This window comes from Balaenoptera ricei, chromosome 16, assembly GCF_028023285.1.
Source record: "Balaenoptera ricei isolate mBalRic1 chromosome 16, mBalRic1.hap2, whole genome shotgun sequence".
NCBI lineage: Eukaryota > Metazoa > Chordata > Mammalia > Artiodactyla > Balaenopteridae > Balaenoptera > Balaenoptera ricei.
In genome coordinates this window covers 82,448,988-82,519,761 of record NC_082654.1, presented here as the reverse complement: position 1 = coordinate 82,519,761, position 70,774 = coordinate 82,448,988, and positions in this window count along the sequence as shown.

The following is a 70,774-nucleotide window of genomic DNA, read 5'->3' as shown; positions in this document are numbered from 1 at the left end:
GAGAGCTCTATTTGCAGAGCAGTCGAACAGCATCAGAACCACATTTCTAGGCAGTCCAACATGCCCTGGAAGTTTTCGACATTGCCCTCGTCTGAATGTCCTGAGATAACACTCTTCTTAGAATTTATCGAGGACCTCTTTCCTGAAGTCACTCTATTCAAGGAGAAATACAGCATCCTAACATGCTGTGTCGCTCACAGTGCAAGCAACGTGAGAACTTGCCTCGAGGGAAGGCCCTGAAATGCTATGCAGAAGCGGAGGCGTGTAGCAGTTTCCATGAGGCCGTAGTCGCTGCTCTGCAGCATTTTAACGCCAGTACGCTTTTCAGGACACCTAGGTGCCTCGCCTGGAAACCCTATTTCCTGCAAGAACAGCAAGTACCCTCAGGCTCCCCTGGCCCTTCTAAGCAATATCCAGGCCCGTAGCTTTCCGACTCACAGTGTGTATGCCGAGTGTAGGGCAACAGAGTGCACTCTTACTGGGACATCTTGAATTAGCCAGCACTCATACAGGTTCACGAGCACCGTTCTAGCAAGTTCCAAAATGCCATGGAAGTTGCACTCATTCCCTGGTCTGAGCTGCACAGAGAAAAACACTAGGCTTCTCCTTCCATCCAGGACCTCCTACCTGAAGTCACCCTGCCTCCAGGAAAACGACGGCTTGCGTTCCTATTGCAACTAAAGCACAGTTTTTCCTGAAGTACTGCAGGCTTTTGAAGAGGCACGGGCCCAGAGGCCTAGCTAGGGCTTTCCTTGGTGAGGCCGTTCACTAGATGCAGAGCACCCTGCCTCGAGAAGTGGATTCAGGGAAGAAAACAGTGTGTACTCTGTGTCTCATTTGACTTGTTAAAAACCACAGAGATGTATGCTGCCTGTGCCCATGGAAATGGGGGCATGATGGTACTAGCCTTGCTTTCCATTTGGAAAGCTCCATTCTTGCTGCCGTGAAGCTCCCTGAAATTCTCTGCTGTTGACAGGCCTCTCGCCACTCTAGCATTGAGGTGGGAAGAAAATGAGTTTTCTCTGGCTACACACGGAGCTTCTTTGGCCGGGGTGGGGCTCACCTTGCCATGCTCTAGAGCTAAAGGGAATCTCAACGTGAGTCCTTGCCTCGAGGTAAGACCCTGAGTAGCCCTGCCATAAGGTAGGCATGCAGCTCTTTCCATGAGCTCTAAGTCGCTGTTCTGCTTTACTTTAAAGGAAGTACCCTTTTCGGGACTCCTAGGCCTCTCGGGTGAGCATCATTTTTGTTCCAAGATCCCTGAGTACCTCCACACCCCTGTAGGCCTGCTGAGCAACGACGAGGCCCATTGGTCCCTCGGAGGTCCTCTGTGTGTGCTGAGTCATGGGCAACACACTACACTCTTTCTTGTGATATCTTGATTCACAGCACTCGCACAGGTAAAAGAGCAACATTCTAGCAAGTTCCAACAGGCCTGGAAATCGCACTCATTCCCTAGTCTGAGCTGCACAGAGAAAAACACTAGGCTTCTCCTTCCATCCAGGACCTCCTACCTGAAGTCATCCTGCCTCCAGGAGAAAGACGGCATGCGTTCCTATTGCAACTAAAGCACAGTTTTTCCTGTAGCACTGCAGGCTTTTGAAGAGCTACGGGCCCAGAGCCCTAGCTAGGGCGTTCCTTGTTGAGGCCGTTCACAAGGTGCAGAACACCCTGCCTCGAGAAGTTGATTCAGGGAAGCAACTAGTGTGTACTCTGTGTCTCTTTTGACTTGTTAGAAACCACAGAGATGTATGCTGCCTGTGCCAATGGTAATGGGGGCATGATGGTCCTAGCCTTGCTTTCCATTTGGAAAGCTCCATTCTTGCTGCCGTGAAGCTCCCTGAAATTCTATGCTGTTGACAGGCCTCTGGCCACTCTAGCATTGGTGTGGGAAGAAAATGAGTTTTCTCTGGCTACACACGGAGCTTCATTGCTCCGGGTGGGGCTCACCTTGCCATGCTCTAGAGCTAAAGGGAATCTCAACGTGAGTCCTTGCCTCGAGCTAAGGCCCTGAGTAGCCCTGCAAAAAGGTAGGCATGCAGCTCTTTCCATGAGCTCTAAGTCGCTGTTCTGCTTTACTTTAAAGGAAGTACCCTTTTCAGGACTCCTAGGCCTCTCGGGTGAGCATCATTTTTGTTCCAAGATCCCTGAGTACCTCCACACCCCTGTAGGCCTGCTGAGCAACGACGAGGCCCATTGGTCCCTCGGAGGTCCTCTGTGTGTGCTGAGTCATGGGCAACACACTACACTCTTTCTTGTGATATCTTGATTCACAGCACTCGCACAGGTAAAAGAGCAACATTCTAGCAAGTTCCAACAGGCCTGGAAATCGCACTCATTCCCTAGTCTGAGCTGCACAGAGAAAAACACTAGGCTTCTCCTTCCATCCAGGACCTCCTACCTGAAGTCATCCTGCCTCCAGGAGAAAGACGGCATGCGTTCCTATTGCAACTAAAGCACAGTTTTTCCTGTAGCACTGCAGGCTTTTGAAGAGGCAGGGGCCCAGAGGCCTAGCTAGGGCGTTCCTTGTTGAGGCCGTTCACAAGGAGCAGAACACCCTGCCTCGAGAAGTTGATTCAGGGAAGCAACTAGTGTGTACTCTGTGTCTCTTTTGACTTGTTAGAAACCACAGAGATGTATGCTGCCTGTGCCAATGGTAATGGGGGCATGATGGTCCTAGCCTTGCTTTCCATTTGGAAAGCTCCATTCTTGCTGCCGTGAAGCTCCCTGAAATTCTCTGCTGTTGACAGGCCTCTCGCCACTCTAGCATTGGTGTGGGAAGAAAATGAGTTTTCTCTGGCTACACACGGAGCTTCATTGCTCCGGGTGGGGCTCACCTTGCCATGCTCTAGAGCTAAAGGGAATCTCAACGTGAGTCCTTGCCTCGAGGTAAGGCCCTGAGTAGCCCTGCAGAAAGGGAGGCATGCAGCTCTTTCCATGAGCTCTTAGTGGAGGTTCCGCTTTATCTTAAAGGAAGTACCCTTTTCAGGACTCCTAGGCCCCTCGGGTGAGCATCATTTTTGTTCCAAGATCACTGACGCACTCCACACCCCTGCGTGCCTGCTGAGCAGCATTGATTCCCATACGACCCTCGGAGGCCCTCTGTGTCTGCCGAGTCTCGGGCAACACACTGTACGTTACTTCAGGAGAGCTCTATTTGCAGAGCAGTCGAACAGCATCAGAACCACATTTCTAGGCAGTCCAACATGCCCTGGAAGTTTTCGACATTGCCTTCATCTGAATGTCCTGAGATAACACTCTTCTTAGAATTTATCGAGGACCTCTTTCCTGAAGTCACTCTATTCAAGGAGAAATACAGCATCCTAACATGCTGTGTCGCTCACAGTGCAAGCAACGTGAGAACTTGCCTCGAGGGAAGGCCCTGAAATGCTATGCAGAAGCGGAGGCGTGTAGCAGTTTCCATGAGGCCGTAGTCGCTGCTCTGCAGCATTTTAACGCCAGTACGCTTTTCAGGACACCTAGGTGCCTCGCCTGGAAACCCTATTTCCTGCAAGAACAGCAAGTACCCTCAGGCTCCCCTGGCCCTTCTAAGCAATATCCAGGCCCGTAGCTTTCCGACTCACAGTGTGTATGCCGAGTGTAGGGCAACAAAGTGCACTCTTACTGGGACATCTTGAATTAGCCAGCACTCATACAGGTTCACGAGCACCGTTCTAGCAAGTTCCAAAATGCCATGGAAGTTGCACTCATTCCCTGGTCTGAGCTGCACAGAGAAAAACACTAGGCTTCTCCTTCCATCCAGGACCTCCTACCTGAAGTCACCCTGCCTCCAGGAAAACGACGGCTTGCGTTCCTATTGCAACTAAAGCACAGTTTTTCCTGAAGTACTGCAGGCTTTTGAAGAGGCACGGGCCCAGAGGCCTAGCTAGGGCTTTCCTTGGTGAGGCCGTTCACTAGATGCAGAGCACCCTGCCTCGAGAAGTGGATTCAGGGAAGAAAACAGTGTGTACTCTGTGTCTCATTTGACTTGTTAAAAACCACAGAGATGTATGCTGCCTGTGCCCATGGAAATGGGGGCATGATGGTCCTAGCCTTGCTTTCCATTTGGAAAGCTCCATTCTTGCTGCCGTGAAGCTCCCTGAAATTCTCTGCTGTTGACAGGCCTCTCGCCACTCTAGCATTGAGGTGGGAAGAAAATGAGTTTTCTCTGGCTACACACGGAGCTTCTTTGGCCGGGGTGGGGCTCACCTTGCCATGCTCTAGAGCTAAAGGGAATCTCAACGTGAGTCCTTGCCTCGAGGTAAGGCCCTGAGTAGCCCTGCCATAAGGTAGGCATGCAGCTCTTTCCATTAGCTCTAAGTCGCTGTTCTGCTTTACTTTAAAGGAAGTACCCTTTTCAGGACTCCTAGGCCTCTCGGGTGAGCATCATTTTTGTTCCAAGATCCCTGAGTACCTCCACACCCCTGTAGGCCTGCTGAGCAACGACGAGGCCCATTGGTCCCTCGGAGGTCCTCTGTGTGTGCTGAGTCATGGGCAACACACTACACTCTTTCTTGTGATATCTTGATTCACAGCACTCGCACAGGTAAAAGAGCAACATTCTAGCAAGTTCCAACAGGCCTGCAAATCGCACTCATTCCCTAGTCTGAGCTGCACAGAGAAAAACACTAGGCTTCTCCTTCCATCCAGGACCTCCTACCTGAAGTCATCCTGCCTCCAGGAGAAAGACGGCATGCGTTCCTATTGCAACTAAAGCACAGTTTTTCCTGTAGCACTGCAGGCTTTTGAAGAGCTACGGGCCCAGAGCCCTAGCTAGGGCGTTCCTTGTTGAGGCCGTTCACAAGGTGCAGAACACCCTGCCTCGAGAAGTTGATTCAGGGAAGCAACTAGTGTGTACTCTGTGTCTCTTTTGACTTGTTAGAAACCACAGAGATGTATGCTGCCTGTGCCAATGGTAATGGGGGCATGATGGTCCTAGCCTTGCTTTCCATTTGGAAAGCTCCATTCTTGCTGCCGTGAAGCTCCCTGAAATTCTCTGCTGTTGACAGGCCTCTGGCCACTCTAGCATTGGTGTGGGAAGAAAATGAGTTTTCTCTGGCTACACACGGAGCTTCATTGCTCCGGGTGGGGCTCACCTTGCCATGCTCTAGAGCTAAAGGGAATCTCAACGTGAGTCCTTGCCTCGAGGTAAGGCCCTGAGTAGCCCTGCAGAAAGGGAGGCATGCAGCTCTTTCCATGAGCTCTTAGTGGAGGTTCCGCTTTATCTTAAAGGAAGTACCCTTTTCAGGACTCCTAGGCCCCTCGGGTGAGCATCATTTTTGTTCCAAGATCACTGACGCACTCCACACCCCTGCGTGCCTGCTGAGCAGCATTGATTCCCATACGACCCTCGGAGGCCCTCTGTGTCTGCCGAGTCTCGGGCAACACACTGTACGTTACTTCAGGAGAGCTCTATTTGCAGAGCAGTCGAACAGCATCAGAACCACATTTCTAGGCAGTCCAACATGCCCTGGAAGTTTTCGACATTGCCCTCGTCTGAATGTCCTGAGATAACACTCTTCTTAGAATTTATCGAGGACCTCTTTCCTGAAGTCACTCTATTCAAGGAGAAATACAGCATCCTAACATGCTGTGTCGCTCACAGTGCAAGCAACGTGAGAACTTGCCTCGAGGGAAGGCCCTGAAATGCTATGCAGAAGCGGAGGCGTGTAGCAGTTTCCATGAGGCCGTAGTCGCTGCTCTGCAGCATTTTAACGCCAGTACGCTTTTCAGGACACCTAGGTGCCTCGCCTGGAAACCCTATTTCCTGCAAGAACAGCAAGTACCCTCAGGCTCCCCTGGCCCTTCTAAGCAATATCCAGGCCCGTAGCTTTCCGACTCACAGTGTGTATGCCGAGTGTAGGGCAACAGAGTGCACTCTTACTGGGACATCTTGAATTAGCCAGCACTCATACAGGTTCACGAGCACCGTTCTAGCAAGTTCCAAAATGCCATGGAAGTTGCACTCATTCCCTGGTCTGAGCTGCACAGAGAAAAACACTAGGCTTCTCCTTCCATCCAGGACCTCCTACCTGAAGTCACCCTGCCTCCAGGAAAACGACGGCTTGCGTTCCTATTGCAACTAAAGCACAGTTTTTCCTGAAGTACTGCAGGCTTTTGAAGAGGCACGGGCCCAGAGGCCTAGCTAGGGCTTTCCTTGGTGAGGCCGTTCACTAGATGCAGAGCACCCTGCCTCGAGAAGTGGATTCAGGGAAGAAAACAGTGTGTACTCTGTGTCTCATTTGACTTGTTAAAAACCACAGAGATGTATGCTGCCTGTGCCCATGGAAATGGGGGCATGATGGTACTAGCCTTGCTTTCCATTTGGAAAGCTCCATTCTTGCTGCCGTGAAGCTCCCTGAAATTCTCTGCTGTTGACAGGCCTCTCGCCACTCTAGCATTGAGGTGGGAAGAAAATGAGTTTTCTCTGGCTACACACGGAGCTTCTTTGGCCGGGGTGGGGCTCACCTTGCCATGCTCTAGAGCTAAAGGGAATCTCAACGTGAGTCCTTGCCTCGAGGTAAGACCCTGAGTAGCCCTGCCATAAGGTAGGCATGCAGCTCTTTCCATGAGCTCTAAGTCGCTGTTCTGCTTTACTTTAAAGGAAGTACCCTTTTCGGGACTCCTAGGCCTCTCGGGTGAGCATCATTTTTGTTCCAAGATCCCTGAGTACCTCCACACCCCTGTAGGCCTGCTGAGCAACGACGAGGCCCATTGGTCCCTCGGAGGTCCTCTGTGTGTGCTGAGTCATGGGCAACACACTACACTCTTTCTTGTGATATCTTGATTCACAGCACTCGCACAGGTAAAAGAGCAACATTCTAGCAAGTTCCAACAGGCCTGCAAATCGCACTCATTCCCTAGTCTGAGCTGCACAGAGAAAAACACTAGGCTTCTCCTTCCATCCAGGACCTCCTACCTGAAGTCATCCTGCCTCCAGGAGAAAGACGGCATGCGTTCCTATTGCAACTAAAGCACAGTTTTTCCTGTAGCACTGCAGGCTTTTGAAGAGCTACGGGCCCAGAGCCCTAGCTAGGGCGTTCCTTGTTGAGGCCGTTCACAAGGTGCAGAACACCCTGCCTCGAGAAGTTGATTCAGGGAAGCAACTAGTGTGTACTCTGTGTCTCTTTTGACTTGTTAGAAACCACAGAGATGTATGCTGCCTGTGCCAATGGTAATGGGGGCATGATGGTCCTAGCCTTGCTTTCCATTTGGAAAGCTCCATTCTTGCTGCCGTGAAGCTCCCTGAAATTCTATGCTGTTGACAGGCCTCTGGCCACTCTAGCATTGGTGTGGGAAGAAAATGAGTTTTCTCTGGCTACACACGGAGCTTCATTGCTCCGGGTGGGGCTCACCTTGCCATGCTCTAGAGCTAAAGGGAATCTCAACGTGAGTCCTTGCCTCGAGGTAAGGCCCTGAGTAGCCCTGCAAAAAGGTAGGCATGCAGCTCTTTCCATGAGCTCTAAGTCGCTGTTCTGCTTTACTTTAAAGGAAGTACCCTTTTCAGGACTCCTAGGCCTCTCGGGTGAGCATCATTTTTGTTCCAAGATCCCTGAGTACCTCCACACCCCTGTAGGCCTGCTGAGCAACGACGAGGCCCATTGGTCCCTCGGAGGTCCTCTGTGTGTGCTGAGTCATGGGCAACACACTACACTCTTTCTTGTGATATCTTGATTCACAGCACTCGCACAGGTAAAAGAGCAACATTCTAGCAAGTTCCAACAGGCCTGGAAATCGCACTCATTCCCTAGTCTGAGCTGCACAGAGAAAAACACTAGGCTTCTCCTTCCATCCAGGACCTCCTACCTGAAGTCATCCTGCCTCCAGGAGAAAGACGGCATGCGTTCCTATTGCAACTAAAGCACAGTTTTTCCTGTAGCACTGCAGGCTTTTGAAGAGGCAGGGGCCCAGAGGCCTAGCTAGGGCGTTCCTTGTTGAGGCCGTTCACAAGGAGCAGAACACCCTGCCTCGAGAAGTTGATTCAGGGAAGCAACTAGTGTGTACTCTGTGTCTCTTTTGACTTGTTAGAAACCACAGAGATGTATGCTGCCTGTGCCAATGGTAATGGGGGCATGATGGTCCTAGCCTTGCTTTCCATTTGGAAAGCTCCATTCTTGCTGCCGTGAAGCTCCCTGAAATTCTCTGCTGTTGACAGGCCTCTGGCCACTCTAGCATTGGTGTGGGAAGAAAATGAGTTTTCTCTGGCTACACACGGAGCTTCATTGCTCCGGGTGGGGCTCACCTTGCCATGCTCTAGAGCTAAAGGGAATCTCAACGTGAGTCCTTGCCTCGAGGTAAGGCCCTGAGTAGCCCTGCAGAAAGGGAGGCATGCAGCTCTTTCCATGAGCTCTTAGTGGAGGTTCCGCTTTATCTTAAAGGAAGTACCCTTTTCAGGACTCCTAGGCCCCTCGGGTGAGCATCATTTTTGTTCCAAGATCACTGATGCACTCCACACCCCTGCGTGCCTGCTGAGCAGCATTGATTCCCATACGACCCTCGGAGGCCCTCTGTGTCTGCCGAGTCTCGGGCAACACACTGTACGTTACTTCAGGAGAGCTCTATTTGCAGAGCAGTCGAACAGCATCAGAACCACATTTCTAGGCAGTCCAACATGCCCTGGAAGTTTTCGACATTGCCTTCGTCTGAATGTCCTGAGATAACACTCTTCTTAGAATTTATCGAGGACCTCTTTCCTGAAGTCACTCTATTCAAGGAGAAATACAGCATCCTAACATGCTGTGTCGCTCACAGTGCAAGCAACGTGAGAACTTGCCTCGAGGGAAGGCCCTGAAATGCTATGCAGAAGCGGAGGCGTGTAGCAGTTTCCATGAGGCCGTAGTCGCTGCTCTGCAGCATTTTAACGCCAGTACGCTTTTCAGGACACCTAGGTGCCTCGCCTGGAAACCCTATTTCCTGCAAGAACAGCAAGTACCCTCAGGCTCCCCTGGCCCTTCTAAGCAATATCCAGGCCCGTAGCTTTCCGACTCACAGTGTGTATGCCGAGTGTAGGGCAACAAAGTGCACTCTTACTGGGACATCTTGAATTAGCCAGCACTCATACAGGTTCACGAGCACCGTTCTAGCAAGTTCCAAAATGCCATGGAAGTTGCACTCATTCCCTGGTCTGAGCTGCACAGAGAAAAACACTAGGCTTCTCCTTCCATCCAGGACCTCCTACCTGAAGTCACCCTGCCTCCAGGAAAACGACGGCTTGCGTTCCTATTGCAACTAAAGCACAGTTTTTCCTGAAGTACTGCAGGCTTTTGAAGAGGCACGGGCCCAGAGGCCTAGCTAGGGCTTTCCTTGGTGAGGCCGTTCACTAGATGCAGAGCACCCTGCCTCGAGAAGTGGATTCAGGGAAGAAAACAGTGTGTACTCTGTGTCTCATTTGACTTGTTAAAAACCACAGAGATGTATGCTGCCTGTGCCCATGGAAATGGGGGCATGATGGTCCTAGCCTTGCTTTCCATTTGGAAAGCTCCATTCTTGCTGCCGTGAAGCTCCCTGAAATTCTCTGCTGTTGACAGGCCTCTCGCCACTCTAGCATTGAGGTGGGAAGAAAATGAGTTTTCTCTGGCTACACACGGAGCTTCTTTGGCCGGGGTGGGGCTCACCTTGCCATGCTCTAGAGCTAAAGGGAATCTCAACGTGAGTCCTTGCCTCGAGGTAAGGCCCTGAGTAGCCCTGCCATAAGGTAGGCATGCAGCTCTTTCCATTAGCTCTAAGTCGCTGTTCTGCTTTACTTTAAAGGAAGTACCCTTTTCAGGACTCCTAGGCCTCTCGGGTGAGCATCATTTTTGTTCCAAGATCCCTGAGTACCTCCACACCCCTGTAGGCCTGCTGAGCAACGACGAGGCCCATTGGTCCCTCGGAGGTCCTCTGTGTGTGCTGAGTCATGGGCAACACACTACACTCTTTCTTGTGATATCTTGATTCACAGCACTCGCACAGGTAAAAGAGCAACATTCTAGCAAGTTCCAACAGGCCTGCAAATCGCACTCATTCCCTAGTCTGAGCTGCACAGAGAAAAACACTAGGCTTCTCCTTCCATCCAGGACCTCCTACCTGAAGTCATCCTGCCTCCAGGAGAAAGACGGCATGCGTTCCTATTGCAACTAAAGCACAGTTTTTCCTGTAGCATTGCAGGCTTTTGAAGAGCTACGGGCCCAGAGCCCTAGCTAGGGCGTTCCTTGTTGAGGCCGTTCACAACGCGCAGAACACCCTGCCTCGAGAAGTTGATTCAGGGAAGCAACTAGTGTGTACTCTGTGTCTCTTTTGACTTGTTAGAAACCACAGAGATGTATGCTGCCTGTGCCAATGGTAATGGGGGCATGATGGTCCTAGCCTTGCTTTCCATTTGGAAAGCTCCATTCTTGCTGCCGTGAAGCTCCCTGAAATTCTCTGCTGTTGACAGGCCTCTGGCCACTCTAGCATTGGTGTGGGAAGAAAATGAGTTTTCTCTGGCTACACACGGAGCTTCATTGCTCCGGGTGGGGCTCACCTTGCCATGCTCTAGAGCTAAAGGGAATCTCAACGTGAGTCCTTGCCTCGAGGTAAGGCCCTGAGTAGCCCTGCAGAAAGGGAGGCATGCAGCTCTTTCCATGAGCTCTTAGTGGAGGTTCCGCTTTATCTTAAAGGAAGTACCCTTTTCAGGACTCCTAGGCCCCTCGGGTGAGCATCATTTTTGTTCCAAGATCACTGACGCACTCCACACCCCTGCGTGCCTGCTGAGCAGCATTGATTCCCATACGACCCTCGGAGGCCCTCTGTGTCTGCCGAGTCTCGGGCAACACACTGTACGTTACTTCAGGAGAGCTCTATTTGCAGAGCAGTCGAACAGCATCAGAACCACATTTCTAGGCAGTCCAACATGCCCTGGAAGTTTTCGACATTGCCCTCGTCTGAATGTCCTGAGATAACACTCTTCTTAGAATTTATCGAGGACCTCTTTCCTGAAGTCACTCTATTCAAGGAGAAATACAGCATCCTAACATGCTGTGTCGCTCACAGTGCAAGCAACGTGAGAACTTGCCTCGAGGGAAGGCCCTGAAATGCTATGCAGAAGCGGAGGCGTGTAGCAGTTTCCATGAGGCCGTAGTCGCTGCTCTGCAGCATTTTAACGCCAGTACGCTTTTCAGGACACCTAGGTGCCTCGCCTGGAAACCCTATTTCCTGCAAGAACAGCAAGTACCCTCAGGCTCCCCTGGCCCTTCTAAGCAATATCCAGGCCCGTAGCTTTCCGACTCACAGTGTGTATGCCGAGTGTAGGGCAACAGAGTGCACTCTTACTGGGACATCTTGAATTAGCCAGCACTCATACAGGTTCACGAGCACCGTTCTAGCAAGTTCCAAAATGCCATGGAAGTTGCACTCATTCCCTGGTCTGAGCTGCACAGAGAAAAACACTAGGCTTCTCCTTCCATCCAGGACCTCCTACCTGAAGTCACCCTGCCTCCAGGAAAACGACGGCTTGCGTTCCTATTGCAACTAAAGCACAGTTTTTCCTGAAGTACTGCAGGCTTTTGAAGAGGCACGGGCCCAGAGGCCTAGCTAGGGCTTTCCTTGGTGAGGCCGTTCACTAGATGCAGAGCACCCTGCCTCGAGAAGTGGATTCAGGGAAGAAAACAGTGTGTACTCTGTGTCTCATTTGACTTGTTAAAAACCACAGAGATGTATGCTGCCTGTGCCCATGGAAATGGGGGCATGATGGTACTAGCCTTGCTTTCCATTTGGAAAGCTCCATTCTTGCTGCCGTGAAGCTCCCTGAAATTCTCTGCTGTTGACAGGCCTCTCGCCACTCTAGCATTGAGGTGGGAAGAAAATGAGTTTTCTCTGGCTACACACGGAGCTTCTTTGGCCGGGGTGGGGCTCACCTTGCCATGCTCTAGAGCTAAAGGGAATCTCAACGTGAGTCCTTGCCTCGAGGTAAGACCCTGAGTAGCCCTGCCATAAGGTAGGCATGCAGCTCTTTCCATGAGCTCTAAGTCGCTGTTCTGCTTTACTTTAAAGGAAGTACCCTTTTCGGGACTCCTAGGCCTCTCGGGTGAGCATCATTTTTGTTCCAAGATCCCTGAGTACCTCCACACCCCTGTAGGCCTGCTGAGCAACGACGAGGCCCATTGGTCCCTCGGAGGTCCTCTGTGTGTGCTGAGTCATGGGCAACACACTACACTCTTTCTTGTGATATCTTGATTCACAGCACTCGCACAGGTAAAAGAGCAACATTCTAGCAAGTTCCAACAGGCCTGCAAATCGCACTCATTCCCTAGTCTGAGCTGCACAGAGAAAAACACTAGGCTTCTCCTTCCATCCAGGACCTCCTACCTGAAGTCATCCTGCCTCCAGGAGAAAGACGGCATGCGTTCCTATTGCAACTAAAGCACAGTTTTTCCTGTAGCACTGCAGGCTTTTGAAGAGCTACGGGTCCAGAGCCCTAGCTAGGGCGTTCCTTGTTGAGGCCGTTCACAAGGTGCAGAACACCCTGCCTCGAGAAGTTGATTCAGGGAAGCAACTAGTGTGTACTCTGTGTCTCTTTTGACTTGTTAGAAACCACAGAGATGTATGCTGCCTGTGCCAATGGTAATGGGGGCATGATGGTCCTAGCCTTGCTTTCCATTTGGAAAGCTCCATTCTTGCTGCCGTGAAGCTCCCTGAAATTCTATGCTGTTGACAGGCCTCTGGCCACTCTAGCATTGGTGTGGGAAGAAAATGAGTTTTCTCTGGCTACACACGGAGCTTCATTGCTCCGGGTGGGGCTCACCTTGCCATGCTCTAGAGCTAAAGGGAATCTCAACGTGAGTCCTTGCCTCGAGGTAAGGCCCTGAGTAGCCCTGCAGAAAGGTAGGCATGCAGCTCTTTCCATGAGCTCTAAGTCGCTGTTCTGCTTTACTTTAAAGGAAGTACCCTTTTCAGGACTCCTAGGCCTCTCGGGTGAGCATCATTTTTGTTCCAAGATCCCTGAGTACCTCCACACCCCTGTAGGCCTGCTGAGCAACGACGAGGCCCATTGGTCCCTCGGAGGTCCTCTGTGTGTGCTGAGTCATGGGCAACACACTACACTCTTTCTTGTGATATCTTGATTCACAGCACTCGCACAGGTAAAAGAGCAACATTCTAGCAAGTTCCAACAGGCCTGGAAATCGCACTCATTCCCTAGTCTGAGCTGCACAGAGAAAAACACTAGGCTTCTCCTTCCATCCAGGACCTCCTACCTGAAGTCATCCTGCCTCCAGGAGAAAGACGGCATGCGTTCCTATTGCAACTAAAGCACAGTTTTTCCTGTAGCACTGCAGGCTTTTGAAGAGGCAGGGGCCCAGAGGCCTAGCTAGGGCGTTCCTTGTTGAGGCCGTTCACAAGGAGCAGAACACCCTGCCTCGAGAAGTTGATTCAGGGAAGCAACTAGTGTGTACTCTGTGTCTCTTTTGACTTGTTAGAAACCACAGAGATGTATGCTGCCTGTGCCAATGGTAATGGGGGCATGATGGTCCTAGCCTTGCTTTCCATTTGGAAAGCTCCATTCTTGCTGCCGTGAAGCTCCCTGAAATTCTCTGCTGTTGACAGGCCTCTGGCCACTCTAGCATTGGTGTGGGAAGAAAATGAGTTTTCTCTGGCTACACACGGAGCTTCATTGCTCCGGGTGGGGCTCACCTTGCCATGCTCTAGAGCTAAAGGGAATCTCAACGTGAGTCCTTGCCTCGAGGTAAGGCCCTGAGTAGCCCTGCAGAAAGGGAGGCATGCAGCTCTTTCCATGAGCTCTTAGTGGAGGTTCCGCTTTATCTTAAAGGAAGTACCCTTTTCAGGACTCCTAGGCCCCTCGGGTGAGCATCATTTTTGTTCCAAGATCACTGATGCACTCCACACCCCTGCGTGCCTGCTGAGCAGCATTGATTCCCATACGACCCTCGGAGGCCCTCTGTGTCTGCCGAGTCTCGGGCAACACACTGTACGTTACTTCAGGAGAGCTCTATTTGCAGAGCAGTCGAACAGCATCAGAACCACATTTCTAGGCAGTCCAACATGCCCTGGAAGTTTTCGACATTGCCTTCGTCTGAATGTCCTGAGATAACACTCTTCTTAGAATTTATCGAGGACCTCTTTCCTGAAGTCACTCTATTCAAGGAGAAATACAGCATCCTAACATGCTGTGTCGCTCACAGTGCAAGCAACGTGAGAACTTGCCTCGAGGGAAGGCCCTGAAATGCTATGCAGAAGCGGAGGCGTGTAGCAGTTTCCATGAGGCCGTAGTCGCTGCTCTGCAGCATTTTAACGCCAGTACGCTTTTCAGGACACCTAGGTGCCTCGCCTGGAAACCCTATTTCCTGCAAGAACAGCAAGTACCCTCAGGCTCCCCTGGCCCTTCTAAGCAATATCCAGGCCCGTAGCTTTCCGACTCACAGTGTGTATGCCGAGTGTAGGGCAACAAAGTGCACTCTTACTGGGACATCTTGAATTAGCCAGCACTCATACAGGTTCACGAGCACCGTTCTAGCAAGTTCCAAAATGCCATGGAAGTTGCACTCATTCCCTGGTCTGAGCTGCACAGAGAAAAACACTAGGCTTCTCCTTCCATCCAGGACCTCCTACCTGAAGTCACCCTGCCTCCAGGAAAACGACGGCTTGCGTTCCTATTGCAACTAAAGCACAGTTTTTCCTGAAGTACTGCAGGCTTTTGAAGAGGCACGGGCCCAGAGGCCTAGCTAGGGCTTTCCTTGGTGAGGCCGTTCACTAGATGCAGAGCACCCTGCCTCGAGAAGTGGATTCAGGGAAGAAAACAGTGTGTACTCTGTGTCTCATTTGACTTGTTAAAAACCACAGAGATGTATGCTGCCTGTGCCCATGGAAATGGGGGCATGATGGTCCTAGCCTTGCTTTCCATTTGGAAAGCTCCATTCTTGCTGCCGTGAAGCTCCCTGAAATTCTCTGCTGTTGACAGGCCTCTCGCCACTCTAGCATTGAGGTGGGAAGAAAATGAGTTTTCTCTGGCTACACACGGAGCTTCTTTGGCCGGGGTGGGGCTCACCTTGCCATGCTCTAGAGCTAAAGGGAATCTCAACGTGAGTCCTTGCCTCGAGGTAAGGCCCTGAGTAGCCCTGCCATAAGGTAGGCATGCAGCTCTTTCCATTAGCTCTAAGTCGCTGTTCTGCTTTACTTTAAAGGAAGTACCCTTTTCAGGACTCCTAGGCCTCTCGGGTGAGCATCATTTTTGTTCCAAGATCCCTGAGTACCTCCACACCCCTGTAGGCCTGCTGAGCAACGACGAGGCCCATTGGTCCCTCGGAGGTCCTCTGTGTGTGCTGAGTCATGGGCAACACACTACACTCTTTCTTGTGATATCTTGATTCACAGCACTCGCACAGGTAAAAGAGCAACATTCTAGCAAGTTCCAACAGGCCTGCAAATCGCACTCATTCCCTAGTCTGAGCTGCACAGAGAAAAACACTAGGCTTCTCCTTCCATCCAGGACCTCCTACCTGAAGTCATCCTGCCTCCAGGAGAAAGACGGCATGCGTTCCTATTGCAACTAAAGCACAGTTTTTCCTGTAGCATTGCAGGCTTTTGAAGAGCTACGGGCCCAGAGCCCTAGCTAGGGCGTTCCTTGTTGAGGCCGTTCACAAGGTGCAGAACACCCTGCCTCGAGAAGTTGATTCAGGGAAGCAACTAGTGTGTACTCTGTGTCTCTTTTGACTTGTTAGAAACCACAGAGATGTATGCTGCCTGTGCCAATGGTAATGGGGGCATGATGGTCCTTGCCTTGCTTTCCATTTGGAAAGCTCCATTCTTGCTGCCGTGAAGCTCCCTGAAATTCTCTGCTGTTGACAGGCCTCTCGCCACTCTAGCATTGAGGTGGGAAGAAAATGAGTTTTCTCTGGCTACACACGGAGCTTCATTGCTCCGGGTGGGGCTCACCTTGCCATGCTCTAGAGCTAAAGGGAATCTCAACGTGAGTCCTTGCCTCGAGCTAAGGCCCTGAGTAGCCCTGCAAAAAGGTAGGCATGCAGCTCTTTCCATGAGCTCTAAGTCGCTGTTCTGCTTTACTTTAAAGGAAGTACCCTTTTCAGGACTCCTAGGCCTCTCGGGTGAGCATCATTTTTGTTCCAAGATCCCTGAGTACCTCCACACCCCTGTAGGCCTGCTGAGCAACGACGAGGCCCATTGGTCCCTCGGAGGTCCTCTGTGTGTGCTGAGTCATGGGCAACACACTACACTCTTTCTTGTGATATCTTGATTCACAGCACTCGCACAGGTAAAAGAGCAACATTCTAGCAAGTTCCAACAGGCCTGGAAATCGCACTCATTCCCTAGTCTGAGCTGCACAGAGAAAAACACTAGGCTTCTCCTTCCATCCAGGACCTCCTACCTGAAGTCATCCTGCCTCCAGGAGAAAGACGGCATGCGTTCCTATTGCAACTAAAGCACAGTTTTTCCTGTAGCACTGCAGGCTTTTGAAGAGGCAGGGGCCCAGAGGCCTAGCTAGGGCGTTCCTTGTTGAGGCCGTTCACAAGGAGCAGAACACCCTGCCTCGAGAAGTTGATTCAGGGAAGCAACTAGTGTGTACTCTGTGTCTCTTTTGACTTGTTAGAAACCACAGAGATGTATGCTGCCTGTGCCAATGGTAATGGGGGCATGATGGTCCTAGCCTTGCTTTCCATTTGGAAAGCTCCATTCTTGCTGCCGTGAAGCTCCCTGAAATTCTCTGCTGTTGACAGGCCTCTGGCCACTCTAGCATTGGTGTGGGAAGAAAATGAGTTTTCTCTGGCTACACACGGAGCTTCATTGCTCCGGGTGGGGCTCACCTTGCCATGCTCTAGAGCTAAAGGGAATCTCAACGTGAGTCCTTGCCTCGAGGTAAGGCCCTGAGTAGCCCTGCAGAAAGGGAGGCATGCAGCTCTTTCCATGAGCTCTTAGTGGAGGTTCCGCTTTATCTTAAAGGAAGTACCCTTTTCAGGACTCCTAGGCCCCTCGGGTGAGCATCATTTTTGTTCCAAGATCACTGATGCACTCCACACCCCTGCGTGCCTGCTGAGCAGCATTGATTCCCATACGACCCTCGGAGGCCCTCTGTGTCTGCCGAGTCTCGGGCAACACACTGTACGTTACTTCAGGAGAGCTCTATTTGCAGAGCAGTCGAACAGCATCAGAACCACATTTCTAGGCAGTCCAACATGCCCTGGAAGTTTTCGACATTGCCTTCGTCTGAATGTCCTGAGATAACACTCTTCTTAGAATTTATCGAGGACCTCTTTCCTGAAGTCACTCTATTCAAGGAGAAATACAGCATCCTAACATGCTGTGTCGCTCACAGTGCAAGCAACGTGAGAACTTGCCTCGAGGGAAGGCCCTGAAATGCTATGCAGAAGCGGAGGCGTGTAGCAGTTTCCATGAGGCCGTAGTCGCTGCTCTGCAGCATTTTAACGCCAGTACGCTTTTCAGGACACCTAGGTGCCTCGCCTGGAAACCCTATTTCCTGCAAGAACAGCAAGTACCCTCAGGCTCCCCTGGCCCTTCTAAGCAATATCCAGGCCCGTAGCTTTCCGACTCACAGTGTGTATGCCGAGTGTAGGGCAACAAAGTGCACTCTTACTGGGACATCTTGAATTAGCCAGCACTCATACAGGTTCACGAGCACCGTTCTAGCAAGTTCCAAAATGCCATGGAAGTTGCACTCATTCCCTGGTCTGAGCTGCACAGAGAAAAACACTAGGCTTCTCCTTCCATCCAGGACCTCCTACCTGAAGTCACCCTGCCTCCAGGAAAACGACGGCTTGCGTTCCTATTGCAACTAAAGCACAGTTTTTCCTGAAGTACTGCAGGCTTTTGAAGAGGCACGGGCCCAGAGGCCTAGCTAGGGCTTTCCTTGGTGAGGCCGTTCACTAGATGCAGAGCACCCTGCCTCGAGAAGTGGATTCAGGGAAGAAAACAGTGTGTACTCTGTGTCTCATTTGACTTGTTAAAAACCACAGAGATGTATGCTGCCTGTGCCCATGGAAATGGGGGCATGATGGTCCTAGCCTTGCTTTCCATTTGGAAAGCTCCATTCTTGCTGCCGTGAAGCTCCCTGAAATTCTCTGCTGTTGACAGGCCTCTCGCCACTCTAGCATTGAGGTGGGAAGAAAATGAGTTTTCTCTGGCTACACACGGAGCTTCTTTGGCCGGGGTGGGGCTCACCTTGCCATGCTCTAGAGCTAAAGGGAATCTCAACGTGAGTCCTTGCCTCGAGGTAAGGCCCTGAGTAGCCCTGCCATAAGGTAGGCATGCAGCTCTTTCCATGAGCTCTAAGTCGCTGTTCTGCTTTACTTTAAAGGAAGTACCCTTTTCAGGACTCCTAGGCCTCTCGGGTGAGCATCATTTTTGTTCCAAGATCCCTGAGTACCTCCACACCCCTGTAGGCCTGCTGAGCAACGACGAGGCCCATTGGTCCCTCGGAGGTCCTCTGTGTGTGCTGAGTCATGGGCAACACACTACACTCTTTCTTGTGATATCTTGATTCACAGCACTCGCACAGGTAAAAGAGCAACATTCTAGCAAGTTCCAACAGGCCTGCAAATCGCACTCATTCCCTAGTCTGAGCTGCACAGAGAAAAACACTAGGCTTCTCCTTCCATCCAGGACCTCCTACCTGAAGTCATCCTGCCTCCAGGAGAAAGACGGCATGCGTTCCTATTGCAACTAAAGCACAGTTTTTCCTGTAGCATTGCAGGCTTTTGAAGAGCTACGGGCCCAGAGCCCTAGCTAGGGCGTTCCTTGTTGAGGCCGTTCACAAGGTGCAGAACACCCTGCCTCGAGAAGTTGATTCAGGGAAGCAACTAGTGTGTACTCTGTGTCTCTTTTGACTTGTTAGAAACCACAGAGATGTATGCTGCCTGTGCCAATGGTAATGGGGGCATGATGGTCCTTGCCTTGCTTTCCATTTGGAAAGCTCCATTCTTGCTGCCGTGAAGCTCCCTGAAATTCTCTGCTGTTGACAGGCCTCTCGCCACTCTAGCATTGAGGTGGGAAGAAAATGAGTTTTCTCTGGCTACACACGGAGCTTCATTGCTCCGGGTGGGGCTCACCTTGCCATGCTCTAGAGCTAAAGGGAATCTCAACGTGAGTCCTTGCCTCGAGCTAAGGCCCTGAGTAGCCCTGCAAAAAGGTAGGCATGCAGCTCTTTCCATGAGCTCTAAGTCGCTGTTCTGCTTTACTTTAAAGGAAGTACCCTTTTCAGGACTCCTAGGCCTCTCGGGTGAGCATCATTTTTGTTCCAAGATCCCTGAGTACCTCCACACCCCTGTAGGCCTGCTGAGCAACGACGAGGCCCATTGGTCCCTCGGAGGTCCTCTGTGTGTGCTGAGTCATGGGCAACACACTACACTCTTTCTTGTGATATCTTGATTCACAGCACTCGCACAGGTAAAAGAGCAACATTCTAGCAAGTTCCAACAGGCCTGGAAATCGCACTCATTCCCTAGTCTGAGCTGCACAGAGAAAAACACTAGGCTTCTCCTTCCATCCAGGACCTCCTACCTGAAGTCATCCTGCCTCCAGGAGAAAGACGGCATGCGTTCCTATTGCAACTAAAGCACAGTTTTTCCTGTAGCACTGCAGGCTTTTGAAGAGGCAGGGGCCCAGAGGCCTAGCTAGGGCGTTCCTTGTTGAGGCCGTTCACAAGGAGCAGAACACCCTGCCTCGAGAAGTTGATTCAGGGAAGCAACTAGTGTGTACTCTGTGTCTCTTTTGACTTGTTAGAAACCACAGAGATGTATGCTGCCTGTGCCAATGGTAATGGGGGCATGATGGTCCTAGCCTTGCTTTCCATTTGGAAAGCTCCATTCTTGCTGCCGTGAAGCTCCCTGAAATTCTCTGCTGTTGACAGGCCTCTGGCCACTCTAGCATTGGTGTGGGAAGAAAATGAGTTTTCTCTGGCTACACACGGAGCTTCATTGCTCCGGGTGGGGCTCACCTTGCCATGCTCTAGAGCTAAAGGGAATCTCAACGTGAGTCCTTGCCTCGAGGTAAGGCCCTGAGTAGCCCTGCAGAAAGGGAGGCATGCAGCTCTTTCCATGAGCTCTTAGTGGAGGTTCCGCTTTATCTTAAAGGAAGTACCCTTTTCAGGACTCCTAGGCCCCTCGGGTGAGCATCATTTTTGTTCCAAGATCACTGATGCACTCCACACCCCTGCGTGCCTGCTGAGCAGCATTGATTCCCATACGACCCTCGGAGGCCCTCTGTGTCTGCCGAGTCTCGGGCAACACACTGTACGTTACTTCAGGAGAGCTCTATTTGCAGAGCAGTCGAACAGCATCAGAACCACATTTCTAGGCAGTCCAACATGCCCTGGAAGTTTTCGACATTGCCTTCGTCTGAATGTCCTGAGATAACACTCTTCTTAGAATTTATCGAGGACCTCTTTCCTGAAGTCACTCTATTCAAGGAGAAATACAGCATCCTAACATGCTGTGTCGCTCACAGTGCAAGCAACGTGAGAACTTGCCTCGAGGGAAGGCCCTGAAATGCTATGCAGAAGCGGAGGCGTGTAGCAGTTTCCATGAGGCCGTAGTCGCTGCTCTGCAGCATTTTAACGCCAGTACGCTTTTCAGGACACCTAGGTGCCTCGCCTGGAAACCCTATTTCCTGCAAGAACAGCAAGTACCCTCAGGCTCCCCTGGCCCTTCTAAGCAATATCCAGGCCCGTAGCTTTCCGACTCACAGTGTGTATGCCGAGTGTAGGGCAACAAAGTGCACTCTTACTGGGACATCTTGAATTAGCCAGCACTCATACAGGTTCACGAGCACCGTTCTAGCAAGTTCCAAAATGCCATGGAAGTTGCACTCATTCCCTGGTCTGAGCTGCACAGAGAAAAACACTAGGCTTCTCCTTCCATCCAGGACCTCCTACCTGAAGTCACCCTGCCTCCAGGAAAACGACGGCTTGCGTTCCTATTGCAACTAAAGCACAGTTTTTCCTGAAGTACTGCAGGCTTTTGAAGAGGCACGGGCCCAGAGGCCTAGCTAGGGCTTTCCTTGGTGAGGCCGTTCACTAGATGCAGAGCACCCTGCCTCGAGAAGTGGATTCAGGGAAGAAAACAGTGTGTACTCTGTGTCTCATTTGACTTGTTAAAAACCACAGAGATGTATGCTGCCTGTGCCAATGGTAATGGGGGCATGATGGTCCTAGCCTTGCTTTCCATTTGGAAAGCTCCATTCTTGCTGCCGTGAAGCTCCCTGAAATTCTCTGCTGTTGACAGGCCTCTCGCCACTCTAGCATTGAGGTGGGAAGAAAATGAGTTTTCTCTGGCTACACACGGAGCTTCTTTGGCCGGGGTGGGGCTCACCTTGCCATGCTCTAGAGCTAAAGGGAATCTCAACGTGAGTCCTTGCCTCGAGGTAAGGCCCTGAGTAGCCCTGCCATAAGGTAGGCATGCAGCTCTTTCCATTAGCTCTAAGTCGCTGTTCTGCTTTACTTTAAAGGAAGTACCCTTTTCAGGACTCCTAGGCCTCTCGGGTGAGCATCATTTTTGTTCCAAGATCCCTGAGTACCTCCACACCCCTGTAGGCCTGCTGAGCAACGACGAGGCCCATTGGTCCCTCGGAGGTCCTCTGTGTGTGCTGAGTCATGGGCAACACACTACACTCTTTCTTGTGATATCTTGATTCACAGCACTCGCACAGGTAAAAGAGCAACATTCTAGCAAGTTCCAACAGGCCTGCAAATCGCACTCATTCCCTAGTCTGAGCTGCACAGAGAAAAACACTAGGCTTCTCCTTCCATCCAGGACCTCCTACCTGAAGTCATCCTGCCTCCAGGAGAAAGACGGCATGCGTTCCTATTGCAACTAAAGCACAGTTTTTCCTGTAGCATTGCAGGCTTTTGAAGAGCTACGGGCCCAGAGCCCTAGCTAGGGCGTTCCTTGTTGAGGCCGTTCACAAGGTGCAGAACACCCTGCCTCGAGAAGTTGATTCAGGGAAGCAACTAGTGTGTACTCTGTGTCTCTTTTGACTTGTTAGAAACCACAGAGATGTATGCTGCCTGTGCCAATGGTAATGGGGGCATGATGGTCCTAGCCTTGCTTTCCATTTGGAAAGCTCCATTCTTGCTGCCGTGAAGCTCCCTGAAATTCTCTGCTGTTGACAGGCCTCTCGCCACTCTAGCATTGAGGTGGGAAGAAAATGAGTTTTCTCTGGCTACACACGGAGCTTCTTTGGCCGGGGTGGGGCTCACCTTGCCATGCTCTAGAGCTAAAGGGAATCTCAACGTGAGTCCTTGCCTCGAGGTAAGGCCCTGAGTAGCCCTGCCATAAGGTAGGCATGCAGCTCTTTCCATTAGCTCTAAGTCGCTGTTCTGCTTTACTTTAAAGGAAGTACCCTTTTCAGGACTCCTAGGCCTCTCGGGTGAGCATCATTTTTGTTCCAAGATCCCTGAGTACCTCCACACCCCTGTAGGCCTGCTGAGCAACGACGAGGCCCATTGGTCCCTCGGAGGTCCTCTGTGTGTGCTGAGTCATGGGCAACACACTACACTCTTTCTTGTGATATCTTGATTCACAGCACTCGCATAGGTAAAAGAGCAACATTCTAGCAAGTTCCAACATGCCGTGGAAGTCGCACTCATTCCCTGGTCTGAGCTGCACAGAGAAAAACACTAGGCTTCTCCTTCCATCCAGGACCTCCTACCTGAAGTCATCCTGCCTCCAGGAGAAAGACGGCATGCGTTCCTATTGCAACTAAAGCACAGTTTTTCCTGTAGCACTGCAGGCTTTTGAAGAGGCAGGGGCCCAGAGGCCTAGCTAGGGCGTTCCTTGTTGAGGCCGTTCACAAGGAGCAGAACACCCTGCCTCGAGAAGTTGATTCAGGGAAGCAACTAGTGTGTACTCTGTGTCTCTTTTGACTTGTTAGAAACCACAGAGATGTATGCTGCCTGTGCCAATGGTAATGGGGGCATGATGGTCCTAGCCTTGCTTTCCATTTGGAAAGCTCCATTCTTGCTGCCGTGAAGCTCCCTGAAATTCTATGCTGTTGACAGGCCTCTGGCCACTCTAGCATTGGTGTGGGAAGAAAATGAGTTTTCTCTGGCTACACACGGAGCTTCATTGCTCCGGGTGGGGCTCACCTTGCCATGCTCTAGAGCTAAAGGGAATCTCAACGTGAGTCCTTGCCTCGAGGTAAGGCCCTGAGTAGCCCTGCAGAAAGGGAGGCATGCAGCTCTTTCCATGAGCTCTTAGTGGAGGTTCCGCTTTATCTTAAAGGAAGTACCCTTTTCAGGACTCCTAGGCCCCTCGGGTGAGCATCATTTTTGTTCCAAGATCACTGACGCACTCCACACCCCTGCGTGCCTGCTGAGCAGCATTGATTCCCATACGACCCTCGGAGGCCCTCTGTGTCTGCCGAGTCTCGGGCAACACACTGTACGTTACTTCAGGAGAGCTCTATTTGCAGAGCAGTCGAACAGCATCAGAACCACATTTCTAGGCAGTCCAACATGCCCTGGAAGTTTTCGACATTGCCTTCGTCTGAATGTCCTGAGATAACACTCTTCTTAGAATTTATCGAGGACCTCTTTCCTGAAGTCACTCTATTCAAGGAGAAATACAGCATCCTAACATGCTGTGTCGCTCACAGTGCAAGCAACGTGAGAACTTGCCTCGAGGGAAGGCCCTGAAATGCTATGCAGAAGCGGAGGCGTGTAGCAGTTTCCATGAGGCCGTAGTCGCTGCTCTGCAGCATTTTAACGCCAGTACGCTTTTCAGGACACCTAGGTGCCTCGCCTGGAAACCCTATTTCCTGCAAGAACAGCAAGTACCCTCAGGCTCCCCTGGCCCTTCTAAGCAATATCCAGGCCCGTAGCTTTCCGACTCACAGTGTGTATGCCGAGTGTAGGGCAACAAAGTGCACTCTTACTGGGACATCTTGAATTAGCCAGCACTCATACAGGTTCACGAGCACCGTTCTAGCAAGTTCCAAAATGCCATGGAAGTTGCACTCATTCCCTGGTCTGAGCTGCACAGAGAAAAACACTAGGCTTCTCCTTCCATCCAGGACCTCCTACCTGAAGTCACCCTGCCTCCAGGAAAACGACGGCTTGCGTTCCTATTGCAACTAAAGCACAGTTTTTCCTGAAGTACTGCAGGCTTTTGAAGAGGCACGGGCCCAGAGGCCTAGCTAGGGCTTTCCTTGGTGAGGCCGTTCACTAGATGCAGAGCACCCTGCCTCGAGAAGTGGATTCAGGGAAGAAAACAGTGTGTACTCTGTGTCTCATTTGACTTGTTAAAAACCACAGAGATGTATGCTGCCTGTGCCCATGGAAATGGGGGCATGATGGTCCTAGCCTTGCTTTCCATTTGGAAAGCTCCATTCTTGCTGCCGTGAAGCTCCCTGAAATTCTCTGCTGTTGACAGGCCTCTCGCCACTCTAGCATTGAGGTGGGAAGAAAATGAGTTTTCTCTGGCTACACACGGAGCTTCTTTGGCCGGGGTGGGGCTCACCTTGCCATGCTCTAGAGCTAAAGGGAATCTCAACGTGAGTCCTTGCCTCGAGGTAAGGCCCTGAGTAGCCCTGCCATAAGGTAGGCATGCAGCTCTTTCCATTAGCTCTAAGTCGCTGTTCTGCTTTACTTTAAAGGAAGTACCCTTTTCAGGACTCCTAGGCCTCTCGGGTGAGCATCATTTTTGTTCCAAGATCCCTGAGTACCTCCACACCCCTGTAGGCCTGCTGAGCAACGACGAGGCCCATTGGTCCCTCGGAGGTCCTCTGTGTGTGCTGAGTCATGGGCAACACACTACACTCTTTCTTGTGATATCTTGATTCACAGCACTCGCACAGGTAAAAGAGCAACATTCTAGCAAGTTCCAACAGGCCTGCAAATCGCACTCATTCCCTAGTCTGAGCTGCACAGAGAAAAACACTAGGCTTCTTCCATCCAGGACCTCCTACCTGAAGTCATCCTGCCTCCAGGAGAAAGACGGCATGCGTTCCTATTGCAACTAAAGCACAGTTTTTCCTGTAGCATTGCAGGCTTTTGAAGAGCTACGGGCCCAGAGCCCTAGCTAGGGCGTTCCTTGTTGAGGCCGTTCACAAGGTGCAGAACACCCTGCCTCGAGAAGTTGATTCAGGGAAGCAACTAGTGTGTACTCTGTGTCTCTTTTGACTTGTTAGAAACCACAGAGATGTATGCTGCCTGTGCCAATGGTAATGGGGGCATGATGGTCCTAGCCTTGCTTTCCATTTGGAAAGCTCCATTCTTGCTGCCGTGAAGCTCCCTGAAATTCTCTGCTGTTGACAGGCCTCTCGCCACTCTAGCATTGAGGTGGGAAGAAAATGAGTTTTCTCTGGCTACACACGGAGCTTCTTTGGCCGGGGTGGGGCTCACCTTGCCATGCTCTAGAGCTAAAGGGAATCTCAACGTGAGTCCTTGCCTCGAGGTAAGGCCCTGAGTAGCCCTGCCATAAGGTAGGCATGCAGCTCTTTCCATTAGCTCTAAGTCGCTGTTCTGCTTTACTTTAAAGGAAGTACCCTTTTCAGGACTCCTAGGCCTCTCGGGTGAGCATCATTTTTGTTCCAAGATCCCTGAGTACCTCCACACCCCTGTAGGCCTGCTGAGCAACGACGAGGCCCATTGGTCCCTCGGAGGTCCTCTGTGTGTGCTGAGTCATGGGCAACACACTACACTCTTTCTTGTGATATCTTGATTCACAGCACTCGCACAGGTAAAAGAGCAACATTCTAGCAAGTTCCAACAGGCCTGCAAATCGCACTCATTCCCTAGTCTGAGCTGCACAGAGAAAAACACTAGGCTTCTCCTTCCATCCAGGACCTCCTACCTGAAGTCATCCTGCCTCCAGGAGAAAGACGGCATGCGTTCCTATTGCAACTAAAGCACAGTTTTTCCTGTAGCATTGCAGGCTTTTGAAGAGCTACGGGCCCAGAGCCCTAGCTAGGGCGTTCCTTGTTGAGGCCGTTCACAAGGTGCAGAACACCCTGCCTCGAGAAGTTGATTCAGGGAAGCAACTAGTGTGTACTCTGTGTCTCTTTTGACTTGTTAGAAACCACAGAGATGTATGCTGCCTGTGCCAATGGTAATGGGGGCATGATGGTCCTAGCCTTGCTTTCCATTTGGAAAGCTCCATTCTTGCTGCCGTGAAGCTCCCTGAAATTCTATGCTGTTGACAGGCCTCTCGCCACTCTAGCATTGGTGTGGGAAGAAAATGAGTTTTCTCTGGCTACACACGGAGCTTCATTGCTCCGGGTGGGGCTCACCTTGCCATGCTCTAGAGCTAAAGGGAATCTCAACGTGAGTCCTTGCCTCGAGGTAAGGCCCTGAGTAGCCCTGCAAAAAGGTAGGCATGCAGCTCTTTCCATTAGCTCTAAGTCGCTGTTCTGCTTTACTTTAAAGGAAGTACCCTTTTCAGGACTCCTAGGCCTCTCGGGTGAGCATCATTTTTGTTCCAAGATCCCTGAGTACCTCCACACCCCTGTAGGCCTGCTGAGCAACGACGAGGCCCATTGGTCCTTCGGAGGTCCTCTGTGTGTGCTGAGTCATGGGCAACACACTACACTCTTTCTTGTGATATCTTGATTCACAGCACTCGCATAGGTAAAAGAGCAACATTCTAGCAAGTTCCAACATGCCGTGGAAGTCGCACTCATTCCCTGGTCTGAGCTGCACAGAGAAAAACACTAGGCTTCTCCTTCCATCCAGGACCTCCTACCTGAAGTCATCCTGCCTCCAGGAGAAAGACGGCATGCGTTCCTATTGCAACTAAAGCACAGTTTTTCCTGTAGCACTGCAGGCTTTTGAAGAGGCAGGGGCCCAGAGGCCTAGCTAGGGCGTTCCTTGTTGAGGCCGTTCACAAGGAGCAGAACACCCTGCCTCGAGAAGTTGATTCAGGGAAGCAACTAGTGTGTACTCTGTGTCTCTTTTGACTTGTTAGAAACCACAGAGATGTATGCTGCCTGTGCCAATGGTAATGGGGGCATGATGGTCCTAGCCTTGCTTTCCATTTGGAAAGCTCCATTCTTGCTGCCGTGAAGCTCCCTGAAATTCTATGCTGTTGACAGGCCTCTGGCCACTCTAGCATTGGTGTGGGAAGAAAATGAGTTTTCTCTGGCTACACACGGAGCTTCATTGCTCCGGGTGGGGCTCACCTTGCCATGCTCTAGAGCTAAAGGGAATCTCAACGTGAGTCCTTGCCTCGAGGTAAGGCCCTGAGTAGCCCTGCAGAAAGGGAGGCATGCAGCTCTTTCCATGAGCTCTTAGTGGAGGTTCCGCTTTATCTTAAAGGAAGTACCCTTTTCAGGACTCCTAGGCCCCTCGGGTGAGCATCATTTTTGTTCCAAGATCACTGATGCACTCCAAACCCCTGCGTGCCTGCTGAGCAGCATTGATTCCCATACGACCCTCGGAGGCCCTCTGTGTCTGCCGAGTCTCGGGCAACACACTGTACGTTACTTCAGGAGAGCTCTATTTGCAGAGCAGTCGAACAGCATCAGAACCACATTTCTAGGCAGTCCAACATGCCCTGGAAATTTTCGACATTGCCTTCGTCTGAATGTCCTGAGATAACACTCTTCTTAGAATTTATTGAGGACCTCTTTCCTGAAGTCACTCTATTCAAGGAGAAATACAGCATCCTAACATGCTGTGTCGCTCACAGTGCAAGCAACGTGAGAACTTGCCTCGAGGGAAGGCCCTGAAATGCTATGCAGAAGCGGAGGCGTGTAGCAGTTTCCATGAGGCCGTAGTCGCTGCTCTGCAGCATTGTAACGCCAGTACGCTTTTCAGGACACCTAGGTGCCTCGCCTGGAAACCCTATTTCCTGCAAGAACAGCAAGTACCCTCAGGCTCCCCTGGCCCTTCTAAGCAATATCCAGGCCCGTAGCTTTCCGACTCACAGTGTGTATGCCGAGTGTAGGGCAACAGAGTGCACTCTTACTGGGACATCTTGAATTAGCCAGCACTCATACAGGTTCACGAGCACCGTTCTAGCAAGTTCCAAAATGCCATGGAAGTTGCACTCATTCCCTGGTCTGAGCTGCACAGAGAAAAACACTAGGCTTCTCCTTCCATCCAGGACCTCCTACCTGAAGTCACCCTGCCTCCAGGAAAACGACGGCTTGCGTTCCTATTGCAACTAAAGCACAGTTTTTCCTGAAGTACTGCAGGCTTTTGAAGAGGCACGGGCCCAGAGGCCTAGCTAGGGCTTTCCTTGGTGAGGCCGTTCACTAGATGCAGAGCACCCTGCCTCGAGAAGTGGATTCAGGGAAGAAAACAGTGTGTACTCTGTGTCTCATTTGACTTGTTAAAAACCACAGAGATGTATGCTGCCTGTGCCCATGGAAATGGGGGCATGATGGTCCTAGCCTTGCTTTCCATTTGGAAAGCTCCATTCTTGCTGCCGTGAAGCTCCCTGAAATTCTCTGCTGTTGACAGGCCTCTCGCCACTCTAGCATTGAGGTGGGAAGAAAATGAGTTTTCTCTGGCTACACACGGAGCTTCTTTGGCCGGGGTGGGGCTCACCTTGCCATGCTCTAGAGCTAAAGGGAATCTCAACGTGAGTCCTTGCCTCGAGGTAAGGCCCTGAGTAGCCCTGCCATAAGGTAGGCATGCAGCTCTTTCCATTAGCTCTAAGTCGCTGTTCTGCTTTACTTTAAAGGAAGTACCCTTTTCAGGACTCCTAGGCCTCTCGGGTGAGCATCATTTTTGTTCCAAGATCCCTGAGTACCTCCACACCCCTGTAGGCCTGCTGAGCAACGACGAGGCCCATTGGTCCCTCGGAGGTCCTCTGTGTGTGCTGAGTCATGGGCAACACACTACACTCTTTCTTGTGATATCTTGATTCACAGCACTCGCACAGGTAAAAGAGCAACATTCTAGCAAGTTCCAACAGGCCTGGAAATCGCACTCATTCCCTGGTCTGAGCTGCACAGAGAAAAACACTAGGCTTCTCCTTCCATCCAGGACCTCCTACCTGAAGTCATCCTGCCTCCAGGAGAAAGACGGCATGCGTTCCTATTGCAACTAAAGCACAGTTTTTCCTGTAGCATTGCAGGCTTTTGAAGAGCTACGGGCCCAGAGCCCTAGCTAGGGCGTTCCTTGTTGAGGCCGTTCACAAGGTGCAGAACACCCTGCCTCGAGAAGTTGATTCAGGGAAGCAACTAGTGTGTACTCTGTGTCTCTTTTGACTTGTTAGAAACCACAGAGATGTATGCTGCCTGTGCCAATGGTAATGGGGGCATGATGGTCCTAGCCTTGCTTTCCATTTGGAAAGCTCCATTCTTGCTGCCGTGAAGCTCCCTGAAATTCTCTGCTGTTGACAGGCCTCTGGCCACTCTAGCATTGGTGTGGGAAGAAAATGAGTTTTCTCTGGCTACACACGGAGCTTCATTGCTCCGGGTGGGGCTCACCTTGCCATGCTCTAGAGCTAAAGGGAATCTCAACGTGAGTCCTTGCCTCGAGGTAAGGCCCTGAGTAGCCCTGCAAAAAGGTAGGCATGCACCTCTTTCCATGAGCTCTAAGTCGCTGTTCTGCTTTACTTTAAAGGAAGTACCCTTTTCAGGACTCCTAGGCCTCTCGGGTGAGCATCATTTTTGTTCCAAGATCCCTGAGTACCTCCACACCCCTGTAGGCCTGCTGAGCAACGACGAGGCCCATTGGTCCCTCGGAGGTCCTCTGTGTGTGCTGAGTCATGGGCAACACACTACACTCTTTCTTGTGATATCTTGATTCACAGCACTCGCATAGGTAAAAGGGCAACATTCTAGCAAGTTCCAACATGCCGTGGAAGTCGCACTCATTCCCTGGTCTGAGCTGCACAGAGAAAAACACTAGGCTTCTCCTTCCATCCAGGACCTCCTACCTGAAGTCATCCTGCCTCCAGGAGAAAGACGGCATGCGTTCCTATTGCAACTAAAGCACAGTTTTTCCTGTAGCACTGCAGGCTTTTGAAGAGGCAGGGGCCCAGAGGCCTAGCTAGGGCGTTCCTTGTTGAGGCCGTTCACAAGGAGCAGAACACCCTGCCTCGAGAAGTTGATTCAGGGAAGCAACTAGTGTGTACTCTGTGTCTCTTTTGACTTGTTAGAAACCACAGAGATGTATGCTGCCTGTGCCAATGGTAATGGGGGCATGATGGTCCTAGCCTTGCTTTCCATTTGGAAAGCTCCATTCTTGCTGCCGTGAAGCTCCCTGAAATTCTCTGCTGTTGACAGGCCTCTGGCCACTCTAGCATTGGTGTGGGAAGAAAATGAGTTTTCTCTGGCTACACACGGAGCTTCATTGCTCCGGGTGGGGCTCACCTTGCCATGCTCTAGAGCTAAAGGGAATCTCAACGTGAGTCCTTGCCTCGAGGTAAGGCCCTGAGTAGCCCTGCAGAAAGGGAGGCATGCAGCTCTTTCCATGAGCTCTTAGTGGAGGTTCCGCTTTATCTTAAAGGAAGTACCCTTTTCAGGACTCCTAGGCCCCTCGGGTGAGCATCATTTTTGTTCCAAGATCACTGACGCACTCCACACCCCTGCGTGCCTGCTGAGCAGCATTGATTCCCATACGACCCTCGGAGGCCCTCTGTGTCTGCCGAGTCTCGGGCAACACACTGTACGTTACTTCAGGAGAGCTCTATTTGCAGAGCAGTCGAACAGCATCAGAACCACATTTCTAGGCAGTCCAACATGCCCTGGAAGTTTTCGACATTGCCCTCGTCTGAATGTCCTGAGATAACACTCTTCTTAGAATTTATCGAGGACCTCTTTCCTGAAGTCACTCTATTCAAGGAGAAATACAGCATCCTAACATGCTGTGTCGCTCACAGTGCAAGCAACGTGAGAACTTGCCTCGAGGGAAGGCCCTGAAATGCTATGCAGAAGCGGAGGCGTGTAGCAGTTTCCATGAGGCCGTAGTCGCTGCTCTGCAGCATTTTAACGCCAGTACGCTTTTCAGGACACCTAGGTGCCTCGCCTGGAAACCCTATTTCCTGCAAGAACAGCAAGTACCCTCAGGCTCCCCTGGCCCTTCTAAGCAATATCCAGGCCCGTAGCTTTCCGACTCACAGTGTGTATGCCGAGTGTAGGGCAACAGAGTGCACTCTTACTGGGACATCTTGAATTAGCCAGCACTCATACAGGTTCACGAGCACCGTTCTAGCAAGTTCCAAAATGCCATGGAAGTTGCACTCATTCCCTGGTCTGAGCTGCACAGAGAAAAACACTAGGCTTCTCCTTCCATCCAGGACCTCCTACCTGAGGTCACCCTGCCTCCAGGAAAACGACGGCTTGCGTTCCTATTGCAACTAAAGCACAGTTTTTCCTGAAGTACTGCAGGCTTTTGAAGAGGCACGGGCCCAGAGGCCTAGCTAGGGCTTTCCTTGGTGAGGCCGTTCACTAGATGCAGAGCACCCTGCCTCGAGAAGTGGATTCAGGGAAGAAAACAGTGTGTACTCTGTGTCTCATTTGACTTGTTAAAAACCACAGAGATGTATGCTGCCTGTGCCCATGGAAATGGGGGCATGATGGTCCTAGCCTTGCTTTCCATTTGGAAAGCTCCATTCTTGCTGCCGTGAAGCTCCCTGAAATTCTCTGCTGTTGACAGGCCTCTCGCCACTCTAGCATTGAGGTGGGAAGAAAATGAGTTTTCTCTGGCTACACACGGAGCTTCTTTGGCCGGGGTGGGGCTCACCTTGCCATGCTCTAGAGCTAAAGGGAATCTCAACGTGAGTCCTTGCCTCGAGGTAAGACCCTGAGTAGCCCTGCCATAAGGTAGGCATGCAGCTCTTTCCATGAGCTCTAAGTCGCTGTTCTGCTTTACTTTAAAGGAAGTACCCTTTTCAGGACTCCTAGGCCTCTCGGGTGAGCATCATTTTTGTTCCAAGATCCCTGAGTACCTCCACACCCCTGTAGGCCTGCTGAGCAACGACGAGGCCCATTGGTCCCTCGGAGGTCCTCTGTGTGTGCTGAGTCATGGGCAACACACTACACTCTTTCTTGTGATATCTTGATTCACAGCACTCGCACAGGTAAAAGAGCAACATTCTAGCAAGTTCCAACAGGCCTGCAAATCGCACTCATTCCCTAGTCTGAGCTGCACAGAGAAAAACACTAGGCTTCTCCTTCCATCCAGGACCTCCTACCTGAAGTCATCCTGCCTCCAGGAGAAAGACGGCATGTGTTCCTATTGCAACTAAAGCACAGTTTTTCCTGTAGCATTGCAGGCTTTTGAAGAGCTACGGGCCCAGAGCCCTAGCTAGGGCGTTCCTTGTTGAGGCCGTTCACAAGGCGCAGAACACCCTGCCTCGAGAAGTTGATTCAGGGAAGCAACTAGTGTGTACTCTGTGTCTCTTTTGACTTGTTAGAAACCACAGAGATGTATGCTGCCTGTGCCAATGGTAATGGGGGCATGATGGTCCTAGCCTTGCTTTCCATTTGGAAAGCTCCATTCTTGCTGCCGTGAAGCTCCCTGAAATTCTATGCTGTTGACAGGCCTCTGCCCACTCTAGCATTGGTGTGGGAAGAAAATGAGTTTTCTCTGGCTACACACGGAGCTTCATTGCTCCGGGTGGGGCTCACCTTGCCATGCTCTAGAGCTAAAGGGAATCTCAACGTGAGTCCTTGCCTCGAGGTAAGGCCCTGAGTAGCCCTGCAAAAAGGTAGGCATGCACCTCTTTCCATGAGCTCTAAGTCGCTGTTCTGCTTTACTTTAAAGGAAGTACCCTTTTCAGGACTCCTAGGCCTCTCGGGTGAGCATCATTTTTGTTCCAAGATCCCTGAGTACCTCCACACCCCTGTAGGCCTGCTGAGCAACGACGAGGCCCATTGGTCCCTCGGAGGTCCTCTGTGTGTGCTGAGTCATGGGCAACACACTACACTCTTTCTTGTGATATCTTGATTCACAGCACTCGCATAGGTAAAAGAGCAACATTCTAGCAAGTTCCAACATGCCGTGGAAGTCGCACTCATTCCCTGGTCTGAGCTGCACAGAGAAAAACACTAGGCTTCTCCTTCCATCCAGGACCTCCTACCTGAAGTCATCCTGCCTCCAGGAGAAAGACGGCATGCGTTCCTATTGCAACTAAAGCACAGTTTTTCCTGTAGCACTGCAGGCTTTTGAAGAGGCAGGGGCCCAGAGGCCTAGCTAGGGCGTTCCTTGTTGAGGCCGTTCACAAGGAGCAGAACACCCTGCCTCGAGAAGTTGATTCAGGGAAGCAACTAGTGTGTACTCTGTGTCTCTTTTGACTTGTTAGAAACCACAGAGATGTATGCTGCCTGTGCCAATGGTAATGGGGGCATGATGGTCCTAGCCTTGCTTTCCATTTGGAAAGCTCCATTCTTGCTGCCGTGAAGCTCCCTGAAATTCTCTGCTGTTGACAGGCCTCTGGCCACTCTAGCATTGGTGTGGGAAGAAAATGAGTTTTCTCTGGCTACACACGGAGCTTCATTGCTCCGGGTGGGGCTCACCTTGCCATGCTCTAGAGCTAAAGGGAATCTCAACGTGAGTCCTTGCCTCGAGGTAAGGCCCTGAGTAGCCCTGCAGAAAGGGAGGCATGCAGCTCTTTCCATGAGCTCTTAGTGGAGGTTCCGCTTTATCTTAAAGGAAGTACCCTTTTCAGGACTCCTAGGCCCCTCGGGTGAGCATCATTTTTGTTCCAAGATCACTGACGCACTCCACACCCCTGCGTGCCTGCTGAGCAGCATTGATTCCCATACGTCCCTCGGAGGCCCTCTGTGTCTGCCGAGTCTCGGGCAACACACTGTACGTTACTTCAGGAGAGCTCTATTTGCAGAGCAGTCGAACAGCATCAGAACCACATTTCTAGGCAGTCCAACATGCCCTGGAAGTTTTCGACATTGCCCTCGTCTGAATGTCCTGAGATAACACTCTTCTTAGAATTTATCGAGGACCTCTTTCCTGAAGTCACTCTATTCAAGGAGAAATACAGCATCCTAACATGCTGTGTCGCTCACAGTGCAAGCAACGTGAGAACTTGCCTCGAGGGAAGGCCCTGAAATGCTATGCAGAAGCGGAGGCGTGTAGCAGTTTCCATGAGGCCGTAGTCGCTGCTCTGCAGCATTTTAACGCCAGTACGCTTTTCAGGACACCTAGGTGCCTCGCCTGGAAACCCTATTTCCTGCAAGAACAGCAAGTACCCTCAGGCTCCCCTGGCCCTTCTAAGCAATATCCAGGCCCGTAGCTTTCCGACTCACAGTGTGTATGCCGAGTGTAGGGCAACAGAGTGCACTCTTACTGGGACATCTTGAATTAGCCAGCACTCATACAGGTTCACGAGCACCGTTCTAGCAAGTTCCAAAATGCCATGGAAGTTGCACTCATTCCCTGGTCTGAGCTGCACAGAGAAAAACACTAGGCTTCTCCTTCCATCCAGGACCTCCTACCTGAAGTCACCCTGCCTCCAGGAAAACGACGGCTTGCGTTCCTATTGCAACTAAAGCACAGTTTTTCCTGAAGTACTGCAGGCTTTTGAAGAGGCACGGGCCCAGAGGCCTAGCTAGGGCTTTCCTTGGTGAGGCCGTTCACTAGATGCAGAGCACCCTGCCTCGAGAAGTGGATTCAGGGAAGAAAACAGTGTGTACTCTGTGTCTCATTTGACTTGTTAAAAACCACAGAGATGTATGCTGCCTGTGCCCATGGAAATGGGGGCATGATGGTCCTAGCCTTGCTTTCCATTTGGAAAGCTCCATTCTTGCTGCCGTGAAGCTCCCTGAAATTCTCTGCTGTTGACAGGCCTCTCGCCACTCTAGCATTGAGGTGGGAAGAAAATGAGTTTTCTCTGGCTACACACGGAGCTTCTTTGGCCGGGGTGGGGCTCACCTTGCCATGCTCTAGAGCTAAAGGGAATCTCAACGTGAGTCCTTGCCTCGAGGTAAGGCCCTGAGTAGCCCTGCCATAAGGTAGGCATGCAGCTCTTTCCATTAGCTCTAAGTCGCTGTTCTGCTTTACTTTAAAGGAAGTACCCTTTTCAGGACTCCTAGGCCTCTCGGGTGAGCATCATTTTTGTTCCAAGATCCCTGAGTACCTCCACACCCCTGTAGGCCTGCTGAGCAACGACGAGGCCCATTGGTCCCTCGGAGGTCCTCTGTGTGTGCTGAGTCATGGGCAACACACTACACTCTTTCTTGTGATATCTTGATTCACAGCACTCGCACAGGTAAAAGAGCAACATTCTAGCAAGTTCCAACAGGCCTGGAAATCGCACTCATTCCCTGGTCTGAGCTGCACAGAGAAAAACACTAGGCTTCTCCTTCCATCCAGGACCTCCTACCTGAAGTCATCCTGCCTCCAGGAGAAAGACGGCATGCGTTCCTATTGCAACTAAAGCACAGTTTTTCCTGTAGCATTGCAGGCTTTTGAAGAGCTACGGGCCCAGAGCCCTAGCTAGGGCGTTCCTTGTTGAGGCCGTTCACAAGGTGCAGAACACCCTGCCTCGAGAAGTTGATTCAGGGAAGCAACTAGTGTGTACTCTGTGTCTCTTTTGACTTGTTAGAAACCACAGAGATGTATGCTGCCTGTGCCAATGGTAATGGGGGCATGATGGTCCTAGCCTTGCTTTCCATTTGGAAAGCTCCATTCTTGCTGCCGTGAAGCTCCCTGAAATTCTCTGCTGTTGACAGGCCTCTGGCCACTCTAGCATTGGTGTGGGAAGAAAATGAGTTTTCTCTGGCTACACACGGAGCTTCATTGCTCCGGGTGGGGCTCACCTTGCCATGCTCTAGAGCTAAAGGGAATCTCAACGTGAGTCCTTGCCTCGAGGTAAGGCCCTGAGTAGCCCTGCAAAAAGGTAGGCATGCACCTCTTTCCATGAGCTCTAAGTCGCTGTTCTGCTTTACTTTAAAGGAAGTACCCTTTTCAGGACTCCTAGGCCTCTCGGGTGAGCATCATTTTTGTTCCAAGATCCCTGAGTACCTCCACACCCCTGTAGGCCTGCTGAGCAACGACGAGGCCCATTGGTCCCTCGGAGGTCCTCTGTGTGTGCTGAGTCATGGGCAACACACTACACTCTTTCTTGTGATATCTTGATTCACAGCACTCGCATAGGTAAAAGAGCAACATTCTAGCAAGTTCCAACATGCCGTGGAAGTCGCACTCATTCCCTGGTCTGAGCTGCACAGAGAAAAACACTAGGCTTCTCCTTCCATCCAGGACCTCCTACCTGAAGTCATCCTGCCTCCAGGAGAAAGACGGCATGCGTTCCTATTGCAACTAAAGCACAGTTTTTCCTGTAGCACTGCAGGCTTTTGAAGAGGCAGGGGCCCAGAGGCCTAGCTAGGGCGTTCCTTGTTGAGGCCGTTCACAAGGAGCAGAACACCCTGCCTCGAGAAGTTGATTCAGGGAAGCAACTAGTGTGTACTCTGTGTCTCTTTTGACTTGTTAGAAACCACAGAGATGTATGCTGCCTGTGCCAATGGTAATGGGGGCATGATGGTCCTAGCCTTGCTTTCCATTTGGAAAGCTCCATTCTTGCTGCCGTGAAGCTCCCTGAAATTCTCTGCTGTTGACAGGCCTCTGGCCACTCTAGCATTGGTGTGGGAAGAAAATGAGTTTTCTCTGGCTACACACGGAGCTTCATTGCTCCGGGTGGGGCTCACCTTGCCATGCTCTAGAGCTAAAGGGAATCTCAACGTGAGTCCTTGCCTCGAGGTAAGGCCCTGAGTAGCCCTGCAGAAAGGGAGGCATGCAGCTCTTTCCATGAGCTCTTAGTGGAGGTTCCGCTTTATCTTAAAGGAAGTACCCTTTTCAGGACTCCTAGGCCCCTCGGGTGAGCATCATTTTTGTTCCAAGATCACTGACGCACTCCACACCCCTGCGTGCCTGCTGAGCAGCATTGATTCCCATACGACCCTCGGAGGCCCTCTGTGTCTGCCGAGTCTCGGGCAACACACTGTACGTTACTTCAGGAGAGCTCTATTTGCAGAGCAGTCGAACAGCATCAGAACCACATTTCTAGGCAGTCCAACATGCCCTGGAAGTTTTCGACATTGCCCTCGTCTGAATGTCCTGAGATAACACTCTTCTTAGAATTTATCGAGGACCTCTTTCCTGAAGTCACTCTATTCAAGGAGAAATACAGCATCCTAACATGCTGTGTCGCTCACAGTGCAAGCAACGTGAGAACTTGCCTCGAGGGAAGGCCCTGAAATGCTATGCAGAAGCGGAGGCGTGTAGCAGTTTCCATGAGGCCGTAGTCGCTGCTCTGCAGCATTTTAACGCCAGTACGCTTTTCAGGACACCTAGGTGCCTCGCCTGGAAACCCTATTTCCTGCAAGAACAGCAAGTACCCTCAGGCTCCCCTGGCCCTTCTAAGCAATATCCAGGCCCGTAGCTTTCCGACTCACAGTGTGTATGCCGAGTGTAGGGCAACAGAGTGCACTCTTACTGGGACATCTTGAATTAGCCAGCACTCATACAGGTTCACGAGCACCGTTCTAGCAAGTTCCAAAATGCCATGGAAGTTGCACTCATTCCCTGGTCTGAGCTGCACAGAGAAAAACACTAGGCTTCTCCTTCCATCCAGGACCTCCTACCTGAAGTCACCCTGCCTCCAGGAAAACGACGGCTTGCGTTCCTATTGCAACTAAAGCACAGTTTTTCCTGAAGTACTGCAGGCTTTTGAAGAGGCACGGGCCCAGAGGCCTAGCTAGGGCTTTCCTTGGTGAGGCCGTTCACTAGATGCAGAGCACCCTGCCTCGAGAAGTGGATTCAGGGAAGAAAACAGTGTGTACTCTGTGTCTCATTTGACTTGTTAAAAACCACAGAGATGTATGCTGCCTGTGCCCATGGAAATGGGGGCATGATGGTCCTAGCCTTGCTTTCCATTTGGAAAGCTCCATTCTTGCTGCCGTGAAGCTCCCTGAAATTCTCTGCTGTTGACAGGCCTCTCGCCACTCTAGCATTGAGGTGGGAAGAAAATGAGTTTTCTCTGGCTACACACGGAGCTTCTTTGGCCGGGGTGGGGCTCACCTTGCCATGCTCTAGAGCTAAAGGGAATCTCAACGTGAGTCCTTGCCTCGAGGTAAGGCCCTGAGTAGCCCTGCCATAAGGTAGGCATGCAGCTCTTTCCATTAGCTCTAAGTCGCTGTTCTGCTTTACTTTAAAGGAAGTACCCTTTTCAGGACTCCTAGGCCTCTCGGGTGAGCATCATTTTTGTTCCAAGATCCCTGAGTACCTCCACACCCCTGTAGGCCTGCTGAGCAACGACGAGGCCCATTGGTCCCTCGGAGGTCCTCTGTGTGTGCTGAGTCATGGGCAACACACTACACTCTTTCTTGTGATATCTTGATTCACAGCACTCGCACAGGTAAAAGAGCAACATTCTAGCAAGTTCCAACAGGCCTGGAAATCGCACTCATTCCCTAGTCTGAGCTGCACAGAGAAAAACACTAGGCTTCTCCTTCCATCCAGGACCTCCTACCTGAAGTCATCCTGCCTCCAGGAGAAAGACGGCATGCGTTCCTATTGCAACTAAAGCACAGTTTTTCCTGTAGCATTGCAGGCTTTTGAAGAGATACGGGCCCAGAGCCCTAGCTAGGGCGTTCCTTGTTGAGGCCGTTCACAAGGTGCAGAACACCCTGCCTCAAGAAGTTGATTCAGGGAAGCAACTAGTGTGTACTCTGTGTCTCTTTTGACTTGTTAGAAACCACAGAGATGTATGCTGCCTGTGCCAATGGTAATGGGGGCATGATGGTCCTAGCCTTGATTTCCATTTGGAAAGCTCCATTCTTGCTGCCGTGAAGCTCCCTGAAATTCTCTGCTGTTGACAGGCCTCTCGCCACTCTAGCATTGAGGTGGGAAGAAAATGAGTTTTCTCTGGCTACACACGGAGCTTCTTTGGCCGGGGTGGGGCTCACCTTGCCATGCTCTAGAGCTAAAGGGAATCTCAACGTGAGTCCTTGCCTCGAGGTAAGGCCCTGAGTAGCCCTGCCATAAGGTAGGCATGCAGCTCTTTCCATGAGCTCTAAGTCGCTGTTCTGCTTTACTTTAAAGGAAGTACCCTTTTCAGGACTCCTAGGCCTCTCGGGTGAGCATCATTTTTGTTCCAAGATCCCTGAGTACCTCCACACCCCTGTAGGCCTGCTGAGCAACGACGAGGCCCATTGGTCCCTCGGAGGTCCTCTGTGTGTGCTGAGTCATGGGCAACACACTACACTCTTTCTTGTGATATCTTGATTCACAGCACTCGCACAGGTAAAAGAGCAACATTCTAGCAAGTTCCAAGAGGCCTGGAAATCGCACTCATTCCCTAGTCTGAGCTGCACAGAGAAAAACACTAGGCTTCTCCTTCCATCCAGGACCTCCTACCTGAAGTCATCCTGCCTCCAGGAGAAAGACGGCATGCGTTCCTATTGCAACTAAAGCACAGTTTTTCCTGTAGCATTGCAGGCTTTTGAAGAGCTACGGGCCCAGAGCCCTAGCTAGGGCGTTCCTTGTTGAGGCCGTTCACAACGCGCAGAACACCCTGCCTCGAGAAGTTGATTCAGGGAAGCAACTAGTGTGTACTCTGTGTCTCTTTTGACTTGTTAGAAACCACAGAGATGTATGCTGCCTGTGCCAATGGTAATGGGGGCATGATGGTCCTAGCCTTGCTTTCCATTTGGAAAGCTCCATTCTTGCTGCCGTGAAGCTCCCTGAAATTCTATGCTGTTGACAGGCCTCTGGCCACTCTAGCATTGGTGTGGGAAGAAAATGAGTTTTCTCTGGCTACACACGGAGCTTCATTGCTCGGGGTGGGGCTCACCTTGCCATGCTCTAGAGCTAAAGGGAATCTCAACGTGAGTCCTTGCCTCGAGGTAAGGCCCTGAGTAGCCCTGCAAAAAGGTAGGCATGCACCTCTTTCCATGAGCTCTAAGTCGCTGTTCTGCTTTACTTTAAAGGAAGTACCCTTTTCAGGACTCCTAGGCCTCTCGGGTGAGCATCATTTTTGTTCCAAGATCCCTGAGTACCTCCACACCCCTGTAGGCCTGCTGAGCAACGACGAGGCCCATTGGTCCCTCGGAGGTCCTCTGTGTGTGCTGAGTCATGGGCAACACACTACACTCTTTCTTGTGATATCTTGATTCACAGCACTCGCATAGGTAAAAGAGCAACATTCTAGCAAGTTCCAACATGCCGTGGAAGTCGCACTCATTCCCTGGTCTGAGCTGCACAGAGAAAAACACTAGGCTTCTCCTTCCATCCAGGACCTCCTACCTGAAGTCATCCTGCCTCCAGGAGAAAGACGGCATGCGTTCCTATTGCAACTAAAGCACAGTTTTTCCTGTAGCACTGCAGGCTTTTGAAGAGGCAGGGGCCCAGAGGCCTAGCTAGGGCGTTCCTTGTTGAGGCCGTTCACAAGGAGCAGAACACCCTGCCTCGAGAAGTTGATTCAGGGAAGCAACTAGTGTGTACTCTGTGTCTCTTTTGACTTGTTAGAAACCACAGAGATGTATGCTGCCTGTGCCAATGGTAATGGGGGCATGATGGTCCTAGCCTTGCTTTCCATTTGGAAAGCTCCATTCTTGCTGCCGTGAAGCTCCCTGAAATTCTCTGCTGTTGACAGGCCTCTGGCCACTCTAGCATTGGTGTGGGAAGAAAATGAGTTTTCTCTGGCTACACACGGAGCTTCATTGCTCCGGGTGGGGCTCACCTTGCCATGCTCTAGAGCTAAAGGGAATCTCAACGTGAGTCCTTGCCTCGAGGTAAGGCCCTGAGTAGCCCTGCAGAAAGGGAGGCATGCAGCTCTTTCCATGAGCTCTTAGTGGAGGTTCCGCTTTATCTTAAAGGAAGTACCCTTTTCAGGACTCCTAGGCCCCTCGGGTGAGCATCATTTTTGTTCCAAGATCACTGACGCACTCCACACCCCTGCGTGCCTGCTGAGCAGCATTGATTCCCATACGACCCTCGGAGGCCCTCTGTGTCTGCCGAGTCTCGGGCAACACACTGTACGTTACTTCAGGAGAGCTCTATTTGCAGAGCAGTCGAACAGCATCAGAACCACATTTCTAGGCAGTCCAACATGCCCTGGAAGTTTTCGACATTGCCCTCGTCTGAATGTCCTGAGATAACACTCTTCTTAGAATTTATCGAGGACCTCTTTCCTGAAGTCACTCTATTCAAGGAGAAATACAGCATCCTAACATGCTGTGTCGCTCACAGTGCAAGCAACGTGAGAACTTGCCTCGAGGGAAGGCCCTGAAATGCTATGCAGAAGCGGAGGCGTGTAGCAGTTTCCATGAGGCCGTAGTCGCTGCTCTGCAGCATTTTAACGCCAGTACGCTTTTCAGGACACCTAGGTGCCTCGCCTGGAAACCCTATTTCCTGCAAGAACAGCAAGTACCCTCAGGCTCCCCTGGCCCTTCTAAGCAATATCCAGGCCCGTAGCTTTCCGACTCACAGTGTGTATGCCGAGTGTAGGGCAACAGAGTGCACTCTTACTGGGACATCTTGAATTAGCCAGCACTCATACAGGTTCACGAGCACCGTTCTAGCAAGTTCCAAAATGCCATGGAAGTTGCACTCATTCCCTGGTCTGAGCTGCACAGAGAAAAACACTAGGCTTCTCCTTCCATCCAGGACCTCCTACCTGAAGTCACCCTGCCTCCAGGAAAACGACGGCTTGCGTTCCTATTGCAACTAAAGCACAGTTTTTCCTGAAGTACTGCAGGCTTTTGAAGAGGCACGGGCCCAGAGGCCTAGCTAGGGCTTTCCTTGGTGAGGCCGTTCACTAGATGCAGAGCACCCTGCCTCGAGAAGTGGATTCAGGGAAGAAAACAGTGTGTACTCTGTGTCTCATTTGACTTGTTAAAAACCACAGAGATGTATGCTGCCTGTGCCCATGGAAATGGGGGCATGATGGTACTAGCCTTGCTTTCCATTTGGAAAGCTCCATTCTTGCTGCCGTGAAGCTCCCTGAAATTCTCTGCTGTTGACAGGCCTCTCGCCACTCTAGCATTGAGGTGGGAAGAAAATGAGTTTTCTCTGGCTACACACGGAGCTTCTTTGGCCGGGGTGGGGCTCACCTTGCCATGCTCTAGAGCTAAAGGGAATCTCAACGTGAGTCCTTGCCTCGAGGTAAGGCCCTGAGTAGCCCTGCCATAAGGTAGGCATGCAGCTCTTTCCATTAGCTCTAAGTCGCTGTTCTGCTTTACTTTAAAGGAAGTACCCTTTTCAGGACTCCTAGGCCTCTCGGGTGAGCATCATTTTTGTTCCAAGATCCCTGAGTACCTCCACACCCCTGTAGGCCTGCTGAGCAACGACGAGGCCCATTGGTCCCTCGGAGGTCCTCTGTGTGTGCTGAGTCATGGGCAACACACTACACTCTTTCTTGTGATATCTTGATTCACAGCACTCGCACAGGTAAAAGAGCAACATTCTAGCAAGTTCCAACAGGCCTGCAAATCGCACTCATTCCCTAGTCTGAGCTGCACAGAGAAAAACACTAGGCTTCTCCTTCCATCCAGGACCTCCTACCTGAAGTCATCCTGCCTCCAGGAGAAAGACGGCATGCGTTCCTATTGCAACTAAAGCACAGTTTTTCCTGTAGCACTGCAGGCTTTTGAAGAGGCAGGGGCCCAGAGCCCTAGCTAGGGCGTTCCTTGTTGAGGCCGTTCACAAGGTGCAGAACACCCTGCCTCGAGAAGTTGATTCAGGGAAGCAACTAGTGTGTACTCTGTGTCTCTTTTGACTTGTTAGAAACCACAGAGATGTATGCTGCCTGTGCCAATGGTAATGGGGGCATGATGGTCCTAGCCTTGCTTTCCATTTGGAAAGCTCCATTCTTGCTGCCGTGAAGCTCCCTGAAATTCTATGCTGTTGACAGGACTCTGGCCACTCTAGCATTGGTGTGGGAAGAAAATGAGTTTTCTCTGGCTACACACGGAGCTTCATTGCTCCGGGTGGGGCTCACCTTGCCATGCTCTAGAGCTAAAGGGAATCTCAACGTGAGTCCTTGCCTCGAGGTAAGGCCCTGAGTAGCCCTGCAAAAAGGGAGGCATGCACCTCTTTCCATGAGCTCTAAGTCGCTGTTCTGCTTTACTTTAAAGGAAGTACCCTTTTCAGGACTCCTAGGCCTCTCGGGTGAGCATCATTTTTGTTCCAAGATCCCTGAGTACCTCCACACCCCTGTAGGCCTGCTGAGCAACGACGAGGCCCATTGGTCCCTCGGAGGTCCTCTGTGTGTGCTGAGTCATGGGCAACACACTACACTCTTTCTTGTGATATCTTGATTCACAGCACTCGCATAGGTAAAAGAGCAACATTCTAGCAAGTTCCAACATGCCGTGGAAGTCGCACTCATTCCCTAGTCTGAGCTGCACAGAGAAAAACACTAGGCTTCTCCTTCCATCCAGGACCTCCTACCTGAAGTCATCCTGCCTCCAGGAGAAAGACGGCATGCGTTCCTATTGCAACTAAAGCACAGTTTTTCCTGTAGCACTGCAGGCTTTTGAAGAGGCAGGGGCCCAGAGGCCTAGCTAGGGCGTTCCTTGTTGAGGCCGTTCACAAGGAGCAGAACACCCTGCCTCGAGAAGTTGATTCAGGGAAGCAACTAGTGTGTACTCTGTGTCTCTTTTGACTTGTTAGAAACCACAGAGATGTATGCTGCCTGTGCCAATGGTAATGGGGGCATGATGGTCCTAGCCTTGCTTTCCATTTGGAAAGCTCCATTCTTGCTGCCGTGAAGCTCCCTGAAATTCTCTGCTGTTGACAGGCCTCTGGCCACTCTAGCATTGGTGTGGGAAGAAAATGAGTTTTCTCTGGCTACACACGGAGCTTCATTGCTCCGGGTGGGGCTCACCTTGCCATGCTCTAGAGCTAAAGGGAATCTCAACGTGAGTCCTTGCCTCGAGGTAAGGCCCTGAGTAGCCCTGCAGAAAGGGAGGCATGCAGCTCTTTCCATGAGCTCTTAGTGGAGGTTCCGCTTTATCTTAAAGGAAGTACCCTTTTCAGGACTCCTAGGCCCCTCGGGTGAGCATCATTTTTGTTCCAAGATCACTGACGCACTCCACACCCCTGCGTGCCTGCTGAGCAGCATTGATTCCCATACGACCCTCGGAGGCCCTCTGTGTCTGCCGAGTCTCGGGCAACACACTGTACGTTACTTCAGGAGAGCTCTATTTGCAGAGCAGTCGAACAGCATCAGAACCACATTTCTAGGCAGTCCAACATGCCCTGGAAGTTTTCGACATTGCCCTCGTCTGAATGTCCTGAGATAACACTCTTCTTAGAATTTATCGAGGACCTCTTTCCTGAAGTCACTCTATTCAAGGAGAAATACAGCATCCTAACATGCTGTGTCGCTCACAGTGCAAGCAACGTGAGAACTTGCCTCGAGGGAAGGCCCTGAAATGCTATGCAGAAGCGGAGGCGTGTAGCAGTTTCCATGAGGCCGTAGTCGCTGCTCTGCAGCATTTTAACGCCAGTACGCTTTTCAGGACACCTAGGTGCCTCGCCTGGAAACCCTATTTCCTGCAAGAACAGCAAGTACCCTCAGGCTCCCCTGGCCCTTCTAAGCAATATCCAGGCCCGTAGCTTTCCGACTCACAGTGTGTATGCCGAGTGTAGGGCAACAGAGTGCACTCTTACTGGGACATCTTGAATTAGCCAGCACTCATACAGGTTCACGAGCACCGTTCTAGCAAGTTCCAAAATGCCATGGAAGTTGCACTCATTCCCTGGTCTGAGCTGCACAGAGAAAAACACTAGGCTTCTCCTTCCATCCAGGACCTCCTACCTGAAGTCACCCTGCCTCCAGGAAAACGACGGCTTGTGTTCCTATTGCAACTAAAGCACAGTTTTTCCTGAAGTACTGCAGGCTTTTGAAGAGGCACGGGCCCAGAGGCCTAGCTAGGGCTTTCCTTGGTGAGGCCGTTCACTAGATGCAGAGCACCCTGCCTCGAGAAGTGGATTCAGGGAAGAAAACAGTGTGTACTCTGTGTCTCATTTGACTTGTTAAAAACCACAGAGATGTATGCTGCCTGTGCCCATGGAAATGGGGGCATGATGGTCCTAGCCTTGCTTTCCATTTGGAAAGCTCCATTCTTGCTGCCGTGAAGCTCCCTGAAATTCTCTGCTGTTGACAGGCCTCTCGCCACTCTAGCATTGAGGTGGGAAGAAAATGAGTTTTCTCTGGCTACACACGGAGCTTCTTTGGCCGGGGTGGGGCTCACCTTGCCATGCTCTAGAGCTAAAGGGAATCTCAACGTGAGTCCTTGCCTCGAGGTAAGGCCCTGAGTAGCCCTGCCATAAGGTAGGCATGCAGCTCTTTCCATTAGCTCTAAGTCGCTGTTCTGCTTTACTTTAAAGGAAGTACCCTTTTCAGGACTCCTAGGCCTCTCGGGTGAGCATCATTTTTGTTCCAAGATCCCTGAGTACCTCCACACCCCTGTAGGCCTGCTGAGCAACGACGAGGCCCATTGGTCCCTCGGAGGTCCTCTGTGTGTGCTGAGTCATGGGCAACACACTACACTCTTTCTTGTGATATCTTGATTCACAGCACTCGCACAGGTAAAAGAGCAACATTCTAGCAAGTTCCAACATGCCGTGGAAGTCGCACTCATTCCCTGGTCTGAGCTGCACAGAGAAAAACACTAGGCTTCTCCTTCCATCCAGGACCTCCTACCTGAAGTCATCCTGCCTCCAGGAGAAAGACGGCATGCGTTCCTATTGCAACTAAAGCACAGTTTTTCCTGTAGCACTGCAGGCTTTTGAAGAGGCAGGGGCCCAGAGGCCTAGCTAGGGCGTTCCTTGTTGAGGCCGTTCACAAGGAGCAGAACACCCTGCCTCGAGAAGTTGATTCAGGGAAGCAACTAGTGTGTACTCTGTGTCTCTTTTGACTTGTTAGAAACCACAGAGATGTATGCTGCCTGTGCCAATGGTAATGGGGGCATGATGGTCCTAGCCTTGCTTTCCATTTGGAAAGCTCCATTCTTGCTGCCGTGAAGCTCCCTGAAATTCTCTGCTGTTGACAGGCCTCTGGCCACTCTAGCATTGGTGTGGGAAGAAAATGAGTTTTCTCTGGCTACACACGGAGCTTCATTGCTCCGGGTGGGGCTCACCTTGCCATGCTCTAGAGCTAAAGGGAATCTCAACGTGAGTCCTTGCCTCGAGGTAAGGCCCTGAGTAGCCCTGCAGAAAGGGAGGCATGCAGCTCTTTCCATGAGCTCTTAGTGGAGGTTCCGCTTTATCTTAAAGGAAGTACCCTTTTCAGGACTCCTAGGCCCCTCGGGTGAGCATCATTTTTGTTCCAAGATCACTGACGCACTCCACACCCCTGCGTGCCTGCTGAGCAGCATTGATTCCCATACGACCCTCGGAGGCCCTCTGTGTCTGCCGAGTCTCGGGCAACACACTGTACGTTACTTCAGGAGAGCTCTATTTGCAGAGCAGTCGAACAGCATCAGAACCACATTTCTAGGCAGTCCAACATGCCCTGGAAGTTTTCGACATTGCCCTCGTCTGAATGTCCTGAGATAACACTCTTCTTAGAATTTATCGAGGACCTCTTTCCTGAAGTCACTCTATTCAAGGAGAAATACAGCATCCTAACATGCTGTGTCGCTCACAGTGCAAGCAACGTGAGAACTTGCCTCGAGGGAAGGCCCTGAAATGCTATGCAGAAGCGGAGGCGTGTAGCAGTTTCCATGAGGCCGTAGTCGCTGCTCTGCAGCATTTTAACGCCAGTACGCTTTTCAGGACACCTAGGTGCCTCGCCTGGAAACCCTATTTCCTGCAAGAACAGCAAGTACCCTCAGGCTCCCCTGGCCCTTCTAAGCAATATCCAGGCCCGTAGCTTTCCGACTCACAGTGTGTATGCCGAGTGTAGGGCAACAGAGTGCACTCTTACTGGGACATCTTGAATTAGCCAGCACTCATACAGGTTCACGAGCACCGTTCTAGCAAGTTCCAAAATGCCATGGAAGTTGCACTCATTCCCTGGTCTGAGCTGCACAGAGAAAAACACTAGGCTTCTCCTTCCATCCAGGACCTCCTACCTGAAGTCACCCTGCCTCCAGGAAAACGACGGCTTGCGTTCCTATTGCAACTAAAGCACAGTTTTTCCTGAAGTACTGCAGGCTTTTGAAGAGGCACGGGCCCAGAGGCCTAGCTAGGGCTTTCCTTGGTGAGGCCGTTCACTAGATGCAGAGCACCCTGCCTCGAGAAGTGGATTCAGGGAAGAAAACAGTGTGTACTCTGTGTCTCATTTGACTTGTTAAAAACCACAGAGATGTATGCTGCCTGTGCCCATGGAAATGGGGGCATGATGGTCCTAGCCTTGCTTTCCATTTGGAAAGCTCCATTCTTGCTGCCGTGAAGCTCCCTGAAATTCTCTGCTGTTGACAGGCCTCTCGCCACTCTAGCATTGAGGTGGGAAGAAAATGAGTTTTCTCTGGCTACACACGGAGCTTCTTTGGCCGGGGTGGGGCTCACCTTGCCATGCTCTAGAGCTAAAGGGAATCTCAACGTGAGTCCTTGCCTCGAGGTAAGGCCCTGAGTAGCCCTGCCATAAGGTAGGCATGCAGCTCTTTCCATTAGCTCTAAGTCGCTGTTCTGCTTTACTTTAAAGGAAGTACCCTTTTCAGGACTCCTAGGCCTCTCGGGTGAGCATCATTTTTGTTCCAAGATCCCTGAGTACCTCCACACCCCTGTAGGCCTGCTGAGCAACGACGAGGCCCATTGGTCCCTCAGAGGTCCTCTGTGTGTGCTGAGTCATGGGCAACACACTACACTCTTTCTTGTGATATCTTGATTCACAGCACTCGCACAGGTAAAAGAGCAACATTCTAGCAAGTTCCAACAGGCCTGGAAATCGCACTCATTCCCTAGTCTGAGCTGCACAGAGAAAAACACTAGGCTTCTCCTTCCATCCAGGACCTCCTACCTGAAGTCATCCTGCCTCCAGGAGAAAGACGGCATGCGTTCCTATTGCAACTAAAGCACAGTTTTTCCTGTAGCACTGCAGGCTTTTGAAGAGGCAGGGGCCCAGAGGCCTAGCTAGGGCGTTCCTTGTTGAGGCCGTTCACAAGGTGCAGAACACCCTGCCTCGAGAAGTTGATTCAGGGAAGCAACTAGTGTGTACTCTGTGTCTCTTTTGACTTGTTAGAAACCACAGAGATGTATGCTGCCTGTGCCAATGGTAATGGGGGCATGATGGTCCTAGCCTTGCTTTCCATTTGGAAAGCTCCATTCTTGCTGCCGTGAAGCTCCCTGAAATTCTATGCTGTTGACAGGCCTCTGGCCACTCTAGCATTGGTGTGGGAAGAAAATGAGTTTTCTCTGGCTACACACGGAGCTTCATTGCTCCGGGTGGGGCTCACCTTGCCATGCTCTAGAGCTAAAGGGAATCTCAACGTGAGTCCTTGCCTCGAGGTAAGGCCCTGAGTAGCCCTGCAAAAAGGGAGGCATGCAGCTCTTTCCATTAGCTCTAAGTCGCTGTTCTGCTTTACTTTAAAGGAAGTACCCTTTTCAGGACTCCTAGGCCTCTCGGGTGAGCATCATTTTTGTTCCAAGATCCCTGAGTACCTCCACACCCCTGTAGGCCTGCTGAGCAACGACGAGGCCCATTGGTCCCTCGGAGGTCCTCTGTGTGTGCTGAGTCATGGGCAACACACTACACTCTTTCTTGTGATATCTTGATTCACAGCACTCGCACAGGTAAAAGAGCAACATTCTAGCAAGTTCCAACATGCCGTGGAAGTCGCACTCATTCCCTGGTCTGAGCTGCACAGAGAAAAACACTAGGCTTCTCCTTCCATCCAGGACCTCCTACCTGAAGTCATCCTGCCTCCAGGAGAAAGACGGCATGCGTTCCTATTGCAACTAAAGCACAGTTTTTCCTGTAGCACTGCAGGCTTTTGAAGAGGCAGGGGCCCAGAGGCCTAGCTAGGGCGTTCCTTGTTGAGGCCGTTCACAAGGAGCAGAACACCCTGCCTCGAGAAGTTGATTCAGGGAAGCAACTAGTGTGTACTCTGTGTCTCTTTTGACTTGTTAGAAACCACAGAGATGTATGCTGCCTGTGCCAATGGTGATGGGGGCATGATGGTCCTAGCCTTGCTTTCCATTTGGAAAGCTCCATTCTTGCTGCCGTGAAGCTCCCTGAAATTCTCTGCTGTTGACAGGCCTCTGGCCACTCTAGCATTGGTGTGGGAAGAAAATGAGTTTTCTCTGGCTACACACGGAGCTTCATTGCTCCGGGTGGGGCTCACCTTGCCATGCTCTAGAGCTAAAGGGAATCTCAACGTGAGTCCTTGCCTCGAGGTAAGGCCCTGAGTAGCCCTGCAGAAAGGGAGGCATGCAGCTCTTTCCATGAGCTCTTAGTGGAGGTTCCGCTTTATCTTAAAGGAAGTACCCTTTTCAGGACTCCTAGGCCCCTCGGGTGAGCATCATTTTTGTTCCAAGATCACTGACGCACTCCACACCCCTGCGTGCCTGCTGAGCAGCATTGATTCCCATACGACCCTCGGAGGCCCTCTGTGTCTGCCGAGTCTCGGGCAACACACTGTACGTTACTTCAGGAGAGCTCTATTTGCAGAGCAGTCGAACAGCATCAGAACCACATTTCTAGGCAGTCCAACATGCCCTGGAAGTTTTCGACATTGCCCTCGTCTGAATGTCCTGAGATAACACTCTTCTTAGAATTTATCGAGGACCTCTTTCCTGAAGTCACTCTATTCAAGGAGAAATACAGCATCCTAACATGCTGTGTCGCTCACAGTGCAAGCAACGTGAGAACTTGCCTCGAGGGAAGGCCCTGAAATGCTATGCAGAAGCGGAGGCGTGTAGCAGTTTCCATGAGGCCGTAGTCGCTGCTCTGCAGCATTTTAACGCCAGTACGCTTTTCAGGACACCTAGGTGCCTCGCCTGGAAACCCTATTTCCTGCAAGAACAGCAAGTACCCTCAGGCTCCCCTGGCCCTTCTAAGCAATATCCAGGCCCGTAGCTTTCCGACTCACAGTGTGTATGCCGAGTGTAGGGCAACAGAGTGCACTCTTACTGGGACATCTTGAATTAGCCAGCACTCATACAGGTTCACGAGCACCGTTCTAGCAAGTTCCAAAATGCCATGGAAGTTGCACTCATTCCCTGGTCTGAGCTGCACAGAGAAAAACACTAGGCTTCTCCTTCCATCCAGGACCTCCTACCTGAAGTCACCCTGCCTCCAGGAAAACGACGGCTTGCGTTCCTATTGCAACTAAAGCACAGTTTTTCCTGAAGTACTGCAGGCTTTTGAAGAGGCACGGGCCCAGAGGCCTAGCTAGGGCTTTCCTTGGTGAGGCCGTTCACTAGATGCAGAGCACCCTGCCTCGAGAAGTGGATTCAGGGAAGAAAACAGTGTGTACTCTGTGTCTCATTTGACTTGTTAAAAACCACAGAGATGTATGCTGCCTGTGCCCATGGAAATGGGGGCATGATGGTCCTAGCCTTGCTTTCCATTTGGAAAGCTCCATTCTTGCTGCCGTGAAGCTCCCTGAAATTCTCTGCTGTTGACAGGCCTCTCGCCACTCTAGCATTGAGGTGGGAAGAAAATGAGTTTTCTCTGGCTACACACGGAGCTTCTTTGGCCGGGGTGGGGCTCACCTTGCCATGCTCTAGAGCTAAAGGGAATCTCAACGTGAGTCCTTGCCTCGAGGTAAGGCCCTGAGTAGCCCTGCCATAAGGTAGGCATGCAGCTCTTTCCATTAGCTCTAAGTCGCTGTTCTGCTTTACTTTAAAGGAAGTACCCTTTTCAGGACTCCTAGGCCTCTCGGGTGAGCATCATTTTTGTTCCAAGATCCCTGAGTACCTCCACACCCCTGTAGGCCTGCTGAGCAACGACGAGGCCCATTGGTCCCTCAGAGGTCCTCTGTGTGTGCTGAGTCATGGGCAACACACTACACTCTTTCTTGTGATATCTTGATTCACAGCACTCGCACAGGTAAAAGAGCAACATTCTAGCAAGTTCCAACAGGCCTGGAAATCGCACTCATTCCCTAGTCTGAGCTGCACAGAGAAAAACACTAGGCTTCTCCTTCCATCCAGGACCTCCTACCTGAAGTCATCCTGCCTCCAGGAGAAAGACGGCATGCGTTCCTATTGCAACTAAAGCACAGTTTTTCCTGTAGCACTGCAGGCTTTTGAAGAGGCAGGGGCCCAGAGGCCTAGCTAGGGCGTTCCTTGTTGAGGCCGTTCACAAGGTGCAGAACACCCTGCCTCGAGAAGTTGATTCAGGGAAGCAACTAGTGTGTACTCTGTGTCTCTTTTGACTTGTTAGAAACCACAGAGATGTATGCTGCCTGTGCCAATGGTAATGGGGGCATGATGGTCCTAGCCTTGCTTTCCATTTGGAAAGCTCCATTCTTGCTGCCGTGAAGCTCCCTGAAATTCTATGCTGTTGACAGGCCTCTGGCCACTCTAGCATTGGTGTGGGAAGAAAATGAGTTTTCTCTGGCTACACACGGAGCTTCATTGCTCCGGGTGGGGCTCACCTTGCCATGCTCTAGAGCTAAAGGGAATCTCAACGTGAGTCCTTGCCTCGAGGTAAGGCCCTGAGTAGCCCTGCAAAAAGGGAGGCATGCAGCTCTTTCCATTAGCTCTAAGTCGCTGTTCTGCTTTACTTTAAAGGAAGTACCCTTTTCAGGACTCCTAGGCCTCTCGGGTGAGCATCATTTTTGTTCCAAGATCCCTGAGTACCTCCACACCCCTGTAGGCCTGCTGAGCAACGACGAGGCCCATTGGTCCCTCGGAGGTCCTCTGTGTGTGCTGAGTCATGGGCAACACACTACACTCTTTCTTGTGATATCTTGATTCACAGCACTCGCACAGGTAAAAGAGCAACATTCTAGCAAGTTCCAACATGCCGTGGAAGTCGCACTCATTCCCTGGTCTGAGCTGCACAGAGAAAAACACTAGGCTTCTCCTTCCATCCAGGACCTCCTACCTGAAGTCATCCTGCCTCCAGGAGAAAGACGGCATGCGTTCCTATTGCAACTAAAGCACAGTTTTTCCTGTAGCACTGCAGGCTTTTGAAGAGGCAGGGGCCCAGAGGCCTAGCTAGGGCGTTCCTTGTTGAGGCCGTTCACAAGGAGCAGAACACCCTGCCTCGAGAAGTTGATTCAGGGAAGCAACTAGTGTGTACTCTGTGTCTCTTTTGACTTGTTAGAAACCACAGAGATGTATGCTGCCTGTGCCAATGGTGATGGGGGCATGATGGTCCTAGCCTTGCTTTCCATTTGGAAAGCTCCATTCTTGCTGCCGTGAAGCTCCCTGAAATTCTCTGCTGTTGACAGGCCTCTGGCCACTCTAGCATTGGTGTGGGAAGAAAATGAGTTTTCTCTGGCTACACACGGAGCTTCATTGCTCCGGGTGGGGCTCACCTTGCCATGCTCTAGAGCTAAAGGGAATCTCAACGTGAGTCCTTGCCTCGAGGTAAGGCCCTGAGTAGCCCTGCAGAAAGGGAGGCATGCAGCTCTTTCCATGAGCTCTTAGTGGAGGTTCCGCTTTATCTTAAAGGAAGTACCCTTTTCAGGACTCCTAGGCCCCTCGGGTGAGCATCATTTTTGTTCCAAGATCACTGACGCACTCCACACCCCTGCGTGCCTGCTGAGCAGCATTGATTCCCATACGACCCTCGGAGGCCCTCTGTGTCTGCCGAGTCTCGGGCAACACACTGTACGTTACTTCAGGAGAGCTCTATTTGCAGAGCAGTCGAACAGCATCAGAACCACATTTCTAGGCAGTCCAACATGCCCTGGAAGTTTTCGACATTGCCCTCGTCTGAATGTCCTGAGATAACACTCTTCTTAGAATTTATCGAGGACCTCTTTCCTGAAGTCACTCTATTCAAGGAGAAATACAGCATCCTAACATGCTGTGTCGCTCACAGTGCAAGCAACGTGAGAACTTGCCTCGAGGGAAGGCCCTGAAATGCTATGCAGAAGCGGAGGCGTGTAGCAGTTTCCATGAGGCCGTAGTCGCTGCTCTGCAGCATTTTAACGCCAGTACGCTTTTCAGGACACCTAGGTGCCTCGCCTGGAAACCCTATTTCCTGCAAGAACAGCAAGTACCCTCAGGCTCCCCTGGCCCTTCTAAGCAATATCCAGGCCCGTAGCTTTCCGACTCACAGTGTGTATGCCGAGTGTAGGGCAACAGAGTGCACTCTTACTGGGACATCTTGAATTAGCCAGCACTCATACAGGTTCACGAGCACCGTTCTAGCAAGTTCCAAAATGCCATGGAAGTTGCACTCATTCCCTGGTCTGAGCTGCACAGAGAAAAACACTAGGCTTCTCCTTCCATCCAGGACCTCCTACCTGAAGTCACCCTGCCTCCAGGAAAACGACGGCTTGCGTTCCTATTGCAACTAAAGCACAGTTTTTCCTGAAGTACGGCAGGCTTTTGAAGAGGCACGGGCCCAGAGGCCTAGCTAGGGCTTTCCTTGGTGAGGCCGTTCACTAGATGCAGAGCACCCTGCCTCGAGAAGTGGATTCAGGGAAGAAAACAGTGTGTACTCTGTGTCTCATTTGACTTGTTAAAAACCACAGAGATGTATGCTGCCTGTGCCCATGGAAATGGGGGCATGATGGTCCTAGCCTTGCTTTCCATTTGGAAAGCTCCATTCTTGCTGCCGTGAAGCTCCCTGAAATTCTCTGCTGTTGACAGGCCTCTCGCCACTCTAGCATTGAGGTGGGAAGAAAATGAGTTTTCTCTGGCTACACACGGAGCTTCTTTGGCCGGGGTGGGGCTCACCTTGCCATGCTCTAGAGCTAAAGGGAATCTCAACGTGAGTCCTTGCCTCGAGGTAAGGCCCTGAGTAGCCCTGCCATAAGGTAGGCATGCAGCTCTTTCCATTAGCTCTAAGTCGCTGTTCTGCTTTACTTTAAAGGAAGTACCCTTTTCAGGACTCCTAGGCCTCTCGGGTGAGCATCATTTTTGTTCCAAGATCCCTGAGTACCTCCACACCCCTGTAGGCCTGCTGAGCAACGACGAGGCCCATTGGTCCCTCAGAGGTCCTCTGTGTGTGCTGAGTCATGGGCAACACACTACACTCTTTCTTGTGATATCTTGATTCACAGCACTCGCACAGGTAAAAGAGCAACATTCTAGCAAGTTCCAACAGGCCTGGAAATCGCACTCATTCCCTAGTCTGAGCTGCACAGAGAAAAACACTAGGCTTCTCCTTCCATCCAGGACCTCCTACCTGAAGTCATCCTGCCTCCAGGAGAAAGACGGCATGCGTTCCTATTGCAACTAAAGCACAGTTTTTCCTGTAGCACTGCAGGCTTTTGAAGAGGCAGGGGCCCAGAGGCCTAGCTAGGGCGTTCCTTGTTGAGGCCGTTCACAAGGTGCAGAACACCCTGCCTCGAGAAGTTGATTCAGGGAAGCAACTAGTGTGTACTCTGTGTCTCTTTTGACTTGTTAGAAACCACAGAGATGTATGCTGCCTGTGCCAATGGTAATGGGGGCATGATGGTCCTAGCCTTGCTTTCCATTTGGAAAGCTCCATTCTTGCTGCCGTGAAGCTCCCTGAAATTCTATGCTGTTGACAGGCCTCTGGCCACTCTAGCATTGGTGTGGGAAGAAAATGAGTTTTCTCTGGCTACACACGGAGCTTCATTGCTCCGGGTGGGGCTCACCTTGCCATGCTCTAGAGCTAAAGGGAATCTCAACGTGAGTCCTTGCCTCGAGGTAAGGCCCTGAGTAGCCCTGCAAAAAGGGAGGCATGCAGCTCTTTCCATTAGCTCTAAGTCGCTGTTCTGCTTTACTTTAAAGGAAGTACCCTTTTCAGGACTCCTAGGCCTCTCGGGTGAGCATCATTTTTGTTCCAAGATCCCTGAGTACCTCCACACCCCTGTAGGCCTGCTGAGCAACGACGAGGCCCATTGGTCCCTCGGAGGTCCTCTGTGTGTGCTGAGTCATGGGCAACACACTACACTCTTTCTTGTGATATCTTGATTCACAGCACTCGCACAGGTAAAAGAGCAACATTCTAGCAAGTTCCAACATGCCGTGGAAGTCGCACTCATTCCCTGGTCTGAGCTGCACAGAGAAAAACACTAGGCTTCTCCTTCCATCCAGGACCTCCTACCTGAAGTCATCCTGCCTCCAGGAGAAAGACGGCATGCGTTCCTATTGCAACTAAAGCACAGTTTTTCCTGTAGCACTGCAGGCTTTTGAAGAGGCAGGGGCCCAGAGGCCTAGCTAGGGCGTTCCTTGTTGAGGCCGTTCACAAGGAGCAGAACACCCTGCCTCGAGAAGTTGATTCAGGGAAGCAACTAGTGTGTACTCTGTGTCTCTTTTGACTTGTTAGAAACCACAGAGATGTATGCTGCCTGTGCCAATGGTGATGGGGGCATGATGGTCCTAGCCTTGCTTTCCATTTGGAAAGCTCCATTCTTGCTGCCGTGAAGCTCCCTGAAATTCTCTGCTGTTGACAGGCCTCTGGCCACTCTAGCATTGGTGTGGGAAGAAAATGAGTTTTCTCTGGCTACACACGGAGCTTCATTGCTCCGGGTGGGGCTCACCTTGCCATGCTCTAGAGCTAAAGGGAATCTCAACGTGAGTCCTTGCCTCGAGGTAAGGCCCTGAGTAGCCCTGCAGAAAGGGAGGCATGCAGCTCTTTCCATGAGCTCTTAGTGGAGGTTCCGCTTTATCTTAAAGGAAGTACCCTTTTCAGGACTCCTAGGCCCCTCGGGTGAGCATCATTTTTGTTCCAAGATCACTGACGCACTCCACACCCCTGCGTGCCTGCTGAGCAGCATTGATTCCCATACGACCCTCGGAGGCCCTCTGTGTCTGCCGAGTCTCGGGCAACACACTGTACGTTACTTCAGGAGAGCTCTATTTGCAGAGCAGTCGAACAGCATCAGAACCACATTTCTAGGCAGTCCAACATGCCCTGGAAGTTTTCGACATTGCCCTCGTCTGAATGTCCTGAGATAACACTCTTCTTAGAATTTATCGAGGACCTCTTTCCTGAAGTCACTCTATTCAAGGAGAAATACAGCATCCTAACATGCTGTGTCGCTCACAGTGCAAGCAACGTGAGAACTTGCCTCGAGGGAAGGCCCTGAAATGCTATGCAGAAGCGGAGGCGTGTAGCAGTTTCCATGAGGCCGTAGTCGCTGCTCTGCAGCATTTTAACGCCAGTACGCTTTTCAGGACACCTAGGTGCCTCGCCTGGAAACCCTATTTCCTGCAAGAACAGCAAGTACCCTCAGGCTCCCCTGGCCCTTCTAAGCAATATCCAGGCCCGTAGCTTTCCGACTCACAGTGTGTATGCCGAGTGTAGGGCAACAGAGTGCACTCTTACTGGGACATCTTGAATTAGCCAGCACTCATACAGGTTCACGAGCACCGTTCTAGCAAGTTCCAAAATGCCATGGAAGTTGCACTCATTCCCTGGTCTGAGCTGCACAGAGAAAAACACTAGGCTTCTCCTTCCATCCAGGACCTCCTACCTGAAGTCACCCTGCCTCCAGGAAAACGACGGCTTGCGTTCCTATTGCAACTAAAGCACAGTTTTTCCTGAAGTACTGCAGGCTTTTGAAGAGGCACGGGCCCAGAGGCCTAGCTAGGGCTTTCCTTGGTGAGGCCGTTCACTAGATGCAGAGCACCCTGCCTCGAGAAGTGGATTCAGGGAAGAAAACAGTGTGTACTCTGTGTCTCATTTGACTTGTTAAAAACCACAGAGATGTATGCTGCCTGTGCCCATGGAAATGGGGGCATGATGGTCCTAGCCTTGCTTTCCATTTGGAAAGCTCCATTCTTGCTGCCGTGAAGCTCCCTGAAATTCTCTGCTGTTGACAGGCCTCTCGCCACTCTAGCATTGAGGTGGGAAGAAAATGAGTTTTCTCTGGCTACACACGGAGCTTCTTTGGCCGGGGTGGGGCTCACCTTGCCATGCTCTAGAGCTAAAGGGAATCTCAACGTGAGTCCTTGCCTCGAGGTAAGGCCCTGAGTAGCCCTGCCATAAGGTAGGCATGCAGCTCTTTCCATTAGCTCTAAGTCGCTGTTCTGCTTTACTTTAAAGGAAGTACCCTTTTCAGGACTCCTAGGCCTCTCGGGTGAGCATCATTTTTGTTCCAAGATCCCTGAGTACCTCCACACCCCTGTAGGCCTGCTGAGCAACGACGAGGCCCATTGGTCCCTCAGAGGTCCTCTGTGTGTGCTGAGTCATGGGCAACACACTACACTCTTTCTTGTGATATCTTGATTCACAGCACTCGCACAGGTAAAAGAGCAACATTCTAGCAAGTTCCAACAGGCCTGGAAATCGCACTCATTCCCTAGTCTGAGCTGCACAGAGAAAAACACTAGGCTTCTCCTTCCATCCAGGACCTCCTACCTGAAGTCATCCTGCCTCCAGGAGAAAGACGGCATGCGTTCCTATTGCAACTAAAGCACAGTTTTTCCTGTAGCACTGCAGGCTTTTGAAGAGGCAGGGGCCCAGAGGCCTAGCTAGGGCGTTCCTTGTTGAGGCCGTTCACAAGGTGCAGAACACCCTGCCTCGAGAAGTTGATTCAGGGAAGCAACTAGTGTGTACTCTGTGTCTCTTTTGACTTGTTAGAAACCACAGAGATGTATGCTGCCTGTGCCAATGGTAATGGGGGCATGATGGTCCTAGCCTTGCTTTCCATTTGGAAAGCTCCATTCTTGCTGCCGTGAAGCTCCCTGAAATTCTATGCTGTTGACAGGCCTCTGGCCACTCTAGCATTGGTGTGGGAAGAAAATGAGTTTTCTCTGGCTACACACGGAGCTTCATTGCTCCGGGTGGGGCTCACCTTGCCATGCTCTAGAGCTAAAGGGAATCTCAACGTGAGTCCTTGCCTCGAGGTAAGGCCCTGAGTAGCCCTGCAAAAAGGGAGGCATGCAGCTCTTTCCATTAGCTCTAAGTCGCTGTTCTGCTTTACTTTAAAGGAAGTACCCTTTTCAGGACTCCTAGGCCTCTCGGGTGAGCATCATTTTTGTTCCAAGATCCCTGAGTACCTCCACACCCCTGTAGGCCTGCTGAGCAACGACGAGGCCCATTGGTCCCTCGGAGGTCCTCTGTGTGTGCTGAGTCATGGGCAACACACTACACTCTTTCTTGTGATATCTTGATTCACAGCACTCGCACAGGTAAAAGAGCAACATTCTAGCAAGTTCCAACATGCCGTGGAAGTCGCACTCATTCCCTGGTCTGAGCTGCACAGAGAAAAACACTAGGCTTCTCCTTCCATCCAGGACCTCCTACCTGAAGTCATCCTGCCTCCAGGAGAAAGACGGCATGCGTTCCTATTGCAACTAAAGCACAGTTTTTCCTGTAGCACTGCAGGCTTTTGAAGAGGCAGGGGCCCAGAGGCCTAGCTAGGGCGTTCCTTGTTGAGGCCGTTCACAAGGAGCAGAACACCCTGCCTCGAGAAGTTGATTCAGGGAAGCAACTAGTGTGTACTCTGTGTCTCTTTTGACTTGTTAGAAACCACAGAGATGTATGCTGCCTGTGCCAATGGTGATGGGGGCATGATGGTCCTAGCCTTGCTTTCCATTTGGAAAGCTCCATTCTTGCTGCCGTGAAGCTCCCTGAAATTCTCTGCTGTTGACAGGCCTCTGGCCACTCTAGCATTGGTGTGGGAAGAAAATGAGTTTTCTCTGGCTACACACGGAGCTTCATTGCTCCGGGTGGGGCTCACCTTGCCATGCTCTAGAGCTAAAGGGAATCTCAACGTGAGTCCTTGCCTCGAGGTAAGGCCCTGAGTAGCCCTGCAGAAAGGGAGGCATGCAGCTCTTTCCATGAGCTCTTAGTGGAGGTTCCGCTTTATCTTAAAGGAAGTACCCTTTTCAGGACTCCTAGGCCCCTCGGGTGAGCATCATTTTTGTTCCAAGATCACTGATGCACTCCACACCCCTGCGTGCCTGCTGAGCAGCATTGATTCCCATACGACCCTCGGAGGCCCTCTGTGTCTGCCGAGTCTCGGGCAACACACTGTACGTTACTTCAGGAGAGCTCTATTTGCAGAGCAGTCGAACAGCATCAGAACCACATTTCTAGGCAGTCCAACATGCCCTGGAAGTTTTCGACATTGCCCTCGTCTGAATGTCCTGAGATAACACTCTTCTTAGAATTTATCGAGGACCTCTTTCCTGAAGTCACTCTATTCAAGGAGAAATACAGCATCCTAACATGCTGTGTCGCTCACAGTGCAAGCAACGTGAGAACTTGCCTCGAGGGAAGGCCCTGAAATGCTATGCAGAAGCGGAGGCGTGTAGCAGTTTCCATGAGGCCGTAGTCGCTGCTCTGCAGCATTTTAACGCCAGTACGCTTTTCAGGACACCTAGGTGCCTCGCCTGGAAACCCTATTTCCTGCAAGAACAGCAAGTACCCTCAGGCTCCCCTGGCCCTTCTAAGCAATATCCAGGCCCGTAGCTTTCCGACTCACAGTGTGTATGCCGAGTGTAGGGCAACAGAGTGCACTCTTACTGGGACATCTTGAATTAGCCAGCACTCATACAGGTTCACGAGCACCGTTCTAGCAAGTTCCAAAATGCCATGGAAGTTGCACTCATTCCCTGGTCTGAGCTGCACAGAGAAAAACACTAGGCTTCTCCTTCCATCCAGGACCTCCTACCTGAAGTCACCCTGCCTCCAGGAAAACGACGGCTTGCGTTCCTATTGCAACTAAAGCACAGTTTTTCCTGAAGTACTGCAGGCTTTTGAAGAGGCACGGGCCCAGAGGCCTAGCTAGGGCTTTCCTTGGTGAGGCCGTTCACTAGATGCAGAGCACCCTGCCTCGAGAAGTGGATTCAGGGAAGAAAACAGTGTGTACTCTGTGTCTCATTTGACTTGTTAAAAACCACAGAGATGTATGCTGCCTGTGCCCATGGAAATGGGGGCATGATGGTCCTAGCCTTGCTTTCCATTTGGAAAGCTCCATTCTTGCTGCCGTGAAGCTCCCTGAAATTCTCTGCTGTTGACAGGCCTCTCGCCACTCTAGCATTGAGGTGGGAAGAAAATGAGTTTTCTCTGGCTACACACGGAGCTTCTTTGGCCGGGGTGGGGCTCACCTTGCCATGCTCTAGAGCTAAAGGGAATCTCAACGTGAGTCCTTGCCTCGAGGTAAGGCCCTGAGTAGCCCTGCCATAAGGTAGGCATGCAGCTCTTTCCATTAGCTCTAAGTCGCTGTTCTGCTTTACTTTAAAGGAAGTACCCTTTTCAGGACTCCTAGGCCTCTCGGGTGAGCATCATTTTTGTTCCAAGATCCCTGAGTACCTCCACACCCCTGTAGGCCTGCTGAGCAACGACGAGGCCCATTGGTCCCTCAGAGGTCCTCTGTGTGTGCTGAGTCATGGGCAACACACTACACTCTTTCTTGTGATATCTTGATTCACAGCACTCGCACAGGTAAAAGAGCAACATTCTAGCAAGTTCCAACAGGCCTGGAAATCGCACTCATTCCCTAGTCTGAGCTGCACAGAGAAAAACACTAGGCTTCTCCTTCCATCCAGGACCTCCTACCTGAAGTCATCCTGCCTCCAGGAGAAAGACGGCATGCGTTCCTATTGCAACTAAAGCACAGTTTTTCCTGTAGCATTGCAGGCTTTTGAAGAGCTACGGGCCCAGAGCCCTAGCTAGGGCGTTCCTTGTTGAGGCCGTTCACAAGGAGCAGAACACCCTGCCTCGAGAAGTTGATTCAGGGAAGCAACTAGTGTGTACTCTGTGTCTCTTTTGACTTGTTAGAAACCACAGAGATGTATGCTGCCTGTGCCAATGGTAATGGGGGCATGATGGTCCTAGCCTTGCTTTCCATTTGGAAAGCTCCATTCTTGCTGCCGTGAAGCTCCCTGAAATTCTCTGCTGTTGACAGGCCTCTGGCCACTCTAGCATTGGTGTGGGAAGAAAATGAGTTTTCTCTGGCTACACACGGAGCTTCATTGCTCCGGGTGGGGCTCACCTTGCCATGCTCTAGAGCTAAAGGGAATCTCAACGTGAGTCCTTGCCTCGAGGTAAGGCCCTGAGTAGCCCTGCAGAAAGGGAGGCATGCAGCTCTTTCCATGAGCTCTTAGTGGAGGTTCCGCTTTATCTTAAAGGAAGTACCCTTTTCAGGACTCCTAGGCCCCTCGGGTGAGCATCATTTTTGTTCCAAGATCACTGACGCACTCCACACCCCTGCGTGCCTGCTGAGCAGCATTGATTCCCATACGACCCTCGGAGGCCCTCTGTGTCTGCCGAGTCTCGGGCAACACACTGTACGTTACTTCAGGAGAGCTCTATTTGCAGAGCAGTCGAACAGCATCAGAACCACATTTCTAGGCAGTCCAACATGCCCTGGAAGTTTTCGACATTGCCCTCGTCTGAATGTCCTGAGATAACACTCTTCTTAGAATTTATCGAGGACCTCTTTCCTGAAGTCACTCTATTCAAGGAGAAATACAGCATCCTAACATGCTGTGTCGCTCACAGTGCAAGCAACGTGAGAACTTGCCTCGAGGGAAGGCCCTGAAATGCTATGCAGAAGCGGAGGCGTGTAGCAGTTTCCATGAGGCCGTAGTCGCTGCTCTGCAGCATTTTAACGCCAGTACGCTTTTCAGGACACCTAGGTGCCTCGCCTGGAAACCCTATTTCCTGCAAGAACAGCAAGTACCCTCAGGCTCCCCTGGCCCTTCTAAGCAATATCCAGGCCCGTAGCTTTCCGACTCACAGTGTGTATGCCGAGTGTAGGGCAACAGAGTGCACTCTTACTGGGACATCTTGAATTAGCCAGCACTCATACAGGTTCACGAGCACCGTTCTAGCAAGTTCCAAAATGCCATGGAAGTTGCACTCATTCCCTGGTCTGAGCTGCACAGAGAAAAACACTAGGCTTCTCCTTCCATCCAGGACCTCCTAACTGAAGTCACCCTGCCTCCAGGAAAAAGACGGCTTGCGTTCCTATTGCAACTAAAGCACAGTTTTTCCTGAAGTACGGCAGGCTTTTGAAGAGGCACGGGCCCAGAGGCCTAGCTAGGGCTTTCCTTGGTGAGGCCGTTCACTAGATGCAGAGCACCCTGCCTCGAGAAGTGGATTCAGGGAAGAAAACAGTGTGTACTCTGTGTCTCATTTGACTTGTTAAAAACCACAGAGATGTATGCTGCCTGTGCCCATGGAAATGGGGGCATGATGGTACTAGCCTTGCTTTCCATTTGGAAAGCTCCATTCTTGCTGCCGTGAAGCTCCCTGAAATTCTCTGCTGTTGACAGGCCTCTCGCCACTCTAGCATTGAGGTGGGAAGAAAATGAGTTTTCTCTGGCTACACACGGAGCTTCATTGCTCCGGGTGGGGCTCACCTTGCCATTCTCTAGAGCTAAAGGGAATCTCAACGTGAGTCCTTGCCTCGGGGTAAGGCCCTGAGTAGCCCTGCCATAAGGTAGGCATGCAGCTCTTTCCATTAGCTCTAAGTCGCTGTTCTGCTTTACTTTAAAGGAAGTACCCTTTTCAGGACTCCTAGGCCTCTCGGGTGAGCATCATTTTTGTTCCAAGATCCCTGAGTACCTCCACACCCCTGTAGGCCTGCTGAGCAACGACGAGGCCCATTGGTCCCTCGGAGGTCCTCTGTGTGTGCTGAGTCATGGGCAACTCACTACACTCTTTCTTGTGATATCTTGATTCACAGCACTCGCACAGGTAAAAGAGCAACATTCTAGCAAGTTCCAACAGGCCTGGAAATCTCACTCATTCCGTAGTCTGAGCTGCACAGAGAAAAACACTAGGCTTCTCCTTCCATCCAGGACCTCCTACCTGAAGTCATCCTGCCTCCAGGAGAAAGACGGCATGCGTTCCTATTGCAACTAAAGCACAGTTTTTCCTGTAGCATTGCAGGCTTTTGAAGAGCTACGGGCCCAGAGCCCTAGCTAGGGCGTTCCTTGTTGAGGCCGTTCACAAGGTGCAGAACACCCTGCCTCGAGAAGTTGATTCAGGGAAGCAACTAGTGTGTACTCTGTGTCTCTTTTGACTTGTTAGAAACCACAGAGATGTATGCTGCCTGTGCCAATGGTAATGGGGGCATGATGGTCCTAGCCTTGCTTTCCATTTGGAAAGCTCCATTCTTGCTGCCGTGAAGCTCCCTGAAATTCTCTGCTGCTGACAGGCCTCTGGCCACTCTAGCATTGGTGTGGGAAGAAAATGAGTTTTCTCTGGCTACACACGGAGCTTCATTGCTCCGGGTGGGGCTCACCTTGCCATGCTCTAGAGCTAAAGGGAATCTCAACGTGAGTCCTTGCCTCGAGGTAAGGCCCTGAGTAGCCCTGCAGAAAGGGAGGCATGCAGCTCTTTCCATGAGCTCTTAGTGGAGGTTCCGCTTTATCTTAAAGGAAGTACCCTTTTCAGGACTCCTAGGCCCCTCGGGTGAGTATCATTTTTGTTCCAAGATCACTGACGCACTCCACACCCCTGCGGGCCTGCTGAGCAGCATTGATTCCCATACGTCCCTCGGAGGCCCTCTGTGTCTGCCGAGTCTCGGGCAACACACTGTACGTTACTTCAGGAGAGCTCTATTTGCAGAGCAGTCGAACAGCATCAGAACCACATTTCTAGGCAGTCCAACATGCCCTGGAAGTTTTCGACATTGCCTTCGTCTGAATGTCCTGAGATAACACTCTTCTTAGAATTTATCGAGGACCTCTTTCCTGAAGTCACTCTATTCAAGGAGAAATACAGCATCCTAACATGCTGTGTCGCTCACAGTGCAAGCAACGTGAGAACTTGCCTCGAGGGAAGGCCCTGAAATGCTATGCAGAAGCGGAGGCGTGTAGCAGTTTCCATGAGGCCGTAGTCGCTGCTCTGCAGCATTTTAACGCCAGTACGCTTTTCAGGACACCTAGGTGCCTCGCCTGGAAACCCTATTTCCTGCAAGAACAGCAAGTACCCTCAGGCTCCCCTGGCCCTTCTAAGCAATATCCAGGCCCGTAGCTTTCCGACTCACAGTGTGTATGCCGAGTGTAGGGCAACAGAGTGCACTCTTACTGGGACATCTTGAATTAGCCAGCACTCATACAGGTTCACGAGCACCGTTCTAGCAAGTTCCAAAATGCCATGGAAGTTGCACTCATTCCCTGGTCTGAGCTGCACAGAGAAAAACACTAGGCTTCTCCTTCCATCCAGGACCTCCTACCTGAAGTCACCCTGCCTCCAGGAAAACGACGGCTTGCGTTCCTATTGCAACTAAAGCACAGTTTTTCCTGAAGTACTGCAGGCTTTTGAAGAGGCACGGGCCCAGAGGCCTAGCTAGGGCTTTCCTTGGTGAGGCCGTTCACTAGATGCAGAGCACCCTGCCTCGAGAAGTGGATTCAGGGAAGAAAACAGTGTGTACTCTGTGTCTCATTTGACTTGTTAAAAACCACAGAGATGTATGCTGCCTGTGCCCATGGAAATGGGGGCATGATGGTCCTAGCCTTGCTTTCCATTTGGAAAGCTCCATTCTTGCTGCCGTGAAGCTCCCTGAAATTCTCTGCTGTTGACAGGCCTCTCGCCACTCTAGCATTGAGGTGGGAAGAAAATGAGTTTTCTCTGGCTACACACGGAGCTTCTTTGGCCGGGGTGGGGCTCACCTTGCCATGCTCTAGAGCTAAAGGGAATCTCAACGTGAGTCCTTGCCTCGAGGTAAGGCCCTGAGTAGCCCTGCCATAAGGTAGGCATGCAGCTCTTTCCATTAGCTCTAAGTCGCTGTTCTGCTTTACTTTAAAGGAAGTACCCTTTTCAGGACTCCTAGGCCTCTCGGGTGAGCATCATTTTTGTTCCAAGATCCCTGAGTACCTCCACACCCCTGTAGGCCTGCTGAGCAACGACGAGGCCCATTGGTCCCTCAGAGGTCCTCTGTGTGTGCTGAGTCATGAGCAACACACTACACTCTTTCTTGTGATATCTTGATTCACAGCACTCGCACAGGTAAAAGAGCAACATTCTAGCAAGTTCCAACAGGCCTGGAAATCGCACTCATTCCCTAGTCTGAGCTGCACAGAGAAAAACACTAGGCTTCTCCTTCCATCCAGGACCTCCTACCTGAAGTCATCCTGCCTCCAGGAGAAAGACGGCATGCGTTCCTATTGCAACGAAAGCACAGTTTTTCCTGTAGCATTGCAGGCTTTTGAAGAGCTACGGGCCCAGAGCCCTAGCTAGGGCGTTCCTTGTTGAGGCCGTTCACAAGGTGCAGAACACCCTGCCTCGAGAAGTTGATTCAGGGAAGCAACTAGTGTGTACTCTGTGTCTCTTTTGACTTGTTAGAAACCACAGAGATGTATGCTGCCTGTGCCAATGGTAATGGGGGCATGATGGTCCTAGCCTTGCTTTCCATTTGGAAAGCTCCATTCTTGCTGCCGTGAAGCTCCCTGAAATTCTCTGCTGTTGACAGGCCTCTGGCCACTCTAGCATTGGTGTGGGAAGAAAATGAGTTTTCTCTGGCTACACACGGAGCTTCATTGCTCCGGGTGGGGCTCACCTTGCCATGCTCTAGAGCTAAAGGGAATCTCAACGTGAGTCCTTGCCTCGAGGTAAGGCCCTGAGTAGCCCTGCAGAAAGGGAGGCATGCAGCTCTTTCCATGAGCTCTTAGTGGAGGTTCCGCTTTATCTTAAAGGAAGTACCCTTTTCAGGACTCCTAGGCCCCTCGGGTGAGTATCATTTTTGTTCCAAGATCACTGACGCACTCCACACCCCTGCGGGCCTGCTGAGCAGCATTGATTCCCATACGTCCCTCGGAGGCCCTCTGTGTCTGCCGAGTCTCGGGCAACACACTGTACGTTACTTCAGGAGAGCTCTATTTGCAGAGCAGTCGAACAGCATCAGAACCACATTTCTAGGCAGTCCAACATGCCCTGGAAGTTTTCGACATTGCCCTCGTCTGAATGTCCTGAGATAACACTCTTCTTAGAATTTATCGAGGACCTCTTTCCTGAAGTCACTCTATTCAAGGAGAAATACAGCATCCTAACATGCTGTGTCGCTCACAGTGCAAGCAACGTGAGAACTTGCCTCGAGGGAAGGCCCTGAAATGCTATGCAGAAGCGGAGGCGTGTAGCAGTTTCCATGAGGCCGTAGTCGCTGCTCTGCAGCATTTTAACGCCAGTACGCTTTTCAGGACACCTAGGTGCCTCGCCTGGAAACCCTATTTCCTGCAAGAACAGCAAGTACCCTCAGGCTCCCCTGGCCCTTCTAAGCAATATCCAGGCCCGTAGCTTTCCGACTCACAGTGTGTATGCCGAGTGTAGGGCAACAGAGTGCACTCTTACTGGGACATCTTGAATTAGCCAGCACTCATACAGGTTCACGAGCACCGTTCTAGCAAGTTCCAAAATGCCATGGAAGTTGCACTCATTCCCTGGTCTGAGCTGCACAGAGAAAAACACTAGGCTTCTCCTTCCATCCAGGACCTCCTAACTGAAGTCACCCTGCCTCCAGGAAAAAGACGGCTTGCGTTCCTATTGCAACTAAAGCACAGTTTTTCCTGAAGTACGGCAGGCTTTTGAAGAGGCACGGGCCCAGAGGCCTAGCTAGGGCTTTCCTTGGTGAGGCCGTTCACTAGATGCAGAGCACCCTGCCTCGAGAAGTGGATTCAGGGAAGAAAACAGTGTGTACTCTGTGTCTCATTTGACTTGTTAAAAACCACAGAGATGTATGCTGCCTGTGCCCATGGAAATGGGGGCATGATGGTACTAGCCTTGCTTTCCATTTGGAAAGCTCCATTCTTGCTGCCGTGAAGCTCCCTGAAATTCTCTGCTGTTGACAGGCCTCTCGCCACTCTAGCATTGAGGTGGGAAGAAAATGAGTTTTCTCTGGCTACACACGGAGCTTCTTTGGCCGGGGTGGGGCTCACCTTGCCATGCTCTAGAGCTAAAGGGAATCTCAACGTGAGTCCTTGCCTCGGGGTAAGGCCCTGAGTAGCCCTGCCATAAGGTAGGCATGCAGCTCTTTCCATTAGCTCTAAGTCGCTGTTCTGCTTTACTTTAAAGGAAGTACCCTTTTCAGGACTCCTAGGCCTCTCGGGTGAGCATCATTTTTGTTCCAAGATCCCTGAGTACCTCCACACCCCTGTAGGCCTGCTGAGCAACGACGAGGCCCATTGGTCCCTCGGAGGTCCTCTGTGTGTGCTGAGTCATGGGCAACTCACTACACTCTTTCTTGTGATATCTTGATTCACAGCACTCGCACAGGTAAAAGAGCAACATTCTAGCAAGTTCCAACAGGCCTGGAAATCTCACTCATTCCGTAGTCTGAGCTGCACAGAGAAAAACACTAGGCTTCTCCTTCCATCCAGGACCTCCTACCTGAAGTCATCCTGCCTCCAGGAGAAAGACAGCATGCGTTCCTATTGCAACTAAAGCACAGTTTTTCCTGTAGCATTGCAGGCTTTTGAAGAGCTACGGGCCCAGAGCCCTAGCTAGGGCGTTCCTTGTTGAGGCCGTTCACAAGGTGCAGAACACCCTGCCTCGAGAAGTTGATTCAGGGAAGCAACTAGTGTGTACTCTGTGTCTCTTTTGACTTGTTAGAAACCACAGAGATGTATGCTGCCTGTGCCAATGGTAATGGGGGCATGATGGTCCTAGCCTTGCTTTCCATTTGGAAAGCTCCATTCTTGCTGCCGTGAAGCTCCCTGAAATTCTCTGCTGTTGACAGGCCTCTGGCCACTCTAGCATTGGTGTGGGAAGAAAATGAGTTTTCTCTGGCTACACACGGAGCTTCATTGCTCCGGGTGGGGCTCACCTTGCCATGCTCTAGAGCTAAAGGGAATCTCAACGTGAGTCCTTGCCTCGAGGTAAGGCCCTGAGTAGCCCTGCAGAAAGGGAGGCATGCAGCTCTTTCCATGAGCTCTTAGTGGAGGTTCCGCTTTATCTTAAAGGAAGTACCCTTTTCAGGACTCCTAGGCCCCTCGGGTGAGTATCATTTTTGTTCCAAGATCACTGACGCACTCCACACCCCTGCGGGCCTGCTGAGCAGCATTGATTCCCATACGTCCCTCGGAGGCCCTCTGTGTCTGCCGAGTCTCGGGCAACACACTGTACGTTACTTCAGGAGAGCTCTATTTGCAGAGCAGTCGAACAGCATCAGAACCACATTTCTAGGCAGTCCAACATGCCCTGGAAGTTTTCGACATTGCCCTCGTCTGAGTGTCCTGAGATAACACTCTTCTTAGAATTTATCGAGGACCTCTTTCCTGAAGTCACTCTATTCAAGGAGAAATACAGCATCCTAACATGCTGTGTCGCTCACAGTGCAAGCAACGTGAGAACTTGCCTCGAGGGAAGGCCCTGAAATGCTATGCAGAAGCGGAGGCGTGTAGCAGTTTCCATGAGGCCGTAGTCGCTGCTCTGCAGCATTTTAACGCCAGTACGCTTTTCAGGACACCTAGGTGCCTCGCCTGGAAACCCTATTTCCTGCAAGAACAGCAAGTACCCTCAGGCTCCCCTGGCCCTTCTAAGCAATATCCAGGCCCGTAGCTTTCCGACTCACAGTGTGTATGCCGAGTGTAGGGCAACAGAGTGCACTCTTACTGGGACATCTTGAATTAGCCAGCACTCATACAGGTTCACGAGCACCGTTCTAGCAAGTTCCAAAATGCCATGGAAGTTGCACTCATTCCCTGGTCTGAGCTGCACAGAGAAAAACACTAGGCTTCTCCTTCCATCCAGGACCTCCTAACTGAAGTCACCCTACCTCCAGGAAAAAGACGGCTTGCGTTCCTATTGCAACTAAAGCACAGTTTTTCCTGAAGTACGGCAGGCTTTTGAAGAGGCACGGGCCCAGAGGCCTAGCTAGGGCTTTCCTTGGTGAGGCCGTTCACTAGATGCAGAACACCCTGCCTCGAGAAGTTGATTCAGGGAAGAAAACAGTGTGTACTCTGTGTCTCATTTGACTTGTTAAAAACCACAGAGATGTATGCTGCCTGTGCCCATGGAAATGGGGGCATGATGGTACTAGCCTTGCTTTCCATTTGGAAAGCTCCATTCTTGCTGCCGTGAAGCTCCCTGAAATTCTCTGCTGTTGACAGGCCTCTCGCCACTCTAGCATTGAGGTGGGAAGAAAATGAGTTTTCTCTGGCTACACACGGAGCTTCTTTGGCCGGGGTGGGGCTCACCTTGCCATGCTCTAGAGCTAAAGGGAATCTCAACGTGAGTCCTTGCCTCGGGGTAAGGCCCTGAGTAGCCCTGCCATAAGGTAGGCATGCAGCTCTTTCCATTAGCTCTAAGTCGCTGTTCTGCTTTACTTTAAAGGAAGTACCCTTTTCAGGACTCCTAGGCCTCTCGGGTGAGCATCATTTTTGTTCCAAGATCCCTGAGTACCTCCACACCCCTGTAGGCCTGCTGAACAACGACGAGGCCCATTGGTCCCTCGGAGGTCCTCTGTGTGTGCTGAGTCATGGGCAACTCACTACACTCTTTCTTGTGATATCTTGATTCACAGCACTCGCACAGGTAAAAGAGCAACATTCTAGCAAGTTCCAACAGGCCTGGAAATCTCACTCATTCCGTAGTCTGAGCTGCACAGAGAAAAACACTAGGCTTCTCCTTCCATCCAGGACCTCCTACCTGAAGTCATCCTGCCTCCAGGAGAAAGACGGCATGCGTTCCTATTGCAACTAAAGCACAGTTTTTCCTGTAGCATTGCAGGCTTTTGAAGAGCTACGGGCCCAGAGCCCTAGCTAGGGCGTTCCTTGTTGAGGCCGTTCACAAGGTGCAGAACACCCTGCCTCGAGAAGTTAATTCAGGGAAGCAACTAGTGTGTACTCTGTGTCTCTTTTGACTTGTTAGAAACCACAGAGATGTATGCTGCCTGTGCCAATGGTAATGGGGGCATGATGGTCCTAGCCTTGCTTTCCATTTGGAAAGCTCCATTCTTGCTGCCGTGAAGCTCCCTGAAATTCTCTGCTGTTGACAGGCCTCTGGCCACTCTAGCATTGGTGTGGGAAGAAAATGAGTTTTCTCTGGCTACACACGGAGCTTCATTGCTCCGGGTGGGGCTCACCTTGCCATGCTCTAGAGCTAAAGGGAATCTCAACGTGAGTCCTTGCCTCGAGGTAAGGCCCTGAGTAGCCCTGCAGAAAGGGAGGCATGCAGCTCTTTCCATGAGCTCTTAGTGGAGGTTCCGCTTTATCTTAAAGGAAGTACCCTTTTCAGGACTCCTAGGCCCCTCGGGTGAGCATCATTTTTGTTCCAAGATCACTGACGCACTCCACACCCCTGCGTGCCTGCTGAGCAGCATTGATTCCCATACGTCCCTCGGAGGCCCCCTGTGTCTGCCGAGTCTCGGGCAACACACTGTACGTTACTTCAGGAGAGCTCTATTTGCAGAGCAGTCGAACAGCATCAGAACCACATTTCTAGGCAGTCCAACATGCCCTGGAAGTTTTCGACATTGCCCTCGTCTGAATGTCCTGAGATAACACTCTTCTTAGAATTTATCGAGGACCTCTTTCCTGAAGTCACTCTATTCAAGGAGAAATACAGCATCCTAACATGCTGTGTCGCTCACAGTGCAAGCAACGTGAGAACTTGCCTCGAGGGAAGGCCCTGAAATGCTATGCAGAAGCGGAGGCGTGTAGCAGTTTCCATGAGGCCGTAGTCGCTGCTCTGCAGCATTTTAACGCCAGTACGCTTTTCAGGACACCTAGGTGCCTCGCCTGGAAACCCTATTTCCTGCAAGAACAGCAAGTACCCTCAGGCTCCCCTGGCCCTTCTAAGCAATATCCAGGCCCGTAGCTTTCCGACTCACAGTGTGTATGCCGAGTGTAGGGCAACAGAGTGCACTCTTACTGGGACATCTTGAATTAGCCAGCACTCATACAGGTTCACGAGCACCGTTCTAGCAAGTTCCAAAATGCCATGGAAGTTGCACTCATTCCCTGGTCTGAGCTGCA